Raw genomic sequence first — 56,669 nt, 5'->3', positions numbered from 1 at the left:
TGGCAAGGCTCTGGAGGTGAAGAGTCAAAGGATAGTGGGGAGCCTTACAGGGCCCTGGGAAGATTTGTCCATCTCGGTTTCCATAAACCTCTGCTCCTCCCAGGCCCTGGGGGTGCCAGGAGCTCTAGATGTGCCTGGGGTGAGGGACGGGTTGTGATGGTGGGGATGACCGGGATGGATGTAGGCACGAGGTGAATGCACAACACTTGGTTTTGGCTGGCCAGAGTCCAGGAGACTGACTGTTGCCCATGTTAACTGCCCTCAGCCTGTGCTGGCCACTGGCTGCTGGTGGGCACAGAAGGTGTAGGCCAGACCTAGGTAGGAGCCCACTGGGACTGTTCCTCCTTGGAAGAGAAAAAGTGGGAAGAGGAGCAGGGTAGAAATCATTGTGCAGTAAGGACAGGGCCAAAAGGCACCCATCATGGAAGGCAGAAGGAATCAATGGAGACCAACTGAGGGCATCCCAGGGAGAAGGTGGGGGGATGAGGATGTGGGAGAAGAGCGCAGGGCAGGGCAGGCTGAGGAGGCCCAGCAGAGGGGGCTGGGAGGCAGTACAGCCCAGGTGAGACAGGAGACAGGGAGGCTTGAGAAGAGAAAGCTTGAGGGCTGTGGGCATGCAGGCAGGGGTCAAAGAAGGGCAATGCTCTCTGGGAGCCCAGCAGGAGCCACTGGACACCAGCTAGAGACGGGGTGGGGAAACCAGTGTGAGCCTAATGTGGGTCCAGGTGACCACAGGGGAGGGAATAGGTGACGGCAGGTACAGATTTCCTGGAAGAGTAGGCTTTGCCAGGGCCAGGGAAGGAGGTGGGAAGCAGGAGATGGTCCCCAGCTGTGGCTCTAGAGAGGAAGATGTACTCAAGACAGCCAGGCTGCGCAGCCAGTGCCATCCAAGCCCCTGCAGTGCCGCCAGCCCTGTGGGCAGCAGCCCCACCATCACAGCAACAGGAAAGTAGAGGAAGGCACCCAGCAGGACCAGCAAGGGTGGGGACACCCACAGAACACACTGAAGCAACCTTGGCATGCCCACCTGTGTCAGTAACATTTATTCCTCGGGGTTACAGGCGGCGGTGGTGGAAGAGCACGTGGCGGCACACCGGGCAGGAATGCTGCACGTCCATCAGGCTCCTCACGCAGAAGGGCAGGAAGCAGCAGCCCAGGACGCACCTGCAGCCTCAAGAGTAGGGCTGTGAGAGCACCCTGGACACCCTACGCCCCACTGACCTACAGGCTGGCCCAGGCCTTGGGGCAAGTCCAGGACCTGGTTGAGAGCCATGCCAACCCTCTCTCAACTGATGGCGATGACACTGGGCACAAGTGCCTGCTTGGCAGGCACCCATCACATACGCAGCCATCTGTCCCGGGAGGACACCGGGTGCCAAGAGCCAAGTCAACACTGAGGCTTCCCATCCTCCATCCTGTCTGTCACACACAGGCACCCCGCCCACTCCCAGATGGAAGCCCAGGGCCAGGCCACTCACCCAAATATGAAGAGAGAGGAGCACAGCAGCCAGCTGAGCAGTCCTGGGACCGGGGTGGTAATCGTGATGATGTAGTTCCCGCAGTAGGGACACACGGTCTGGATCGGCATGGAGGTTGATGTCCTTGGCATGGTGGTGTGCATGTCTGGGAGGAGGCAGGTGCTCAGACCTCAGCCTGCCACACCCCACTGACTTCTCATCTTCTGCAGGGCCTTGGTGGTGAACCAGATGGGCCCTGCCACTCACCTCCCATCATCAGCCTCAGGCCTCCTGTGGTCAAGACCTCCAGCTATAGCAAGCACAGAAATTGAGGCCCAGAAATTGAGTCCCCTTTCCACTCAGTGAGTCCTTGCCAAGTGCTGCCCATCTGTCAGCCCCATTCTCTTGGGCTCCTTAAGTTACCAGAAGCGGTTTCCCTTCCTTGAGATGCTCTGCCGGGCACCCTGGCTACAGCCAGTGCAGGGAAGGCAAAAGCATGAACCTTCCCATTGACATTTCAGCTTATCTGTCATGCCACCCTCAGGCATAGGTGCAGCAGGGCCACCGAGCTGTGCTCAGTGACTAAAACAGGCCACCACTGCATACTTGGTGGTGCTGCATTTGTCATGATGTTGATGGAGGGGGGGTGGGCGTGGCTTGGTACAGTGGTGGTAGGAGGGTTGCTGAGCACATGTGAGGCCCTGGGCCACTCCCAGCACTGCTAACAGCCACACAAGACACCAACAGGAACAATTCCCAGTGTGCTTCCATGTTCTGAGCCAGAGCTGGCCACTGCACTGAGTGGGGGTGGCGAGCATTTGCTGCCCATTGAATTTGGCTCCCTCTGGGCATCAAGCAAGGGGCGCTGGTGTATAAAGAGCAGGGTCCCAAGGTGAGGGAGTGTGACGCGTACCCTGTGTGGCAGAAAACCAAGAAGCGTGCATGGCCAGGAGGGCTGCCCCGTGGGCCTAAGGAGCACTATCCACAGCGGGGTCTTCAGTGTGCCAGTCTGAGGCTGCCTACAGGCTGAGCTGCCTTATTTTCTCAGGCCGCTGTGGCATGGCCCAGAGTCCAGGCCTGTGTGGTAAAGGCTTGTCCTCCAAGTGGCGCTGCGGGGAGGCAGTGGGGCTTTGTGGGATGTTCTTAGGTTACTGGGGTGTGTCCTTTGAGGGGACCCTGGGAGCCCTGTTTACCTGGCTCAAGACAAAAGAGGTTCACTATGACACATACTCCTAGCTTGGCCACCCTCCCTAGAGGCTCAAAGCCATGGGGCCACCAGACCTGGCTCTGGACTCTCCAGGCCTGTGAGCTGCATAAACCTCTCCTCTGCTGCATGTACTGCCCCAAGTCCAGCGCTTCATGGCAGCAATGAGACGCTCACACACATCCTGCTCAGCAATTCTTTGAGTAAAGTGCTGAGAACTCCTTGGAGGTTTTTAGAATCCCTTTACTGCTCCTCTGAGGTGGTGGCAGTGGTGGTGGCGATGGTGGCAGGGTAGGGTGTGCTTAAAGGCATTATGGTGCTTAGAAACATTTCCTGAGCACCTACTGCATACCAGCCCCACCCACCCATGACCACACGTTGGAGGATGATGCTTCATCTGTCTTTGGTTAACAGAGCTGCCAACGTGAGCCATGGCATGGCCTGGAGCTGCCAGGGACTGCGGGGCTGTGGGGTTGGGCAGGCAGCTTTCCTGAGGTGGTGTTGTCTGTGCAGTCCTGGGTGTGGCTCAGAGGGAGCCTCCAGGCAGCTGTCTGCACTCAGCAGCAGAGAGAGGCTGTGGCTGAGAGAGTTCCACACTTACCTGTGGTGAAGGCCTGCGGGGGAGCAGGGTGCGCTGCAGGTGTGTACCCACCCCTCGGAGGAGGAGGCGGGTAGTAGGCAGGCGGTGGCTCTGAAGGATGACATGGCTCTGGAGAAGCGACCTTCATGCCTAGGGTACACGGGATACCATGACTGCTTTGTTTGTTTTTTATTTTGCAGTTCTGAGGGCTGAACCCAATGCCTTTTCACTGAGCTACACTCCCGTCCTTTTCTGAATTTTTAGCTTGTGACAGGGTCTTGCCAAGTCATTAAATTGCCCAACCGGGGTTTCAACGTGTGATCCTTCTGCCTCAGTCTCTTAGAGTGCTGGGATGACACATGTGTGTCACCACACTTGACTCCAGGGCTGATTCACAGATCAGAACGCCCAGGTCTGTAGGGAGGACTAAACAGACCACGGCTGTCAGTTACTAGGTGGAGGAGCCAGGGTTTGAACCAGCACATATCACTTTTTGGCATGCCCCGTGTCCCACAATGAGAGCTCTTCCCAGAGGAGGTGAAGGAGCCCGAGCACAGGGCCACACCCTGTGCTAATCACTCCACAGACTCCACCACAGTCACTTGTACAAAACACCAGGGATGTGGTTGGGTGGCGTTCCGTGAGTTTTGCAGGTGTGGGAACCAGGCTCAGAGAGGTTAAATACCTGAACTGTGCGTGCACAGGGAATAAGTACCAGCCAAGGTGAAATAGGCGTGCTTGACTCTGGCCCCTGCTGCTCACATGCCCTGGCCCCTGGTCGGGATGGCTGCTGAGGGGCTGCTCCCATCTCCCCCCAGAGGAGGGTGTTTGGGGTGCTGGTCCACCCTCCCAAGCTTGGCTCCACCTTACACCACACAGTGCGGGTGCCACCCCTATGTGCCTCACTTCCTGGTCACCAGAGGGCCCAGACACTGCTTAGGGCTGTTTGGAAGAGGAAGTCCAGGGCCCTGGACACCCTGTGTGTGTCCCAGAGGAGGAAGACAGTTTAATCAAGTCTGGGCAATGGCGATGCCCATGTTTCCAAGGAGGCCTTGTAGGCCTTGTCTCCACAACCAGCTCCTCCTGCCCTCCCGGGAAGAGGGCTGCTGCGCTCTCCCCACCCAGCATCTGTCTCCTCCCAGAATGAGAGTCCCAAAGAGCAGGATGCCGTCTCCTCTTTGGCCCAGTCCGGACTCTGTCAGATGGGAGGAAGTCAGCTATCCAGGGCCCAGCAGTCCGGCCCACCTTACAGGTGAGGAAAATGTGAGTCAGAGAAACACAGCAGCAATGCCCCACTCGCCCTGGTTTCCTGGGAACCCCCTCAAACTGCCTGTCCTCTCAGCCTGCCTTCAGCAAGACTCAGGCACGCTCTCTCCTGGGCCGCGTCAGCACAGCTGGCAGGGCTGCACCACCCAGCGCAGGTGGAGGCGGAGGTCGTACTGTACCTGATGTGGGGGGGCCATGAGTCTCTCTTGGCGGGCGCCTTTTGTCACTGGAAGAGAGAAGAGGTGATGGGGGAGGTGCCACCTGCTCTCTGTCCTACTGGGGCCCCAGGAAGGTGGGGGTAGGACTTGGGGGAAGGTGGTGAGCACCGGAATTAGCACCCACCCTGGCTCAGCAAGGTGGCCACAGCTCCTCCTGCCTCCCTGTGGGAAATGTCCCTAGCATCCATTTCTGCCTGGCCCCACCCAGCCCGGCTCTTGAGTGGAGGACCCTTACCCTGGGGGTGATCCCATTTTGGCACCATAGAAGTCCTGTGTCCTAGCAACGGTGTCTGGGCACTGCTGCATTCCGAGTTCTGAGTGGTAGCACTCATTCCAAGGTGTCCCCTTGTGTGTGTGTGTGCGTGTGTGTGTGTGTGTGTGTGTGTACCTGCTGTCAGGAAGTAGGTGGGGCCGAACGAGAGTCCTCAGCCATCTCGCAGTGGCTGACTAGGTGACCACTGTGGGCCTTGTCCCTCCTTACTGGAGGACACACAGGTTGCCTTGGGCTGAGCTGAAAGGACACTGCATCAGAGCTGAGCCATGTGAATCCTATTAGAGGTGACCAATGGGAACAAAGGGCCAGCTGTGAAGCTGTCCATGTCCTCTTATTCAGAAATGTGCACGAGCTGGGTGTGGTGCTGCACCCCTGTAAACCTGTCAGTCTGGGAGGCTGAGGCAAGAGGATTTCAAGTTCAAGGCCAGCCTGGGCAATTTAACTACGCAGTGAGACCATCTCAAAAAAAAAAAAAAAAAAGTAAATTAAACAAAGGCTGTAAATGTAGCTCAGTGTGAAGGCTCTGGGCTCAACTGCCAGTACCCCCAAAAACAAGGAGCAAGGGAAAGTGAGAGAAGTGGAGAAGTGTACATGGGTGTAAGCATATATATCACACATACATGCATGTTCAAGTGTGTGCGTGTGATCATGAGTCAGCCTGGCTCCCCGCTCCTGAACTCTGGGAACTGGGGCAAGACCCGAGCTCTCTTGTAGACCCCACTGCTGCCTCCTCATCTATAAAATGGGATAACAGCAACCAAGAGGGAAACTAAATGACACCGTCCAACTGTGGCCAGTGAACCTGGTCTAAGGTGAGAACAGCCAGAGTGGGGCCCTCCGATGCCACCCAGGTACCACGAGCTTCTTACTACCAGGAGGCCTGGGGTACCCGAGGGTGGCCCTGCTGTCAGGCAGGGAGAAAGGAGCCAAAGCCAGGCAGGTCCTGGGAAACAGCACTTTCCTGCCACTGACAGGGCAGATGCAGTGTTGTCTGGCAGTCACAGCGGTGGGGCCCACGACCCGGCAATGCCATGTCTAGAAAGACGAACGAGCTGAAACAGGAAGTGGTGTGGGCACGAAGCTACGTGGTACTGTGGGAAAGACGAGGAAGTCACAGTGCCTGTCATACAGCTCCTCAGGACCATAAAGTAAACAGAGGGCACAGGGCAGGACAGGAGGAAATTCCCCACGAATGACCATGGAGCGGTCTCTACTGGAGGTATTGTTAAAAAAAGAGGAAATACACACACACACACACACACACACACACACACGCACACGCACACGCACGCGCACATGTAAGTTATATGCGTGTGACCCTCTTCCCTTACCCTACTTTTTGTTTAAGGAAAGGGGTGAGATACATAATTTCTAAAAAGGAGTAAAGGCTAAATTAAAGTGGTTATGTTGTGGGGGATAAGTGTCAGAGAGCCGGAAGGGAAGCAAGGCCTCACTGTCCTTCACACCGGGCCCAGTGGTGGTCCACACCTGTAATCCTAGCACTCTGGGAGGTCAAAGCAGGAGGACGGCACGCTGCGATGCAGCCAGGACAATCAGTGACTAGCAAGATCCTGTCTCAAAATAACAAAAGGGCCATGGGTGTAGCTTAGTGTGAAGGCCTTGGGTTCAGACCCCAGTGCCACAGAAAAGTAAAAAACAAACCTTGGGTTTGTGTGTGTGTGTTTTGAGACAAGGTTTTGCTGTATAGTGCAAGTTGGCTGGTCCAATGCATTGGAGAACCAGAAGTTATTAACGTTAGTGTCCTGTAGACTGACCTTGAGCTCACTATGTAGCCCAGGCTACCCTTGAACGCACAGAGATCCTCCTGCATCAGCCTCCTGAGACCTCCCTTTTCTTTTTCACCTTTTAGCTTTGACTGGATGTCATATGTACTAATTAAAATTGAAATATGTTAAAGAAAAAAAGAGCAACAGTGAAAAACACAAAATTGAACACATATGACATTTATGACTGTCCAACAAGACTTCTTGCATAGAACCCACAGCAAAGATACGAAAGAAACACTTGCAAAGTGGACTTCCTCAAAACTGGAAGCAAATTTCAAAGATAGGATGGGCGGGATAACTGGGTAAGCCACCGGCTAGAGGAACACATAGCAGTAACCGATAAAGTGCAACTATCTAAAATATTAGAGAACCAGCTGACCTTGGTGGCACAGCAGGAGGCTGAGGCAGGAGGAGCACCAAAAGTTCAGTGCCAGCCTGGGTTACACAGGATGTTCAAGGTCAGCATGACTCTATAATGATATCATGTCTCAACCCTAACCCAAAATAGAAAACTCTTCAATTTAGTAGTTTAAAAAATTAAAAAATAGGGGCTGGGGATTTAGCTCAGTGGCATAAGCGCCTGCCCTGCAAGCAGCCAGTCGTGAGTTCGATCCCTGGTACCGATAAAAACGAAAAAGACCAAAAAAATTAAAAAATAGAAGCAAAAGCCCTGAACACTTTGGAAAAGATTAGAAATGGTTAATAGCATGTGAAGAGATGCTTCGTGTTCCCAGCTATGGAAGATAGCAAAAATACAGATACCAGCTGGGAATGGTGGCGCATGTTTGCAGTCCCCCAGCACCCGGGGGTCTGAGGCAGGGAGAACATGGGTTCAAGGCCAGCCTCTGCTACACAGCAAGTGGAAGGCTCACCTGGACCACATGATGTGATCCTGCCTCTAAATCAAAAGAGAATAGGAATTAAAATACAGCTCCCAGTGAATGGTTAAATTTAAAATGACAGCCAACCCCAAGTGTCAGCAGAAGTGTGGGCTAACTAGATAATCACACAGCCCTGGTGTAAGCAAAACTGGATCCCCAAAAAACCTTGAGCCTCACTCTGGAAAATGGGTCGTTTCTTTCAATGGGCCTGTCAGTCGGCCATTCCACGCTCACATTCTCACGCGGGAGAAACAAAACCCCGTGGGTCCACAAAAGGACCTGCTTCAGAAAATTGGCAGCAGCGAACTGGATGACCCGGGGAGCAGATGGGTGAGGCGCTGCAACCCTTCCAGTCATGGCCACCAGGGGGCAGCACCAGGCTGCCATGACCCGGCCTTGCTCCTTGCTCTGAGCAGCGCGGTCGCAGTGCAGCCAACCGCTCAGACCCGCCAGCAAACACCCCATCCCCGGCCCCACCCTGCGCCTGTAGGGCACCAAGGAGCCTGAAAACCTGCCTGGGTTACACTGTGCACTGTGACAGCCGACTTGGAACCCGAGACCCTGAAAAGGCCTGGAAACTCTGCTGTCTTTCTCCCTGCATCTCCTGCTGAGAACCAAGGGTTTCTGGAGTTCAGGGCTCCTAGAGGACTATCTTTTAAACCTTTGCATCTTTTAAACGTAAACTTCTTTAAAGCCTTCCCTGGTACAAGAAGGGGTTAAAGTATGACCTCTACCACTCCATGCTGTGCAACCCCAGGCAGGTGTCTTAACTGCTCTGGGCCTTGATTTGCACTTCTAAAAAGTGGATCCAGCAATACCTTCTGATAAGGGTGTCAGGAAAATTCGCCGAGAAGTCTCACAGGAAGGGTGGGGGGGATGAGCTTGGAGGTCTGATAGCTGGTTGCTCTCCTGCTTTCTCATCGTGTCCGGGTTGTGCTGTCTTGCGTGCAATGAGGAAGACTGTTGCTGGGCTATTTCATGGAAATGGGGTTGGGTCATTTTTCTTTTCCGCAAATCCATGATGCTAAGTAAGAAGGAACCTGAAGAATGAGTTGTAACTGTGACTGTTGTGCGCTGTGTGTGCGGGTGTGTTGCCTTACAGAGACTCTGGTCTGGGTGGGCTGGGCGCCCCTGAGTCTGCCTCCTCCTGCTCAACAGGGGCTGATGGGACAGACGGAACGCGGGGCACCACAGTCATACACAGCGGCAGAGTCCAGGTCCCCATGGCCTCAGCGCCCAGCGCAGCACGCCTGGTTGCCCGGTGCCCCACTCAGCAAGCACATCCCAGGCTGTAACACGACACCTCAAGAGGATCAAAGAACGAGAAGCTAACAGTGCTGCAGAGTCCTCTGCCCTTACCCACGGGGCGTGCGGCCCCAAGCCCAGACAAGAGGGTCAGGTCTGAGCCTGCGGCTCCCTCCCCACCCACCCACCTGACGCGGGGCGCTCTGGCTGCTTTCCGGGATCAGCCTGAGCTCTCTTCCCGTCTATCAGCCAGGGGATCTGCTGTCTCTCACAAACACCTGGCCACCCGCCCTGAGCAACCCTGCAATGGAACGTATAGACTACTGAACCTCAGAAACAGACATCTGAAAAAAATTCGATGAGCCAGACGTGGAGGCACAGGTCTCATCCCGTGTTATCTGAGAGCCTGAGGCAGGAGGATTCCAACTTCAAGCCCAACGCTGACAACCTGGCAACTTAGTGAGGCAGTCTCAAAATAAAAAATGAAACATGGGGCTGAAAAGGCCTTGGATTCTGGAGTTAATACCCAGTATCACTAGAGGGGAAAAAAATCAATGTAATGCTATAATTGTAACGTAAAGCAAAAAAAAAAAAAAAAAAAAAAGGAATTTATGGTGAAATCTAGCTGACATACAAATACCTACTTCCCAACCCTGTGTGCATTCCACTGCCCCTTGGTCCCTTGGTACTCACCAAAGAGGAATGAAAACACGTTACTCCTAACCCATGTTTATCCCAGACCTGGGCTCGGCATCCCTTCAGGCCCCTGTGTAATTCTGGGAAATATGTTTTCTTTTCTTGTTGACATCAGGGTCTCTCTCTGGGAAGGCGGGAGCCCATGGTTCTGCTGAGCTTTTAAAAAATGTTATCAGCCATCTATGACTCAAGGCAGCCGAGGTCTTCATGGGCTGGAAACATTTCCTTCATGTAAAACATCACCAGCCTCTCCTGCCTGAGTGTACCCAGCCCCTGGGTGGAGGGACAATCTTATTATATCCTGGAATCACACCCATGTCCCTCCTGGTCATGACTACACCCACTTCCAACCAAGGGACCCCATCTGTCTTTTATTTTGTTAGTTTTTTTTTTTTTTTTTTAAACAGGTCTCACTTGTAGTTCAGGCTGGCCTTTAATTCAAAGCAATTCTCTTTCTTTCTTTCTATTAATTTATTTATTTTGGCCTTTTTGAGATAAGGTCTCACTATACAGTTTAGTCTGGCCTCGAACTCACTATGTAGCCTAGGGTAGTCTCAAACTCAAAATGATCCTCCTGCCTCAGCCTCCCGAGTGACTCAAAGCAATTCTCCTCCTTAGCCTCACAAATGCCAAGAGTACAAGCACGCATCATCGTGCCAGGCTGGTCATGATTTTAGACCACTTGTTTTGCTTCAGAAAGAAGACCTGCTTGGGCTTTGTGGCACATTCCTACAGTGCCAGGATTCTGGGAGGCTGAGGCAGGAGGATCATAAATATGAGCCCAGCCTGGGCAATTTAGTGAGATACTGCCTCAAAAAATATAGCTGGGGATGTAGCTCAGTGTGAAGGCCCTGGGTAAAATCCCAGCATGGGGCTGGGTGGGAAGCCCTGTACCTTCAGTATCAGCCACTGCTTCCAAACCACCTCTTTCCATCTCCATGGATTTGTCTGTGTTGCGCGTTTCATACAGATGGACTCATATGAGCACCCTTTTAGCAGCTGCCTTCTTTCACACGGTGCATGCTCAAGGTTCGCCGAACTACAGCAACCTGAGGCACTTCCTTTCTTTTTATGGCAGGCTAATCATACAGATGCACAACAGTTTACACATCCTTCACCCAATGGACAGCTGGGCTGTCGCTCGATACCTTTCAGTGCTTGTGAATAGTGCCTCTGTGTGTAAGATGGGCATGGTGGCCCATATACATGCAGGCCCAGGGCGTGGGGAGGTTGTGACAGGAAGGTCACTTGAGCTCAGGAGTCTGAGATGAACTGGGGCAAAACAGCAAGACCTTCCTCAACGACAACAAAATCTGTCCAGATACGTTTTTAGGTGGACATATTGTTAGGAGGTAGTTGGATACTAGTAGGCCAGAAGGACAAAGCAGGAGTCCACAAAAACACATGTTCTGCCAGTTACAGTAAATAAAGACCCCAGTGTATAACGAATTTATCATCATTTATTAGGTCTCAGGTAGGAAGACACAGGGGCTTACCTCTAGAACAAGGGATGGTCTTCCTGGTTACTGTACCATACAGCCCAAAGGTGCCAAAAAAGGGGGAGCTCTTTGAGGACACTCCTGCCTTGGGCCGAGATCTGGTTTACACTAAGAATTTATCTTTCCTAAATTTACCACTTGACTAAGGGCGTAGCAGGTCACAACCCTGAAAAGGACAGCAGGCATTTGGCAGTTCCAAAGTCATTTCTAAGCAAAACACCAGCAGCATCATAATCCCTGTAGTTCCTGAATTCTAGGAGTATCTTTTTTCTGCTCAGTTTTTATTTTTATTTTGCATAATACTTACATTCATCATGGGGAGTTGGTATTTGTGTGGAACACATTTCAGTTCTTTTTTCATCATCTTCTCCTCCCTCTCACCTCCTTGGTCTCCTTCCTTTTTGTAAAGGATCTATCACTCCTGTCTGGGTGCATGTGGGTATGGGTATATGCCTGTAATCTCAGTTTTCAGCAGGCTGAGGCAGGAGGATCACCATGAGTTGGAGGCCAGCTTGAACTACACAGTAAAGACCCTCTCTTCAAAGCAGAGCAAAGCAGAGCAAAACACCCAAACAAAACAAAACAAAACATTTCCCTGTTTCCTATTACTTATCTTTTATTTTGCTCTTTATACACTGGGTTTCTCATATAAGAGAAAAATGTGGTATTTAAGCTTGTGTGTCTGGACACCGTATGATCTCAAGGCACATCCATTTCCCTACAAATGATTCAATTTTAGGCCCACCTACCTTCTCAGCTGAAGGTCTGGATCTCTCCAGCCCAATAGCTGCTTGCTTTGAAGCTGGGCTCTGAGCCTGCGGGATGGGGATGGGGTGGAAGGTTCTGGTGGGGACTGCAGGGCCACCCTAATGTCTGCCTGCGTGGTCCCAGTGCAGCTGCTGAGCACCAGTCCCCAACTCCACCTGGCAAATATTTTGACCCCGGGCTTTGGGGTACGGGATTCTGCTGGGGGCTGCTTCCAGCTGGTTGTGAGCATGTATGGGCCTCAGCTTCCTCTTCTGCAAACAGGAGCAACATTAATTACCTCGATAGACAGAGATAGCAGTCAAGGATACAATGGAAAAAAAAAAACAAAACAAAACCTCCCCTCTTTTTTGCTTTTGTTTTAGGTTTTTTGAGACAGAGGCTCCCTATGGAACCCAGGCTGGCCTCGAGCTCCCAGTGATCACATGCTTCAGCCTCGGGAGTGCCGGGATTCCAGGCGTGCCCCTCTATACCCTGCTCCCCCTTGTTTTTGTTGTTGTTTTTCATTTTTCTTTTTCTCCCCCCTGTTGTCTGCTTCTTTCCTTTTTGTGTTCATGCCTTTATCTCTTTCTACTCAAACAGGCGCCCCATTTATCCGCAGGTGGAGTGAAGCGTACAGCGCGCAGCAGCAGCCGACTCTGCCACTTTCCAGGGCACCTGCCCCGCGGCGGGCGCCCACCCAAAAGCCCCGGCTCCTCCCGACCGCCCCAGCCCCGCCCTGCCGGGCTTGCGATCTCATTGGTGGAAGCCACGGTGGGCGGGGCCTGGACACCCCGCCCCGCGGGCCTCGCCCCCTCCAGGGCTGGGTCCTAGCAGTCGGAACCCAGCGGCGCGCGGAGCGGGTTGGTTCCTCAGGTAGGCAGCTTACCGGGACGCCGGCGGGGCGCTGCTCCCCGAACTCCGGGAACCGCAGGTGGGGGCTCAGCCTCCTCCACGCTGTGTTTCCGCTAGGGCCCCTCATGGGGGTCGTGAGCTCCTGGCGCGGGCTCTGCGCAGGGCTGCCCGGCCCCCTGGGAAATGCCCTGGGCCTGTTAGCTGAGCGCGGGCTCCGCCGGGGAGGGGTGTGGCGTCCGCGGGCAGCGGGGAGCACTTCCCGCCCGGCCACCTGTTTGCCGCGCACCGAGCTGCGCCGCTCTGCCCGCCCTGCCCCTGCCGTCGCTGAGCGGCTGGATCGCGGATGGGGTGACTCGTGGCGCAGGGGGTGAACGCGGGGGGCGCCGCACGCGGGGGCGGAGCCAGCCTGGTCCGATCGCGCCAGCTGCGGCTCGGCGGGGGGCGCGGGCTGGACCTGGCGGGGCGGGGGGAGGGGCGCTCGGCGCCGGCTGTCTGCGTGGTGGGGGAGGAGGGGCGCCGGGTGCGCTCCCCGGGTGTTTGCGAGAGTCAAGAGCAAACTCACTGGCGGCCGCCCTGGCGGCCCAGGTCTGCAGGCCAGAAACGCAACATTCGTTTCCTTTTCTTGTTTTCAGGTGCTGGAGATTAAACCCGGGTCTTCTTACTGACCTACATCCCCAGTTCTTTTGTAAAATTAAAAAAGTTTTTATTTTTGAGATAGGAGTTCGCTAAATTCAAGTTGCTAGAACCTGCTGTCCTGCTTCAGCCTCCTAGAGTGTTTAGTTTACAGGCACATGTCGTCTCGTCCGACTCACTTTTGATTTTTAGAAAGGAATATTCTGGAGCCAGGCATGGTGCTGCGTCCCTGTAATTCCAGTACTCAGAAGGCTGAGGCCAGAGAATCAAGGAGAGGTCGAGGCCAGTCGACTACATAGTACCGACAGTGTCCCAAAAATTCAATCAATTAGACCAACAAGACGGGTGCATAGCTTTTCTGGGATTGCAGTGGGTGTGTGTGCTGGGAGGTAGCAGATCTGGCAGGGAGGGTCTCGGTTTTCGTGGTGTCTTGTTTCAATATAGGTCTCTTGCCAGGCCTGGTGGCACACACCTTGTAATCCAGCACACAGCAGGCTGAGACAGGAGGATTGCTATGAGTTTGAGCCTGGGCTACAAAGTGAATTCTAGGCCATCCTGAACTGCGCGGCCAGGCCCTGTCTCAACCAACCAGGCAAAATAGGGCTCAGGGCCACAGCTGCAGATGAGGCACCGATTTCCCTGGCAGAAGCAGATGTGTATAAATAGAAGAAGCTGGCTGCCCTGGTGCTGAAAGAGACGTTAATTTTTTTTGTTTAATTTTCCTGTTTGGATATTTAAGTCTGTGCCCCTTCTTGCTCTACTGATCTGATCTCCAAGGTTCAAACCAACACCTCATCCTTTCTTGGAGTTGCTGCTCCTGGCCCCATTCTGTGTAGGAGTTTCTGTCATCTCTCTCCACCGACCTTCCCCTGCGGGCTGTCCTGTCTCCCTTTGGGCCATTGCCCTTTGCCCCTGTGGGCCCCTCTGCCAAGACCCCCGAAAACCCCATTCTGCTGTTTCTTCTCAAGTCTCTGCTTTTCGAGCCTCCACCTCTCCTGCCCCGCTGAGCAACCTGCCTGGGTGCGGCGCCCTTCACACTGGCTTCTCCTTCCATACTGGCCTCCAGGGCAGGAGCATGGTCCTTGAGCCACTCTAGGTCCCTTTGGGGTCCTGGTTCCAGAGAGTGAGGCAGCCTTTCCTGCTGAGTGGCAGAATCAGGGTGTTTGGAGTTGGTTGTGTACCATCCATGAGGCAGAAAAGGGAGGGCGGTGTTATTTCCACGACTCATGTAAGTGGCACATCTATTGTCGACTGAACCCACCGCATGCTTTTACCAAAGCTGCATAGTGTAGGAGTCTGTAACTCTTCCCCGGGGAATGTACACCTTTACTGTCTGACTGAGGCAAGGAGCACTGAGGTCAGTTGCCAGAGATCCCCAAGGGAGTGGCTGGGGATAACTTGTGCCTGGCAAGCACAAGGTCCTGAGTTCAATGCCCAGCATCTGAGTGGAAAGAAAACCCACAGGGTTGAGAACAAGCTGGAGCAGGAAGGATTGGGTGGGATGCTGGGCAGGGGTCTCTTTAAGAACAAGTGTGTGTGGAGGGTGCCAGGCTGCAAGTGTGTCGGTCGAGTGGTGCCTGGAACGGGCTACACAAGGCCATGGGGAGGTGCTTCTGGGTTCCGTTGGCAGCAGTGTTGGGGAGGGAAGTCTCGGTTCTGGGCCCTTGGAGCGGAGAGCGGTGGTGGGAGGGGTTGGGTGGTTCTTTTTTTGTGTGGTGCTTCTTGCTGGCCAAGGGCTCCTCCCGCCCCGTTTCCTGGTCTCCCCCTTCATCGCCAGCCCCTCCCCTCCCTGCTCATCAAACCCTGCAGTCCCCAGAACAATGGAGTGGAGTGAAGCTCGGCCCGCCCTACGCTGTGTTAATCTCGGCTTCCGGGCCTCTTCCTTCCGGGGATCCATGGGCGGGGCTCAGTGGAACTGTCCCAACCCCTCGGCCAGCGGGCCCAGATCTGCTGGGCTGGGAATCTGGGTGAAGTGGGATAGGATCTCTTCGTTTACAGCCTAAGATCCTTGGGGACAGGAGGTGACCAACTCTGCACCTCTAGCATTCCCCTCACCCCAACCCTGTCGCTTCCATCTGATGTGTAGTCTGAGCCTCCTGCCCTGAGCGAGGCCAGTTGATGAACCCACACTGCACTGCTACTCTGAACCCCATGGGCCAGCAGCTGCCCTGCTTGAGTGCCTTAGAGATGAGACTCTGGGGGCTGGGGAGTGCTTAGCAGGCTCGTGGTCCTGGATTTCATCCTCACCACCAGAGGAAGAAAAAAAAAAAAAAAAAAAGAATCAAGAGTCCTCCCATCTGACCTTATAGAATCAGAATCCTCATTTGAACAGGATCCCCAGATGGAGCTAGTCACTAAAATGTAAGCCCTGCTTAAGACCTCTGAAATGAGAATGACAAAAGTGCCTCCACCTTTTGGGCTGATTGCGAAGATTGTTCTAGTTAATGCTCCCAGCAGCCCACACAGAGGTGGCAAGTACACATCATCCTTCCTGCTCTTCGTCCCACGGCTGCTGCTTTTGCAGCCCGCCATGCTGACTTACCTTAGGATGGCTTTGTGCCCACCTTACCTTTACCTCCTTTAGCAGTGGGCTGCCCTAGGCTGGGACTGTCCCAGAATAATGCCCAGTCTGGACTTCCCTGCTCTCAAAGCTCTCAGAAGGCCTGACACCCCTATTTTGCAGAGCAGGCTTGGAAAGATTCTGGCTTTGCCTAAGAATGAGGCATTGGACCTGGACTGAGGTTCTTGTCCCTTTTTTCTGCCTCCATTTTCCTGCCTTCAAGAAGGATCTGGAACAACCAGAAGGGAGTCTTGTGAAGCGAACTCCCTCTCACTCAAGTGTAAATGACAGTGCTGTTAGGCTCCTGCCCCACTTCCTGGACCAGGGACCTGGCTACTTGGCTCTGAGACCCCTCAACATGCCTGTGGTTGGTGGGTGTTCAGGCCAGGAGGGGCTACAAAGGCAGGTGGTGAATGGGGTGCTGTATCATGGGGTCCTCAATCCCCAGATGTGTTACAGGTGGGAGGTTTGGGAAGCCTAGGCTCCTGGGACTACGAGGAGTTACTGCAGGCCTGTGCAAAGTTCCCAGGCAATTTTAGGCTGAGGCCTCCTCCCAGGGCCCTCAGGATGAAGGACTGCCTAACACACCCCTCCCTGGGGACCTGCTGGCTAGGAGTGACTTCCCCCAGGCCTTTGACTGTGTCTCATGGTGGGTGCATGGCCCCTCCACATGGGCTTCTAGAGGGTAGATGTATACCTTAATGGCATAGGAGGCCAGGCATGGTTTCCCTGGCTGATAATCACAGACCTGTGTATGCAGTGCATGTGTGTGGATAGCAACGGGTAGAGACCCCAACATGTACATACCCATACCACATGTGCAGATAACTTAGGATCGTGTGCACAGAGCCCTCCCATGCACACATGTATGTACATATGGCCCAGCAGCTGTGGCTCCCATTGAATTAGGTCTGAGTTGTTGCAGGCAGAGCCTCACTCTGGGTCTGGCCTGGAGCCCCCTGTGAACCTGAGCTCCACATTCCCCTGCCCCTCACCCTGGGAGCTGAGGGATGTGAAGGCTGGGCTCAGAAGTGGACCCTGCCAACTCCAGGCCATTCTTCTGGCAGTGTAGTTGGCAGCAGAAGCCAGAGCCATGGGATGCTCCCATCCTTGTGATGTTAGGGCCTAGGGCCACCTCCTGTGTGGCAGCACTGCTGGACTCTGACCCTGTTACCCCACAGAGCAGTTCACACCTCTCCCTCCATGCTGACCTCCAGCAGGTGGGCTGGCCCCAGGCCAGACTTGCTCTGGCTGTCTCCACCCAGATGGCCTCCCAGAGCCATCTGGATGGTGGCAAGGGGGTGGCACTCTACCCCACCCTGAACACTGCACTCCCTTGCCTCAGTTTCTTTCACTGTCACGAGTGAGTCTTCATGGGTGTGAGGCTAACACTGGGCACATCCACGCACGCAGCATATGTGGCAGGGTTGGGGCATGTACTGGAGAGGGCACATTCTGAGTGGAGTAGAGCTCCGTCCTTCTGGTCCCACAGGCCACTCTCCACCAACGTCCATGGTGCCTTCCACTGTCACGCTGGGGGGTTGTGTATATTTGGGGAGTGAGTGGTATGGGCACAAAGAGAAGGGATTTCCACGGCAGGCCTGTTTCATTACCTGGGATGAAGTGGACACCACCAAGGGTGTGAAACAGGAGGACACTGGACATGTGGCATAATCTTGTAATTCCAGCCCTTGGGAGGCTGGGGCAGGAGGATCACCAGCTGGAGGCCAAACTGTGTTACACAGTAAGATTTTTTTCTCAGTACCCCCGCCCCTCAAAAAAGAGAAGACACAAAATGACAAGGATGATAATGAAGCTGTGATGCAGTGATCCACCTCATTTCCTGCCTCTCTCTGGTTCCTCCTTCCTGAGCTCAGGCCTTGCAGCCTCAGAGCCTCGATACAGGCTGTCTTTCATTCCAGAAGCTGCCTCCCTTCACTGCTGGGTCCTTTTCAACCTGATCTGGGGATTGATCCCAGGGCCTTGTGTGCAGTAGATAAGTGTTTTACTCCTGAGCTACACCCTAGCTCTTATTAAATTCTGAAAACCAAGTCTTGTTAATTTTGCCCAGACTGACCTCAGTTTTTAAGTCCCTTGCCACATCACCCTGCAGAGCTGAGATTGCAGGTGTGAGCTGCTGAGCCCAGGTTGACAAACGGGTAATTCTTCTTGTTCAGTCCCAGCTTGCACCCTCATGCCCATAGCACCCCAACCTCACTATATATATTTTTACTTTTATGAGTACACATTTGCCGTGCCTAATGTGCACAGTTGGTACATAAAACTTTTCTTTTTTTCCCTTCACTTTACTCCCTTTTTATGTTTTCCAGCATCAGATTCATTTATAAGACCTTATAAAGTTAATTATACATAGTTTTTTTTTTTTCAGGTTTAAATCATTTTATATGTAAGGACTGATTATACAGCATGTATGAAGGTGAACTAATTTACAGTGTAATTTGTTGATGTAAGTTGCCTTCAAAATACATTGTAGCTAAAATCTGGGCATGGTGGCTCATGCCTATAATCCCAGCACTCAGGAGGCTGAGGCAGGAGGATCGTTGTGAGTTTGAGACCAGCCTGGGCTATAAAGTGAGCTCAACTGCATAGGAAGACCTTGTCTCAAAAAGAAAGGAAAAAGAAAGAAACACAATATATTGTAGCTAAGATGTGTGTAAGCTTTACGTGCATTTTGGGAGAAATCACACAAAAATAGATGCTTTTTCAATAAACTTGGCCAGCTGCACATCTCTTTTGGTCAGTCCTCCACAGTCATGGGATGTGAGTGTTAGCTGGACCTTGTACACATTGAACCATTCGGGGTGATGATTTATCTTCTCTGCTTGCAAGGCAACTCGGGACATAAAGCCAAAGGCCTGATTAAAATTTTTGAAGGAAAATTCTTTGTAGATGGCATTTCTCTCACTTAATTCTGAGCATCCTACATTTTTAAGGTCAAGTAGAATCTGGTTCCTCTCCTCTGCAATCAACAGCTGTGAATCTGAAGGCTGGGTCGCCAGGCTCCGGCTCCCGCCCCGAAGTGCAGCCAGCGAGCGCACCCTCGTCCTGCGCGCCCCGAGGGCCGCTGCCATCTATACATACAGATTGAAGACCAGAGTAACAGGCTAAAGACAACACCAACCCTGTTGCTTTGTATCCCCTCCTCCCCGTGAGCAAGCCTTTTGGCACTTGGTGACACGTTGCTGATGCATTTGTTTACCCATTCTGTGCTTCCAGGCTCAGCCTTGCGTCTCCAGCACCATGAGCAGGGCCTGGTACTGGAACGTGTATGTGTTGGGTGATTATGATGACAGTTGCAACAGAGCTGACAAGTAATGCCAGTTTTGGACAGATCATGTGCCTAGTGGTTGGCATGTGTTATTTCCTTTCAACTTCATGACGGTGGTGTGATGTTGGGGGTTTTACAGTTCCTGTTTACCAGATGCAGCAACCAAGGTCCAGAAAGGTTAAGTAACTTGCTCAAGATTACATAGCTGGGGGGGGGGGTAGAATTTCAAGTCAGATGTGTGATTGCTCCAGGAGAAGGGAGGAGAGGAGATTGGTTAGAAAGGCCAAGGGCAGCCCTCTACTTCACTTTGCTGTTACTGGGTCATTGAGGTATACCACCTACTGTCCTGGGAGGCCACGGTGGGTTTCTGCCCCCCTCCTTTCTAGGTCAGACTCCTTCGCAGAACTTTGGGCATGAGAACATTCCAGGACTCTATGACCTGTACTTCTGGGTCGTGCTGTGCCCGGAGCATCAGCCCAGTGGCAGGGCCTTTTGGAGGCTCCCTGGACTTGGGGTCTTGCCTGGCTGCAACTGCAGCTGAGAGGAGGGTGAGGAAGTAGCTGTGTCACCTCCTCCAGAGGGAGTGGGCTGCCCTTTCCCCAGGGCTGGCAGACACAGTCTGGTTTGGGGGATTTGGGTGGCGTGCAGTGGGGGGTAGAGCAGGGGACACCAGTGGGTGGGATGGAGGCTTACTGCAAACGAAGGTGGACCGGGCTCCTGGTAGCTACAGAGACCCCTTTCTCTCAAAAATGTCTGGAAACGAAGTTTCAGGCGAGCACCAGGAGTGTTTAAAAGATCCTTTGTCTTCCCTTCTCCTCCTTCTCTTCCTTTTCCCTATCTGTGCCTTTCATACTGGGATTTGAACCCAGGACCTTCAGATTGAGCTACACTTACAGGCTTTTTAAATTTTTATTTTGAGACAGTCTTGCAAAGTAGCTGCATTGCTAGGGGCTGGGCTTGAACTTCTGATCTTCCTCAGTCCTGAGTGGATTACAGGAGTTCACCACCACACCCAGCCGAGTTCATATTTTCAATCTGAAAGCCTGGGGAGCCACATCCAGACTGTTCAGGGAGGCCTTGCACCCATCTGGCTGGTGAACTTGAGGGCGTCCAATCCCGTTCCCTGACCCAACCTGCAGTGAAGATTTCTGGTCCCGTGTCCTGGCAGGCTCTGCACGTTGCCCTTCTGGTGTCCCCTTCAGTGCAAAAGCACTCAGTCACCAACGGCTTCTGATACCTGGGCTGCTGCTCCATTCTCCTGACCCTAAGCCCAGGCAGCTGGCACTTTCTTGGGCACAGCTGTCAGGTCCTGCTCTGGATGACACGCTAACTTGGTTTTAGGCAGAGGCTGTGGCATCCTCCCCAATCTGGCCCCACACTGTGTTCGGAGGAACGTCCTGTTGGGTCTGGCCAGATTCTGATTGATGCTAGAGGTCAAGGCCTTAGGGGTTATGGAGAGAATTTAGTTTCACAGAAGAGCTGGGGTGACAGCTGGTGGAAAGGTTCTGTGAAAGAGCACCTGGCAGCCCACCAAGCGCCCCTTCCCCGTGGGTCTCCAGCTCACCACCAGGCCGCCTCTGCGTGGTTATGGGCTGTGACACCCCCTCGGCATCCACACTGGGTCCTAAAGTTTCCTGAAGTCATCCTGAGTTTGTCTATCTGTGCTGGGGACATGGAAGGACTAATGCCTACCTTGTTGTAGGGCTGACCTGGCATTTTTTTGCAGACCTGTTGAGCCTGAGTGGACATCTGATTCAGTGGCGTGTGGCTGTAGACCAGGTGACCTCATCCCTGCCAGCCTCTGTCTGGCTGAGGGAGAGACAGGAGTGTCAGATATGGGGAGGGGCCTTCTCCATCCCATGTGACCCCTGAAAGCCCCCTCTCTCTCTAGGTCAGCAATGTCATCTGAGCCTCCCCCACCAGCGCCTGCACAGCCCCCCACTCATCAGCCTTTGGGGGGGCTGCTGGAAACCCCTCGGGACAGAGAGCGTTCCCCATCCCCGCTGAGGGACAACGTGGTCCCAAGCCCCCTGCCCACTCGCCGGACAAGGACATTTTCCGCGTGAGTTGGTTGTCTGCGGGCACATCCTCAGATGGGCCTCCTGCCTCCAGCCAGATCTACCATACTAACCTCTGTATGCTCTGGGGAGTCAGGCAGCGGGCAATGCCTGGGCTGAATGTTGTGCTCCCTGGAGAGTGGGTGGCTATTGTGGAGTCCCCTCATACCTTGCTCTCTCTGTCAGGACGGTACGGGCTTCCCAGGGCCCTGTCTACAAAGGAGTCTGCAAGTGCTTCTGCCGGTCCAAAGGCCACGGCTTCATCACCCCAGCTGATGGTGGCCCTGATATCTTCCTGCACATCTCAGAGTGAGTCCCTCCTGGGCCAGGCAGGCACTGCCTCACTGCATGCATGTGGGGAGTGCTGTGTTGGGATACATGTGAGATTAGGGAGGACATTCGCCATGTGAATATGACTGTGTGTGTGTGGATAGTGGTGTCTGGAAGAGGCGGTGGTAGTGTGTGTGTGTGTGTGTGTGTGTGTGTGTGTGTGTGTGTGTGTAGGAGTGTATGCCATCCTGGGTGCCTGAGGTTCAAGCCAAGCCTGTGGACATGGAGTGGCAGAACTGTCCCCTTTGAACAAGGGGTTGTGTGTGTCTGCTGGATGGGAAGGAGGTATCTTTGAGTTGGGGGTGCACTTTGGCCTGGGAGCTAGTTTCCTGCCCTCATCCAGGGGAGGTGGCCTGTGGGGCTGTAGGCTGGCAGCCCCTTTGCTCCAGGAAGGAAGTTTGGGGTGGACACTTTCTCCAGCAGCTCATGCACTGACGTCTTTCCTTCCTGAGTGTCAGGAACCCTCCCCAACCAGGCCCAGGATGGGGTCCACAGATCCTGGGGGCTAGAAGGTGCCCAATGTCTTACCTTTGGTCTCCTGGGCAGCCATCTGATACATACTGACTGTTAATGGCACCCCACACCAGCACCCCTTTTGGTCTAAGCACCCTTCCTTTTTTTTTAAGTGATAGAGGTTGAGCCTAAGACCTTTGCACATGCTAGGCGAGCACTGTACCACCGAGCTTCACGCCCAGCCCTTATCCCCCACCTTTCATTTCAGGCAGTGACAGTCAGATTCTTACCCTGCACAGCAGACCTGGCAAACATGGAAGTCACATTGTAAAAACGTGAAGCCTGCTGGGCATGGTGGCAACGCCTGTAATCCTAGCTACTTGGGAGGCCATACTCGTCTGCTTAGTGAGACTATTTCAAAATAAAAAGGCTGGGGATGTAGCTCAGTGGTAGAGTGCTGCGCCATCCCTAAGATCCTGTTGCAGAGCCTCTGTGCCAAGCCCCTCCCCCACACTGTTGCACAGCTGTTGTTTGAAAGGCCCCTTATACAGTGCAGCCTTGAGAAAGACGCTCATGTCTTACACCTTCTGTATGTATGAACACATGCATAGATGTGTAAATGTATTTCCTTACTGCCTCCTCCAGAAAGACTGGTGTTGGTGGACAGACATAGGCAATGTGTTGTAAGGAAAAATGAGTTAGTAAGGAAAATGTAGTGAGTCAGTCTGGTTCACTGTGAGGACTAAGCAGCAAGTTTAATTCCTGAGCTTCCTGGTGGCCACACTGAAGAGGGAAACACTGATTAAGATGAACCAGTTCTGGGGAGCCAAGGGAATTATTTTTCCTTGGACTCTGACCAAGAGGCATCAAGGTACCAGTCTCCCTGAGATGGTGACTCCTATCACCTGGAAAGTAAGGAGTCTTCTTGGGGATGGTCACAGGGAGAGGACCCCTCTTACAACTAGCTTGAAGGATAACAGAGACTTTTCTTGAAAGCTGCAAAGAAGATCTGGGAATGTAAGATCAAAGGCTGTGCCCATTTCCTGGGACCAGGGCCCGTGTGGCAAGAGGCCTTGCTGGGTGGCTACTCTTGACACCAGTCCGGTGCTGCCCTCACCTTTCTGTGACCCAGATGGCCATCCCAGCCTCCATAGTTAGTGTTGCAGTGTCGGTGTCCACAGGTGCCTGCACTGTCTCAGCTCTAGCATCTGAGCCCCTGGGAAGAGGCCAAGGAGGTCAGGGCTGCATGGCCAGGACCCTGAGGCTGGAGCCAGTGGTGGTGCCTTCTGAAGGGAGGGCAGGAGTTCTTAGAGTGGGGTTCTGGGTGGTCAGTCAGATGGGCACCCACTGTGGCAGCCCTCTTCCCAGCAGGGTATTGGTGCTGGGGTCAGGCTTTTCTTGCTGTGAGCACTGACTCTTTCCTTCCTTTCTGCCTAGTGTGGAAGGGGAGTATGTCCCTGTGGAAGGCGACGAGGTCACCTATAAGATGTGCTCCATCCCACCCAAGAATGAGAAGCTGCAGGCTGTGGAAGTAGTCATAACCCACCTGGCACCAGGCACCAAACATGAGACCTGGTCCGGGCATGTCGTCAGCTCCTAGGAGGCCCGGGAGCACTTCTCCTCCTGGGCTTGTGGGAGACTTGGTGGGAGGAGGAGATGGGGCCACAATGAAGACGACGTTTTCCTGCACAAGATGGGGCTTCAAGGGTGGGACATGGGTCCCTTTCAAATATCCCCTGGAGGAAGGGGACCCAAGGGCCGGCATGGGGTGCTCTCGGCCACCAGCACAGCCTCCACCATCATCTCAACAAGCTCTTGCCATCTGAAAAGCATTAAACGCATTTGAAAAGGAGAGGCACTGCTAATGGCTGAGTGGAGAGGTTCAGCCCCAGCCCAGTGGGTGGGATGGAGGTGGTTTTTCCTCCACTGCCCAGAGCCCCTCATCTCCCTTACTTTGAGTTAAGAGTCAAAAATCCCCAGATCTGTGTGGTTCAGTGGGTGACTTCCCCCAAGGTGAATCCCTCCTAGTGCTCCCTGTCTTTGCTGGGGCCAAGGCAGAGCAGTTTGCTAGTTCTCTGTGTGGCTGGTTAAAGGGGATCTCGCTTCCGGGGATGGCAGACTTTTGGACTTTGCTTTTTGTCCCTTGCAGCAGGGCACCACCACCACCACCATCACCTGTCTGGGAGAGTTCCTCTAGGACAGTGACAGCGAATCTTAGAGCTTTTAGGGATACAAACAGCTTGCTGTGGCCCGTGTGCCATAGGTTCACCACCACTGCTGTAGGAGCTCCTGCCAGGGCCTGCAGTGCACTGGGCTGAACTTGGGCTTTTTCTCGTCTCCTAGTTGAGTGGTCTCAGCTCTGCAGCCACTGAAACTTTATCATTAATGTGGGGCTGGGTGAGAAGAGGCCGTGGAGAGTGGGGAGTTTTAGAGAAAAATTTGCTGATGTCATCCAGAAAAGAGTAAGTAGCTTCTTGATCCCCAGGTAAAGTTAAAAATTGGAGAAATACACTTGTGGTAGTGGTGGTTTTCAAAACCAGTGTTAAGAATTGCTTATGGATTTTTTGTTGTTTTTTAATAAAGCTTGTTCTCCCAGAGCTAGCTGATAGGCCATTAGGATTTCTTTTGTAGTGGTTTGGTTTGACTTGAGGTGTGACCTGAAATTAGAAGTAGCTGGGTGATATGTTTTGAAGTATGTGGCCTAAACCAGTTAAGGATCAACTTGTCAGTGCAGGGGTCGAGCAGTGAAGTGGCTCTTGGGCCATGAGGATGGGAGGGTCATTTTGATGCAGCAGCACAGACAGCCTTATCAAGTGTCTTAACTTTGGGTGTGTTTTGCCTGCCTGTTAAGGCTTTGAAAGGGGATGGAAGGCAAATGACTAGTGAAACTTTTAAAATAAGCGTGTTGGTTGGGCGTGTGCATAAATTGCTCGTGTTCTTTGTTGCCTTACAGTGCCCCTTGCAGGATACTTCCCTCCTGCTGTGCCCTCTGCAGGGTCTTTTTTTCTGCTGGGTCAAAGGTGGCCTCGGATGGCTCCCCAGTGGCATCTCTTCAGGGGCCTGTTGGGCAAAGACCACTTCTAAGCCACTTCTGCTAAGTGGACTGCAGGCTCACTGAGCCTGAGACTCTCCAGTTGTCTCTTCTCCCCAGGTGTCTATGGCTTTGTCCCTGCCTTGGCATCTGGTCACTGTGGTCTAGGGTGGCTCCTACACTAGTGCCCCAGCAGGCTGTGCCCCATGGCTTGAGAGTTGCATTCTGCTGTCAGTGACCTTTGGATTTTTTTCATTTGGCAGAGTCCTTTGTCAGCAGCTTTCTGGGTGACCACACTTTTTCAATCCATGAGCATTCTAGAACTGCAGGATGTGGGAGCTGAAAGAGACAGCCCACTGCTTTCACTGGGAGCCTCAATTTATGGATGGGAATGGGCACAGGATGCTGGGGGATGGATCTGGGAATAGAAAACAGGATTCCCACATTTAGATCTTGTTTCCCATCAGCCTTTTCAATAAAGTTTGTTTTGTGTAAGGTTTTGTGTGTGTTACCTTGGAGGCTGGCTTGCCAAGAGCTTTGTTTGTGGGCCAGCAGGTTAGGGGACCACACCCCGCCCCCAGTTGAGGTGACACCTGCTTTGCAGTTTTACGTTTGAAGAAAGTGAATCATCCCTGTTTCTCTAGCCATCATTCTTCAGTGTCGGAAGGCTGAGCGGTGAGATGCGGCTCTGGCCGTGGTGAATGGGATAAAGGCTCTGTGGTGGTCACGATGCATGAATGTGAGGGTCCTACCATCAGCCTGTGGTGAGAAGGGAAGGATCTTCAGGTGCACACGGTGCCCAGACCCTGGGTGTTCATGCCTCAGTTGTCTTAACAGGCTCGAGGATCTTCAAATGCGGAAGGGGGGCTGGGAATGGGAGCAAGCCTGTCTGTCCCCTCAAGCCCACCAGTTACGAGGGAAAGTTAGAATGGTGATTCTCAGAGGGTCACAGTAGGACTGTCCGTCCCATCATATGCTCTCAGGAAAGGAATATCGGTCTGCTAGCAGGGAGGGGATCAAAGGCAGCCAGAACCAGATGGAGCCATGTGACAGTGCAGTGCACAGGGCCCTGGAGTGGGGAGGGGTGACAGCACTCCCTGCTCTGGGAGGGACTTTGTGCCTGGCAGGAAGTTTTGCCCCAGCCAGTGTTTCCCAAGGGAAAGGGACAGAGATTTTTGGTAATGTGGGATATCTTCTGTGTTAGAAATTAAACCAGAACACCAAAGCTGTGTGGGGAGGGGCCAGCTCTTAATATATAGGAACTGATGTACCAAGTGAGTGTGACAGGGAGGGAGGGCTGCGGGAACTAGGGGTGCAGGCGGGCAGACAGGTAGCCAGCCTGGGGTGAAGGGTGTTCTAGAACTTACTCTGGAGTGCAGTGAGGTGGGTTGCCTTTCATTGCGTTAAGAAGCACCTAGCCTTGGTGGGGCCAAGATGGAGTTTGGGAGTGGGAGGAGGAGGAGGAAACAACCCTCAGGGAAGTGAGGAAGTGAGTCAGGGCTGTGTGTGCCCGACTGCACTGGATTTCACCACTGTCTGCCCAGCTTGGTTTCCGTCACTCCTGCCAGCAGCTGGAGACGTCACAGTAGCAGGTCAGTCCCTGGACATCAGCTGAGTAGGGTCTGTGCCTTCTCCCACCCTCCAGTGTTCAGCCCAGGCTTTTCTCTTGAGGCTGCTAAAGCCCTGGGTGACCCTGAGTCTAGGTCAGTTTCAGTGGTGCCAGCCAAGGGTGACTTTCTCTGAACAGGCTCAGGCTGGCCTGGGTACAACCTCTGTGGTTCCTCCCCTTGCTCAACATGTACTGTATTTAAATTTGTGATGTCTTTATCCTGCCGAAGGAATGACTGTACCACCACACAGGGCTCCTGGAGGCTCTGTGAGTTTCTAATCTCGAACACATGCTGATGGGAGTGCTTTAGTGAGATCATGCCCTTCAGAGAACTGTTGCACCTTAGTGAGCAAACAGGCTGAAGGAGTGGGCCTGCTGCCTCACAGCAGGTGGCCTTAGATCTGGGCAGCCATTCTCGGCTTCTGTACAGATGTGACCCTCAGCTCCACAGGTGCCAGCATGCATTGTGCTCACATGGCTTGGCCAGCACCAGGAGGCCTTGCAGGAAGCCCCTGGGAGCATGGGACTGGGACATGAAGACTAGAGGGTCAGGAAGTAGGGCAGAGCCCGAAGTCCAGCCCAAGTGAAAAGGTGGAGGCCAAGAAAATTGTGATGGGCTGCCCCCACGTACAAGGAACTAGGGGGCTGTGAACCTGATCTTGGGGTGGGGGGGTCCTCCGCTGCAAAGACACAGTGGAGGAGGGTGTATCTGGGACGTGGAAAGCCACATACAACACCCGTCAGAAACACCGGAGAGAGCAGCTCTCAGCATTGGGTGGTTTCCTTCCAGAGTGAGAAGATAGAACTGCTGCTACTTTCATCGCCCACTTGACAGAGGGAAAGTCATCAGAAGGAGCAATCAAAGTTGCTTTAATGTACCGGACTTCATCTGTTACAGTACCATTTGCAAAACTCAACCAGCATACGAGATAAAGGCCACAGAGTGGCCAGCTCTAGGAAATCCCAAGACCCACAAGAGGGTGAGGGGGCAGGTGTGGGTTACTTCAGGCTTATGCCTCATTGATGCTGAACTCCTCATTGAGGTTGAACAGCTGAGTGGCAGGGGCTGGCAAGCTCATCTGTGGGGAGTACCTGGTGGTCCCTAAGCCCCAGCACCAACCTGTTGGAGGGGTTGTGAGTGCCATTGTTTTTAGTTACTGCAGTGTCCCATGAACCGTTCTCAGGAATCTCCCAGCCAGGTCCCTGAAAAGGACAGGGGGGAGGTAGAGGGCAGTGGGAGCTCTCACTCCTGAAATCCAGGTCTGGACTAGCACCTGGACAGTGCGGACAGCCCAGTGTGCAGGTGCTGCTCTTAAACCATTGCCTCAGTGCTCCTGGTGACTCCTACCCTCCCATCCAGCTTCCGTGGGAAAGGGTGATGGGTCTTGTGTCCTCCAGGATTGGTGGCTGGCTATAGGAAAGAAACCAGGCTGTTCACTGTGGTGACTGTAGAGCTGCCCTGACTTCCAGGGCAGCCAAGGTGCAACTCCATAGGGTCAGTTGTCACTTGGTCAGCCACCTGTCAGGCAGGCCAACCTGAGGTCTATGGCTCACAAACAGGGAAACACTACCCAGTCATTTGGCCTAATACCACCCATGCTCATGATCCCAGCCTCCATTCAGACTTGGGCTGGGGGTGGAATAGCGTTTAATACCGGGAGCAAGTGACTGAGGATGGCGGCTCTTCTTTGTCATCAGATTCCCTTTTGGTGCTGACAACACAGAGAGCTGGACATTAACCACTGTTAAATTTTCACAAGACTCACAGAGAGGCCCAGGCACATCTGTTCTGTATTGTTCTGGAATGACTGGGCAGTTTCAAAAAAGTCACGTGTAATCCCAGTGCAGATATCAGGCAGAACTCAGACTGGGGGCTACAGGACAAAGTCTTCTTGCTACTCCTGAAACATTTGTTTTGCTTTTTTGAGGCAGGCTCTCACTACATAGTTCAGGGTGGCCTTGAGCTCACTTTGTAGCTGAGGCTCATCTCCAACTTACAGTTTCTGCCTCGGCCTCAAGTGTGCTGGGATCATACACGTGCACCACACCTGCACTGATTTGTCTTTTTTCTTTTGAACCTAGAGCCTCTTGCATCATAGATGGGTACTCCTCCAGCCCAGGCATTCTTGACAAGGCTTTTCTTCCTTCTGGATGCTTTGGCAATGGAGGTAGAAGGCCAGGCCGCTGGTGGTGGTGGTGGTGGGGTGATTCCCTGTCTGAGAGGCTGGCGTCCAGACTGTGCGTGACTGGACAGTGCAGAGTCAGCTTGGGGGTAGAGGTGCCTGTAGTGTGCATGTATGTCAGGGGCTCTGGCTCTGCCCCAGTGACCTTTCAGGCTTGCTGGCCAGGACCCTTCCTCTTCTGTATTAAGCGAAGAGCTCTTCACAAATCCTGCGTGTGTCCTCGGGTGCTGTCACGGTGTAGCCCACAGTTCGAGGATCTGTGAAGATCTCATAGTCATTGCCACCCTACAGAGACACAAAGCACAAATGTAGAAGCTCCACTCTGCTCTGGGCTAGGCCTGCTGAGGCCCAGGAACTTGAGGTCTTCCAGGGCAGGGAGAATTTCTTCAGGTGCCTGTTTCCAGGGCGGGGCGGAGGGGGGCACCAATGAGTGCAGCTATTCTTGGGAAAGCACTTTAACCTCCTCTTGAACTGCAGTTAAACTGGGAACATGTAATTATGCTAATGAAAGAAATCATGCTCTCATGAAGATGTCTAAGAATTATTTTTCTATAAAAAAACAAGCACAGGGAGTGACAGAACTTTCAAAGCCAGTAATTTTTTTTAGCCACACCCAAACCTCTCAAGTCATGAGGAGCACCGGTGGGCCGAGCACTGGGACAAGGCTGCAGCCACAGGCACTGAGACGTGCTAGTGTGACAGAGTTCAATTTACCTGGGTTTGATTAAGTTTAAAAATGGCCCCACCTGGCTAGTGTCTGGGCTGCTGGGTGAGTTGGAATGGGTGGGGTGGGCTGGGCTGCACCCTGGTCCAACAGTGACTAGGGGTGCAGCTGTGGGCAGTGCACACCTCTGGAGGGAGATGATGGTTCACCCTTACACTTTTGGCACTGTGTTGATGTCAGTAAGTGCACCAGGCAGGGCCCTGGAAGTGATCAGAGCACCTGCTCCACAGCTTTCTAAGCATTTGCAGCCACTGTGTCACCTTGAGTGTTTCTAGGGGCTCAGGAAGGGATGATTTATCTCCTGGGAAACATAAGACCCTGAAGCCTCTAAAAGGCTACTTTTGCTTCTTGAGACAGGGTTCTGCTCTGTAATTCAGGCTGGCCTTGAACTCACAGCCATCCTTCTGCTTCAGCCTCCCAAATGGCAATTACAGGCCTGCACCACTACACCCAGATAAAAAGGCTGTCTGCAAAGGCCATGCCTAGGTGTCTGGTTAGACCTGAGTATGCTGGGGTTGGTAGGTGTCCAGGAACTAAGCTGAGTGCCCCTGACCCAGCTGCACAGGCTACAGGGTCTCAGAGCAGGCTGTTGCTGCTCCAATCCCAAGCCATGCAAGAAAGCCTCTGCTTTTCTTGTCATGGCATTTCCCAAACTTTCCTCGTGAAACTGAATATGTAATTCAACTCTAAAGCTAGAAAAAACTATTAATTTATGATGCAATTAAAGAGCATAGGACAAGTGAACTTTTTTCATAAAGCTCAAAACATGAGGCCAAAAGGGAGAAAGCTATAATTATTTGGAGAACCTCACATCCGTTTAAAGGATGAACTGGCACTGAAAATTACCAGTCATCCTGTTTATAAGAACAAACCACCCCTCAAGAGCCTCCCCTTAAGACTTCAGAGGGGTGCATTCAGGGACCGGGAGCACTGGGTGGGGCCAGAAATGTGGGGTGAGCTTCTGTATAGTCAGGGGCTTTGGGTTGTTGATATGGTCCTGAGTTTTGTGGCATGTCTCCCATATATGTGAAACCAGGTCTATGGGAATAAAATCACATTTCTCTTAGGAACAGCATGATGAGTAAAAATCAGAGAGGCTAATAAAGGCAAGGCAAAATATGGATGCTTCAGCACCAAGCATCTGTCCAGGACACACTCCCTCCATGTCCCACCCTGACTTTGGAGGAAGGAGTACCCAGGAATTAACCAACCTTTGGGGAGCAGCACTACCCACTAGGTGTGGATTCAGAAGCTGGAGCCAGACTGGTGCACACAACAGGCATCAGGGCTGCCTGGGGACCAGGAAGACTGGCCACAAACTTAACAGAGGTTTAAAGCTTTGTGGTCAAGGGAGAGGATGGGAAGAGAGGGGGGTCAGGAGCCTATTGAGGGCTTCTGAGCAGACCTGAAAGAAGGAGAGGATGGCCCCCAACGGTCAGCCAAAGCCAAGAGTGAACCCCAGCAGACACTGAAGAGGGAGGAAGCAGGTGGGTTTCAGACGACCACAGAGACCTCAGTAAAGGACTCGGGATTTTACAGGAAGTGATGCAACAAAACTGGACTGCATGACACAGATCTCTCTGGAGAACTGAAGGAGCTGAGGCCCCAACGGTAGGATCTGAGAGAGTAGTCACAAAGCTCCTGCAGCGAGTCATGGGGAGAGGGAGAGAGCCATTACCTGGGAAGAGAAGGTTGTACACTGGCTATGACAGTTGCCATGAGAAAATGTCACTATAGTAGAAGACAACAGGGACACCTCTCCTTGAATGCAGAACTGCTTCAGCATCAGTTAAATGTGTCTTATTTCCACACACTGACAGGTACAGAGCGGGCTATGCTGTTTCCTTCTATCTTCAATAGGCTCTAAGCAATGCATAGGTTAGCTGAGGTACTGCTAAGTAACTCTTAAGACCAGCTGACAATTTCCTGTCTCCTCACATTGTATTCTCTGTAAAATGGTTAAACACAGTGGAATGGTGGAGCCAGATAGCTCCAGTAATGTCAACTGGGTATGAGCCTCAAAATAAGAGGTTATGACTTCTCAGGGTATGAAAGTTTACGGATCAGAAACTGAAGCAGCAGCCTCCTAAATTCATTCATATGCTATCCCCACTGAGTTATGCAGATGGTCCTCCTGTGTGTCTTTCTCCCTGCATATTGCAGAAGTGCTTGCTTTTCGCCCGGCTAGCTCAGCCCACCTTGCTGATGTAATTCCCGCCATCCTCACTGTCACTCATCCTTAAACCACTCCCTTCTTACAAGATAATAAAAATTCTGGGAAAGGCCTTGCATCAAGACCTTTATCTACATAGCCTCATGTGCACTGGGTTTAGGACCCCTTGGCTGTCCATAATGTTGACTTTGTCTGGGCATCTTTACTTTCACTGTGGGTTGCACTGGAAGTGGGAGATTGGAATTGACTCACTGACATTCCAATGTTTCTATGGGATTACAGATATAATTTTCTGGATTGTGAGGTGGACAGGAAAAGGGATTACAATATACAGTATTTGGATTACAATAGTCATGTGGGCACAGATGTTGCCCAACAGACGCCTACCTTAACACAAGTCTCCACAAGTGACAGGGCACAGGAGGCAACAATGGAACGTGAGGGTGGGCTTCTACACCCATGAGACTCGCAGTCAATTTAAAAAGCTGGCTGGCTTAGTCAAAAGGAAAACAAGAGCCCCCACCATGCTGGGTGGGTAACATGGGGTCCCTCCTCAGTTGTCCTTGCTATGTGAGGGCCACCTGCTTCCCAAACACCGACAAGCTCAGGCCTTCCTACCTCCCCAGCTGAGGGACAGCATGCAGAACTCCTTCCAGGGCTATTCGGAGCCTTACAAACTTGCATAGGTTTGTGGTCAGCAGAAGTAGGGCCAAGCCCTGAGCTGGTGACAGGACTGCCCTCTAGAGTAAGGTGTCAGGGAACTGGAAATTTCAAATGCTGGATTGGCATATGCACCCAAGGTTCCTGGATTCCAGCAGTGAAAGTGCACTCACCTGCCAGCTCTAAGAACAAAACCCTATTCCCAGAGAAGATCAAGAGGAGGGAAGAAGAGCAGGGTGAATGAACAGACATACTCCTGTGGCAGGTCCACAGCAGGGGCCTCTGCTCTGTGAACTCAGCCTTTTAATATTTAAATACCTAAAGGCCCAAGATCTGAGCAAACAGGAGGCAGTATTCACTGTTCAAACCTGTTCCCCACCCTGCCCTGCTCTGTAGGGGCTGTCACTGAACTAAACAGTGTAGTGGTGAACCTGGTCATCCTCTGGTGCAGGCCCAAGGAAGGAAGGGAGTATTGGGGCTACCCACAGCCTGTGCCCTGATCCCACTGAAAAGCCAGTGTGTACTTGCTATGCGAGCATCTACCTTCAGCATAAACAGATCCCTGTAGGTTATAGTCCAGACTCTTACTGTTCATGCAGTATTTTGGCTCTATGATAAATTTATCCAGATTCTAGGTATTATAGGTGCAGAGGCCAACAGACAAGGGCTAGTCCCAGAAGTGCCTAGAACAGCTGCTTTCCCTGGTTATAGAAAGTCACTAGGGCCTTTGTGGGAAGAACAGAGGTCCAGGGTCATATCTTGAGTGTGATTGGCAATTCCAAAGCACAACCAGCATGAGTCCCAGTGGCTTCAAAGCTGGAGGAAAGCAAGCATGGTGGTGATGGAACATGCCTGGCTATCAGGCTGGGGTCCTTGAGGGGAACCGTGGATCTGAGGACAGCTGGAAGCACAGCCTCTCATGCCATTTCATCTCATCTCTGCAGGCTGTGAGACCAAGCTGTGTGCCAGCTGTGGTATGGTACTATATCCAGGAGTTGCCAAGGAGAGCCACACTCCACAGACCCAGAGTCTGTGCCTCCCTGAATAGAAGAGCTGCAGTGCAGATGGAGGCAATCAACACTCACTCTTCAGAACTGTCCTCAGGAGCAACAGGCCACGGGCTGTGCTGCTCAGGAGGAAGGCAGGCTGGTGGGGACTCCAGAGAATGTCTGCAGAGTGTGGCACACACCCACACGGGAGCCAGGGAAACATCTCTGAGCTGATGTGAGACCCTCTAATCTGGTTCCACCTCCAGCCAGTTCAGGAAGCAGACAGGATCAGCCATTAGTCCAGGGGGCCCCTCTGGGAGTGACAGGCTTTCCAAAGCAAGCTGATCTACACCTGCCACCAGAATTCTGCCCCAGACACAAATGCTTGGCAGTAAAGAAAGATCTGTCCAGAGAACTTATTTCGTGCACTTCTTGGCTCTCCAAGGCTGGAAGAGCTGCAGATGGCAGGCACAGGGACTCAGTCCAGGATGGCAAAGACCAGCTCCATACAAAGGACAGCTAAGAACAGGACAGTGCTCACTAATTATTATCCTGTGTGTGTATGAAGATGCTCCCTAGTAATGGAGCCCATTTCCAGGAACACTTGGCAGGCCCCCAGCCTTTCAGACAATCTCAGCCATGGCGAGCCTTTTAGCAACCTTCCTACAATGTGAAGTGAAGCAGAGCTGGCTGTGAGTAGGTCCCCACTAAGAAAGATATGCCTGAACTAGCCTAGACTACCCCCTTCTTCTCCTAGGACCTTGCTCCATCCTCATACAGCTCCTTTAAAAGGAGAGCTGAGCACACCAAGGCTCTCAGTGAGACACTGGCTGGATGTGGTCACAGTGGTGGCAAATGCAGTCACATCTGGTGTTGGTGGTTTACAGCCCACTGGCCCTTGCCTTATACTGACAGATACCCTGGAACCCGTATTAAAGCAGACAGCTGTTTCCAGGAGAACGAGGGGAGAGTGAAATGCCATGCCATTTAATGGCAGTTAACACCTTGGTGTTGTCTCCCTTCTGCCCCTCTCTCTCATGTGGTACTTGCTGTAGAAGTTTTTTAAACTTTAAGACTCCCTTTATGACATATTGTTCTGCACTTTGCTTTGTTCACCTACAAAACCCCAGAGACGCATCCCCATCAGCTCTTCCCACCTCTCTGGCATCCCACCACAGACAGACCGCCCTGTCCATGGCCAGTCCTGTTCCAGCCCAAGGTCCTCTGCACGCTGTCCCACACACCTGAGGGTACTGAGCTGATCCCCCACCTGGCAGTACTGAAAGGCACACCAGCTGCTCACGTTTAAGAAACATCAGAATGCTTTCATGCTGTAACTGCCTTAAAGCCAGGCACTCTTTATATGCAGCACTGCACAAGCAGAGGCTCCCTGGCCTGAGAAGTCAGAGTGGCTGAGGGATGCAGATTTAGCTTGTGGCCCCAGAAAGCCATGCAGGGCAGGCAGGGTATCTCTCTGCTCTCACCATCCCTCACCCTGCTGGCCTGATCCAGGGCCCTTCTGCTGAATTTAGAGCCAAGTCTTAAGAACTACATGTACAGTCAGGTGTGGTGGCACGTGTCTGTAATCCCAGCACTTGGGAGGCTGAGGCAGGAGGACTGTTGCAAGTTCAAGACCAGCCTGGGCTACAAAGTGAGCTCAAGGCCAGCCTCAACTGCATAGTGAGACCCTGTCTCCAAAAGACAAAAAAATAAAAAATAAACAATCACAGGTGGTTGTGGCCATGCAGGGCCTCTGGGACTAACACATACTTGGAAAGGTGAGGGCCACAGCTTTGCTTCCTTACTCTGCTTTCTGGGCTGTGTGCCAGCTTCACAGACTTCAGTGCTTGGTAGGGAAACGGCTTTTTTTTTTTTTTTCCGTACTGGGGATCGAACTCATGACCTTGTACTTGCCAAGCAGGTGCTCGTACCAAGGAGCTGAATCTCCAGCCCAGGGAAATGGCTTTTTACAACACAAGCTCAGGTGCTGTGTTTCTGGAAGTTAGCAAAAAACCCATATATTTCAACATGAACCATAACAAGCTTTAGAAACATCAATCATCTACTATGAAAGACGAAAGTTAGCTGTTGGGACTGTTCTAAACCAAAACTTCCAAGAACCGTATGTGATTTCAAGGTGTAGATGGCAGAATTGCTCATCCCATTTCTAGGAAACCTGATGAAAGGCTGATGCAAGGGTGTATACTGATGAATTAGTTATAACAGTAAAAACCTCTTATTACCTCTTGTAAACAAGTTATGCTAAAATGAAAGAATTTCACACAATCATTAAAGATCTTGTTTTCGAGTCAGGTACAGCACATACCTGTGACCCAAAATACTTGGGGGCCCAACAGTAAGAGGGTAACAAGTTGAAATCTAGCCTGGGTGCCTTAACCACTTAATGATTTGTTACATACTGACTATCCTGAGCATCACCAGGGCAGTGTCATTTCAACCAGTCGATTCTTATATTAAATAAATTTGATAAAACTGTCGCTTTTGAATTTCCTGTTATATTGCCTTATAAAACTTAATGAAAAATATGCAATTTATTTATTTATTTATTTAGTACCGGGGCTTGAACTCATGGCCTGGCACTTGCCAGGCAGGCACTTGTGCTGCTGAGCTATATCCCTGGCCCCTTACTTTTGTCTTTGTGAGACAGCATCCCCATACTTCAGGCTCTGAGTGCTGGCGTTACAGGTAGGTGCCACCACACTGGCCTATTTTAAATTTCTTTAGGAACCTCCATCGTTTTCCATCTTGGCTGTGCCATTTAACATTCTTATGAGTAAAAGGGTGTGCCAGTTTCTCCTCTCTCTTGCCAACACTTATCTTTTGGGCTTCTTTCTTTGGTAGCCACCCTAGCAAATACAAGGTGGCATCTCATTGTGGGTTGGACTTTTATTTCCCTGATGATTAGGGCCATTGACCCCTTTTTTGATATACCTGTGGGCCATGTGTATGTCTTCTTTGGAGAAATGACCATGCGCATGCAAGGGAGGCGCTTATGCCGTTGAGCTAAATCCCCAGCCCAGGAGTTCTTACATGTTTTGGATACTGGCCTTTTAAGAGGCATGTGGCTTTCATCTATTTTCTCCATTGCATGGCTGCCGTTTCACTCAACTGCTTCTGCTGCCATGCAGCACGTGTTCAGCTCAATGTAATTCTACTTGCTTATTTTGGTTTTGTTGTACGTGCTCTTGGGGGCAGATCTAAGAAATCACTATGAAGACCAATGTCTTTCCCCTGTTTTCTTTCAGGTTTACAGGTCCTATTTTTCTTTTTCTTTTTTTTGCACCAGAAATTGAACTCATGACCTTGCACTTGCCAAGCAGATGCTGTGCTGCTGAGCTATTTTCCCGGCCCCTTACAGCTCCTAGTCCTATTGGTTACTAGGTATACAGCCAAAAGCATGAACTCAGGATGTTTTACAGATACACCTACACTTCCGTGTTTATGGTAGCATTATTCCTAATGGCCAAGACAAGGACCAAGGATAAATACAGAAACTGTACATTTATAAAATGGAGCTTTATGCAGCCACAGCCACAGGGAAATCCTGTCATTTACACAACACGGATTAACCCAAAGGACATTATACAAAGTGGTATCAACCAGTTACAGAAGGAAAAATACTGCATGATTCCAACTCATAGGAGAAGAGAACGGGGGATGCAGAGGAGGGGGGAAGAGCTGTCCAGTGTGTACAGTTTCATTTAGATCAGTTGAATCATGTTCCACTGAATCAAGTTTATGGTGACTATGGTTAATATTATAGTAGCCACTTAAAATCTTGTTGAGAGGCTTAATCTCATATTAAGTGTTCTAGAAACATCATTACTAGCCACCCCAAACCAAAAGGCATGAAGCTGTCCAAACTCATCAAAACTGCACTTATATGTACAGCTTTCATATATCAATTATACCTCAATAAAGCAATGTAAAGCAAAAAGCTGACAGGTTTGTATCATTCTGAAAGCAAGAAGTGCACTGACAGTCCCGAGTCCCCTTCACTCTGGGGGCCTTGCTGGAAGGCAGAATGTCACAGGGTGGGCCTCAGAAAAGGAGCAAGTTTCTGGCGTGGACCAGTGACCAGAGGGATGAAGGATTCTGTACCTGTGGCATTTACACTGCGCCTGCTGGCTGTGGGTTGTCCCCAGTCTGACCTGGAGCCCTTGATGGTAAGGGAGCAGGTACCCCAGGGGTCACGCACAAGGGAAGCAGAGCATTTGAAGGGATTCAGTTCACAGAGATGCCAAGCCCAAGAATGGGCAGCAAGGAGCTGGTGCTGAGGCTCACGTTTCGGGCAGCAGAATCTGCCTATCCAGGGACAGTCCCACTCTGCTGCCACTGTGGCTCTGGGGAATCTGCTTCCAGGCATCTGTTCTGCTGGCCCTGGGTATTCCCACGGGCTATGCTCAGTCCAACTTAGACTGCATGTTGGACTTGGGATTTTTGACATTCCTTCACCCCAACAGCTCCCAGACTCTCTGTGTCTGATCTTCAGGACTCACTCTATCTCTTAACTATCCCCAATGCCTTCTCTGGAGAGTCCTTATCATCCCATCCCCTAGGACTTCCAGTGCTCAACTTACAGTGAAAGCCTTGGGGTAGGGGTGGGGTGGAGTGGATATCTAAACAAGACAGAGGGCTTTGAAATGGAGAGCATCAGACACCACCACCAGAGGCCAGCGCTCTGGCAGGCACTGAAGTGGGCCATGTTTAATTCAAAAGCCGAACTCAAAAGGATCAATTAACACGCAGCCCGATCCTGGCCTCCACTGGGCACCAGGTGTCTGAGCTTAGAGGGAGGGACGATTTCTCACACCCTTTTCCAGGGCAGAAGCCATCCCCCAGCCTGAGTAGGGCTGGTGGGTGTGTGCAGGGAAAGCAGCTCAAATGCTGCTTTTACCCCTTTCAAGCCTGAATCGAATAATGAAGCTGCAAAAATATCGTCTTACTTACTGGCATAGTTTTGTCTCCAAAGAAGTAAATGGTCTTGTAACCGTCATTTTCCACATGTCGCAGGCAGTATCTCTTGTCCCATCCATCAGGAAAGACATCAAAGCTGATCTGGCCTCCTGCCAGGCAGGGAAGAATATACACAAAAGCTAAGGGTGACAAACAGGCTCATGAGGGATGGAAGTATACTCGCTGAGAAAGCTTGCCTGGCATGTGTGAGATGCTGGGTTCTAGCCAAGGAATTGCACACACATGCAAAGATGTATCACTGAAGAAAATTTAGTTTATTCTTTGCCAGTAACTACACTGTCCAGGGTTAGATTTTTATACCCTCGTTTGCTACTTATGCTACTTTAGGGGCAGGTTCTAGAATTTTTTTTTTTTTTAAAGACAGGGTCTTGCTATGCAGTTCAGGCTGACCTCGAATTCACTTTGTGATCCAGGCTGGCCCCAAACCTGAAGCAATCCTCCTGCCTCAGCCTTCTAATTTGCTGGGATTACAAATGTGCACCACTGTGGCTGGCCTTGGAAATTAATTCTACATTATGTTGTTTCCCCAACATTATTTCACCTGGGTCTAAAATTGAAGAGGATGCCAATTCATAGTAAGAAATGCAGTTACATATCAGAGATCTGTAAAGCAAATGGGTTTAAGTGAAGCAGGCTTATAAATAAACCTGGTACCCACTTCATTTGGTCAGCTGTACTTGTCTTGTGCTTCAACACATTCTGTATGAAGTGACTGCAAGCAGGCTGTGTCCAGCTCATCTTGCAGGAAATACAGCTTTCATGGGCAACAAAAATTCTTTCAAAGGTTTGCAAGAAAGATGTTCATGTCACAGTTCAACAACACATAAAACTATCCTGTTCTTATATTCATTACACATAATTCCTTTGTAAGTTCACCTCCTATAGCCCATGCATTTATTAAAGCTAGTTCAACAAGAAGGCTTTAAGTAAAGATTCGCTGCAACAGACAGAAGAAATGAGTTTGTCTAAAGCAACTGACAGGCATATTTTACCATACGCCAGAACTGGGACATCCACGTTGCTAGAAGAACTCTGCTAGACATGTTACACACTGGCCATGCCTTTGTGATGTGGACAAGTTTCTTCATCTTTTCTGGAGCTTGGTTTGTTTCTCCGTAAAAGCAACCCAACTGACTCCTATGGCTCCTTGCTGTGTCATTATTATTTCTGGGACTCACTGTGTCCTTGAACTTGTGGTGATATCCCTGCCTCAGTTTCCTGGGCGCTGGGATTTCAGATGTGCCCTATTATTCTAACTCATCCTCAAGGTCCACATTCTGATTCTTCTGGAATTTACTACAGTGCTTCTCTTTTGCCCCAAGGTTTAAGGATAAATTCTCACTCTTCAAGCATCAAGAAGCTCTTCTTTTAACCAAGAAGACAAATGGCAGGCAGCAAGAATTCTGCTGAATAAGGGTGCGGAAACAGAGACTGAGTAAGGTGCCAGCTACTCAGGAGCCAGAAGCAGAAGGAATGCAAGGTTGACCCTACTTTGGGCAACTGAGAAAGATCCTATCTTGAGATTAAAAAAGAAAAAATTAAAAAGGGAAGGGCAGTGTAGTTCAGTGGCAGAGAACTTGCCTAGCATGCCAGAGGCCCTACGTTCAGTCCCCAGTACTGGGGGAAAAAAAACAAAAACAAAAACGAAAAAACAGACACAACAGTTGGGAAGCCATTTCCTGGCTGGTAGGCAAATCCTGCACAGTGCTGATTATGCAGAAGAAAGTAACTAGCTCCCCATACAGACTGCATCACTCACATTCGCTGCCTGTTTACCGAACACTGAGCAGAGTCCAACCTCAGCAGCGTAGGGGCTCTCGACCAGCTGCTGGGAGACAAGCAGAAAGTCTGGAACACAGCTGGATATAGCATACCTATGGAAAATGTGAGGCCTTTCCCTGCAAATTCCTTCTGCAGATCTGCTACGAATTTTTGTCTTATGTTTTCTTTCTGAGAAAAACAAAAAGACAGCAGTTGCCATTGTATTACAGTATAGAAGGAACATGTGAAATTCTGCTTGCAAAGCTGCATGTTGCATATTATTTTCACAAACCCAGCCATTTCCCAAGGACAGTTGAGAAGGACTCACTTTATCAAGTTCGTAGAACTCAATGCGTTCCTCTTGGCTGCAGCTTCGTCCAACAGGGGACACATTCAGCATCCCATTTCGGAACTCAATGAAAGTGCCCCTGGGGAGAAAAAGGTGACAGAGGGCCCCTGAAACACCTCACATGTCTGGGCAACATTATGGGCAGGTAAACAGGCTAAAAGTGTGAATAATTCTCAACAGTGTGTGTGTAGGGGCATGATCTACGCTTCTTAGCTGTGCTGTAAAGTAACCCTGAACACAGGATCACACAGCCTTGAAATGTGGCTACGTCCAGAGATACGGAGACATGATCCGTGACATACTGAGACGTGTAATGAATGTAATTATTGTCAATACATTTCACACTATTTGGTAAAATTATATTTTGGATATACGAGATTAAAGATAAATTACTAAAAAATTAATTTCACCCATTCCTTTCTGTGGCTACAGGAAATTTAAAAACACATTTGTGGTTCACATTATGCTTACACTGGGCAGTGCTGCTGCTGGAAGATTTTATAGTTATAAAGAGTTATGAAAATGACCACCAGCATTACAGATGCAATCTCTTGTTCCTTTAGGAGTTTGAAAACAGATTTCTTATATACTTATTTTACTAGTGAGCTCCTTACACAGACCACCTTTATTAAGCAAAGCTACACTGAAAGGTTGTGAGAATCACCCAAGAACCCTCAAAGCTGAGGAGCTCGATTTACCCAGTGGCAGGTTGTTCCCAAAGGTCTGGATGATCACAGAAAAGGAGATCAGCCTGATACTACCTTAGTCACTTTGAATAAGGTGTCAAAAAACATTTTCCTACCATGTTTCCCGTTTCAGTCTCAGAAGTTTCTAAAACTGACAAAACCTGTAAGTTATACATTCATTTTTAAAAATGAAATTCCACCATTTTGTGACAAACTATGCACTTTACAAACTCTCCACAGTGGTGCCTACAAACTACTGGAGTAGTTTCTCTGATCTCTGCCCACTGTTTTAATTATGCAATCCTGAACTCCAGCTACCTGCCGATATAAGTCACTGGTGGCCACATGTCAGGTATCACGTCAAAGACAGCCTCTTAACAGGCTGTCTGCCTCTTGGGCACTCATGTTCAGGAAAAGACCAGTGGTACTGCCTGGCGACCTCTGAAAGGTTTGGTGAAGATCAAACGGTACCAGTTTATGTATAGTTACTTTGGAAATTGGGAAGCAACTGAATATTCTTCAAGTAAGGTTTAAGTGGAGAACTCTGGCAGCTGGATCCCACCCTGCTGTGCTCACCGAGTAAAGTAACAGATAACATACAAACACAAGGACCTAATAGAGTTTTCCAAAGACCCAATGTCCATTTAATTCTGTCCTTTACAACATCTGCATGCCCACTAAGGCACTATGGGGACTGCTGACCATTCCCAGGGGTGACTCTAGGCTCCCAGTCCTACACTATCAGAAACAGAGTCCAGTTATTTCCCCCAATCCAAGGGCATACTACGTACTCCAAAACCATGGATGTCTATCTTCTGAAAAACAGGGATTAGGGTCATTTTCAAGACTCCTATTTGAGATTTTAGAGCTTTTGCCTGACGTCGGGGAGAGCACATGGTTAATATCTGTGCAAAACATGGATAAATTTGAATCTCAGTTAGTTCATCAAGTTTTTCTATCTTTTTTTTTTTTTTGTCTTTTTGTCTTTTTGAGATAAGGGTCTCGCTTTGCAGTTCAGGCTGGCCTTGAGCTCACTTTGTAGCCCAGGCTGATTTCCAACTTACAATAATCCTCCTGCCTCAGTCTCCTGAGTGGCTGAGATTATAGGTATGTGCCACCACATTTGGCTTCCAAGTATCTTATACTATTCTATAATTGCATCGATACACATCTGTCTCTTTCACCAGACTAAAAGTCTTTGAAGGCAGCATTATAACCTTTTTTTTTTGTTCCAGAGATCAAACTTAGGACCTTGTACTTGCCAGGCAGGCACTAATGCTGCTGAGCTACATCCCCATCATTAGTCTTTTTAAAAACAGAAACAACAAAATCCTCCATTAATGCTTTGCCCAGAGTAATGCTGGAGTAGACTGGAATCCATGTGTAATTTAACTTTTCACTATGTGGAATTTCGACCATATATAAACAAACAGAATAGGATCAAGAACCTTCTCACACCCATCACACAACTGCAAATACTACCCACACCCACCCCAGCACAGGGAAGCTCTGCAGGCCCACTGGAGCAGCTCCCTGGAAGGCGGCAGCTAAGCACTCTCACAGCCTGGAGCAGCCTGAGTGAAGCATATCCTAAATCCAACTACCAAGATGTTTGTCTCCTAGTTGCCCAAAGGTGTCACCTAGTAACTACTGACAACCGGGAAGAAAATAAATGTCAAGAAACCTCAACCTCTCATCACCAAGTAACAGCTGTTAGCCTATGAGTCTGTTCCCTGCTAATCTTTCTAAACGTAGGCCTGACAAGGTACCTAAGTCTTAGAAGCCGACTGAGAAGGTAACAGTATCCAAAGCAGAGGCAGATGCCCTGCTCAAATGTCTGCAGGGGTCAGAAAGTACGGTGTGGGCTTCGAAAGGCTGGAGTAAGTGCTGAGAGTCGGTTAGGGGCAGGGTGGGGACAGGGGCTGCCATGTCATAGCAAGACCAGTTAGCCAGGTCCTCACAAGTGCCAACAGAAGCCACAAAGGCAGATGTTCTGAAAAGAGAAATCAGACTCCTTTTTATTTTCTGAGATAAGGTCTCACTATATACCCTGGGTTGGCCTCACACAGCAATCCTCAGCCTCCCAAGTGTTGGGGTGATAGGTATGTGCCACCAAGCCCATGCACTCATTTTTAAATGACAGCAATTAATTTGGATTTTATTTAAGATTTCACATTGTGCGGGATCTGGATTGGAGTCTTCAATTAAAAAATTTCAAATGTGGAGTTTCTGTTGCTCTTTTATGCTGTTTCCTGGGCATCATTTCTGCTCACTGACAGCCTCTGAAGGTGTATACTTTTCACCTCATGTGGCTATGCCGTCTCTCACGTATTATTCCTACACTGTTGGCTTTATAGATCATTTCCAGTTATGCCTCCTTAAGTGCTGGGCTTTGCACATCCATGAGTATTAACCCACCAAATGACATGACTTATATTTTACCAGAGATCCTGTGCTAAGAGCAAACCTACCTTTTCTTCGGGAGTTTAATTTTTGCAATGTAGCTTAGACAGTAGTTGATTAAATCTTGAATTAGGGCCTCACCCAGGTGACCTTGAATACTCTAGATTAAACAAACAAACAAACAAACTATAGTTACTTATTTACCAAGAGGTATCTTCAAAACAACTGCATAACAAACCCAATTCCTGAGCCACTATTGCTACAAAGTCCTAGGCTGGTGTCCCACTGCTGTTTTATGTCCTCCCCTTCTGCTCAGGCTGAAAGCACAAGGCACACCAGGAAGGCTTTAGTCAGAAGTCTTTTTTGCTTCATGACTCAAGTTTTGTATTCATTATCTTTCAAAAACTTCCTGGAAGGTCCATAGAAAACACCTTTGTTCTGCCTTCGCTTCCTCTTACATGTGAACAGGACGATCCTACACTACTAAAAGCTACACAGGACCACCTCAAGATGTGTACAGTGCAGCAGCCAGCCTCGCTGCCTGCTACTGCAACAGCAATGTTAGATTTAGGTATCCTTCTATATAAAGATTGAGTTACTAAACTGCAGTATCTAACAGTCACATGGCTCAAGACTCAAATCTTTGGTGTGAGAAACTGAAAGTGTAAATAAGGACCAAAATGTGTGACAGGTATGGTGAAATATGAAGAAAATGTTCAGATGGGGAGAGGAACAAGGAAAGGGGGAGAGGGGAAGGAAAGAAAGGAAAAGAAAAAAAAAGAGAGAAAAGAAGGGAAAAGATGGAAATAAAGCTTTTGTAAACGGGGAAAGGAGGAGGGGATGAAGGGAGGGTAAGGGAATGCAAAAAAAAAAAAAGAAACAAACTGAATCCTGTACAGGTACAAATCTTCTACAGTGAGTGTGGTCATTATGTCTACCTAAAATATACCAAGAAAATCTGATTGGGAGGAAAAAGCCTCAAGTCTTACTAAAGAATACAGAATAAAGATTTATTCTGACTTGTTTCTCAGCTTTGCAATGTGCCCACCCAGCAGTACTCAATGTCAAACACATTTTTAAATGTTCTACTTTATTTTATTTGGGTTTTTGACACAAGGTCTTGATATGTAGTTCAGGCTGGCCTTGAAGTAACTATGTAGCCCATGGTGGCCTCAAACTCACAGTGATCCTCCTGCCCCAGCCTCCTGTGTGCTGGGATTATGGGTATGAGCCACCATGCCCAGCTTTAAGTATTTTAATAGTAGTAAACAATAGTTCCCATACGTAACAACGTACCTGTTTACATAAGAGTTTCCCATCCTTAAATGCTACCAAGCCATTTTCTGGAAACACATAGTTATATTTCTGCACCACTAAAACCAAAACAAAAGAAAATTTAGAATGTAATAAATCAAAATATGCTTTTTTTTCTTGGTTAGCACTCACTTTCAAAAAAATTGCTAAACTTTTTAGTAAACAGCATGAAAGATAATCTCATCTTAACAGAGTGGAAGGAGGGGGTAAAATACCTTAGAAAAAATAGCTCTCTGGTTGTCAATTTAAAGGCTAACAAGCAGGCAAGAGACTGAAAACTTGGGGATGGGCCGCCCCGTGCCCCTGCCTTCAGCTGGTTAGCCTGAGGCTGCTGGAGGGAGATGCTGGCCCATTAGGGCTTCCAAACCTTGTCATGAGCAAGGAGCACCAGGGCGATGAGTGCAAGTTTGATTTTTTTTTCTATATTAGGAATCCAACTCAGGACTTTGCACTGGCTAAGCAGGCACTTGTACCACTGAGCTATATTCCTAGCCCTTGAAATGTTCATTTTCATGCTCTACTCCCAAGTTGTCTAAATTAGAATTGCCAGAGGAAATGCTAAGTATGTGTTTTTAAAAAGCTTTTTAGGTGATTCTTATAATCAGTCAGATTTGGAGGCCATCACATAAGCTTAATTCTCAAACTTTAGGCACTTGTCAAAATTCAGATTCCTGGGGCCAGTGCCCCTTGACCACTCCACCGTGTACTCGGTGGGGCCCTCAGACTCAACTCTCTCTAGCTCGTGAGCGGGAACACACACAGTCCTTCGCCAACATGACACCTCTCTGAGTGTGTATCAAATACACTACCCCAGAGGCAGGAAGGGCATCAAGATCAAGTGACATATTTCTGGCACTTAGTGTGTCCACTATGTCATTTATAACATTTCTGAACAGAGCACCTACAAGGAGAACTAAGTGTAAATGGAACAGAGTGTTCTAAAGGGATGGTATACATTGCTCTTGAGGTAATGATGACCCACTATAGAGCACTATAGAACTGCACTATGAGATATGCCATATATACAGAGTATGGCGGCACTCAGGAGGATGGGGCAGAGGGCTATTGTGACTTCCAGGCCTGTCTGGGCTACAAAGCAAGTACAAATCCAGCCTGCACGACATAGTGAAATTCTGTCCCCAAAAATAAAACAAACAAACAAGACACATAAGAGTTCCTGTCAGGTGTGGTGGTACTCACCTTATCTCAGCACTACAGGAGGTTGAGGCAGGAGGATCACAAGTTCAAGTCCCACTTAAACAACTTAATGACTTAGTGAGACGATCTTAAAATAAAAAGTGAGCTGAGGATGGAGCTCAATGTGAAGACCCTCGGTTCAATCCCTACTATATATGTAAGACAAGAAAAACCAGAGAATTCCTAACAGGGGATGTCGGACAAGAGCTGGAGACATTTTTAGTTACCAAAACTGTGTGCGTGTGTGTGTGTGTGTGTGTGTACACACTCTGTGGGAATCTAATGAGTAAAGGTCAGGGGTTTTGTTAAATATCCTACAATGCACAGGGCCCCTGTACCAGAACTATCTGGTCCCAAATATCAAGAATGACAAGGTTGAGAAACCTTGTTTTAGCAGAGTTGGTTTCAAGATGTGAGGACTCTGGGGTCAATGGGGGTAAAAAAAAGAATTCATTAATCCATTCCTCCACCATTTCTAACAGGTCCTGTACCACAAAGGCCCTGAGATCATAGAGATGAGAAACCACAGAGTCCTAGTCTTTAAGGCAAACATAGAACCAGTTCTGAAAAATTAGAGCATTACTTTAGGAGGGCTGTGCACCACAATCTTTTTGGAGTACTTGCTAAAATATAATTCCCAGGTCCTGTAGACTTACTGACCCATACTCTTCAGGAAAGAAGCCAGTAAGACTCCAGTTTCTCTGGTCCCCTGCTAGAGACTGTGGCTGGGGAGGGATGGAGCCTGGAGCCTGGTGGGGAACACCGGGTTAGGACAGCAGCAGTGGGCAGGCACTTAGATCTGGAGGGTAATCTGCACTGTGGTAAGGAGGAAGGTCAGGAGGTGGGAGCAGGAGAGTAGGATGAGCAGCTAATTGAGGCAAAAAATTCTGTGTACAAGGGCCGAGGATTTAGCTCAGTGGCATAAGCGCCTGCCTGGTGAGCATGAGGTTGTGAGTTCAATCCCTGGTACCAAAAAAACCCCCCCAAAACAACAACAGCCCAAAAAACAAAACAAAAATTCTATGTACAAAGAAGTAGACACTGTTATCTAGGTGAATTGATTCATGAATCAGTGTAAAGTGTTCCACCAACAATCTGAAAGCTTTATTTTCAGGAATAAATGCAAAGCAAATGTAGAGGCAGAGAAAATGTTACCACCAAGAGAAGAAGGTTTGGGATGCTGAGGACCCTCCGTTACAGGTCCCAGTACCCCCAGCAGAAGTTAATCTTTGACCAAAATGTAACTAGCAATGTAGAGTTACCATCATTTCCCAGTTGTTCCTGTACTTTCTCCAAGTCTGAGCCGCCTACCACTCCAATTTTGATCTTCTGCTTCAATTTTTGTAGAAAGTCATCCATTTCTTTGGTAATTTTCTACATTTCAAGGAAAACAGATGAGTCATGAATCACAAAATAATCACCACCTGAAACTGCAATATACAGCTCTTGTATTCATTTACTTGTACGTTTGCTGTAGTGTTTATTTTTATACATGTTAGTTCTGTTATCAGGTCTATAGATAATTTTTCAAGTATTTTAGTTGTAATTTTCTTTTTTTTTTTGTCTTTTTCATTTTTATCGGTACCAGGGATCGAACTCACGACCGCCTGCTTGCAAGGCAGGTGTTTATGCCACTGAGCTAAATCCCCAGCCCCCTGTAATTTTCAGTACTGAACTTTTTTACTAGAAGGAACTTATTGAATTTTACTTATTTTTGCCAAATTTATTTTTTTTAACTTTTTTTTTTTTTTCTTTTTGAGACAGGGTCTGGCTATGCAGTTCAGGCTGGCCTTGAGCTCCCTTTGTAGCCCAGGCTGGTCTCAAACTCCCAACGATCCTCTGCCTCAGCCTCCTGAGTGCTGGGATAACAGGCGTGAGCCACCACGTCCAGCCATTTTTGCCAAATTTAAACATATAAACAATTTAATAACAGTTACAGTGTACTGTTCTGCTATTCTCTCATAAATCTATACACACATCAATATGAACAGATACAATTAGGTACATGAACATCAATAAAATTATTCTATTTTATGCTCTATGTGGTGACTTGCTTTTTTTTTAAATTACCATATTGTAGTGATATTTCCATCCCACAGACAGATTCAGTTTATTCCTTTCAAATGTTACTTATTCCATTTATGGCTTTGTTTACTTAAAAACAAACAAACAAAAGAAATTAAAGAGTAAATTCAGAATTGATTTATTATAATCATATAAAACAAAGTATGGCTAGGAATGCAGCTCAGTGTACAGTGTGTGTTCTTTCTTTCTTTTTTTTTTTTTTTTGTCTTTTTGAAACAGGGTCTCTATGCAGTTCAGGCTGGCCTTGAGCTCACTTTGTAGTCAAGGCTGGTCTCGAACTCCCAACGATCCTCCTGCCTTAGCCTCCTGAGTGCTGGGATTATAGGCGTGAGCCACCACGTCCAGCTACAGTGTGTGTTCTTAACATGTGAGGCCTGAGGTTCTTCCACACTGCCACCCTGATCACCATATCAACAAGAACTCTAAACTTGAAAACCAAAGGAAGAGAATAACATCATTAGGTTTTTTTTTTTTTTAGTCTCTCCTAAAAGAAAAGTTCCTGTCTATAAACTGTGCCCCTGTGTATTAATTCGAAATGAATTATACACCAGGACAGAAAGATACCCATACAGTAAAACAAATCTCGATGAATTTTTAATAACTTATTATTCATAGTGTCTGTATGTGTGTGTGTGTATCAGGGACTGAACTCAGGGTTTTTTCCAGGATAAACAAGAGCTCTACCACTGAACTACAGCCCAACTCCCCCACCCTTTTGTTGTGATAGGGTCTTGCTATACAGTGCATGCTGGCCTTGAACTTGCTGATGTAGCCCAGGCTGATCTCAAACTTACAGTGACTCAGCTTCCTGAGTGCTGGGATTACAGGTGTGTACCATCATGCCTGGCATAGCCCAGCCCACTTTTAGCAACCTTAGTTGGATAGTTATCGTTTCAAAACCCACCAAAACCCATTGAACTTCACCTCAGTATACAAACAATTTTTTTAGAGTAATATGCGTATGATTAATACAAGTGTACAGAGGGACTTATAATAGATTTCAATCTTTTCCATCTCTTGAAGAATACTGACCTATTAGACAAAATGCAGAACTGCCCTAGTGCTTCTATGAGTCAGTGGGAACTGTGAAAACTTGTACTCAAGTCCCCACACTGTCTGCTCAGAATGGGAGGAATTATGGAAGAAATCTCCAAAATACTAACCATAAACAGCAGCAACACTTCCATCTTTGAACAGAAGCTCAAGGGTACAATTTATTTTATCTAATTTTTATCCACACTGATGAATTAATGATATTGTGGTCAGCCATCACGATGTTTTGCAATGAGAATGATTTGTTAAAAACCATTTGCTTCCAAGTAGCAGCAAATACTTCTTGAAGGAAACAGGACTCATATGTTGTAACCACAGCAAAGTATTTTTTTCTTCTTTTCTTTCTTGATTTTTTTGAGACAGGGTCTCACATCATAGTTCAGGTTGGCCTCAAAATCATGGCAATCCTCCTCCCTCAGCCTCTCAAGTGCTGAGATCACAGGCATGCATCTCATGTCTAGTTCCTCTGTACTGTTTTCAATGATTTGTGTTTGAAATTTTCATGATGCAAAACTAGAAAAGGATTCATGTAGGTTTATACCGCTTTCTATTTGGAAACTTGTTCTAAGTCTCAAGTGACTTTAGATGAAGTGGTATTTTTAGGAAAGCATGTAGCACAAGCTTCTACTGAAATGGTAAAATCTGCAAATCTCTAAAGTCTATGGTGATTAGATTTAACCTGCCTGGCTTATACCCTGTTTCAGCAACTGCCATAAAAGATGAATTAATTCTCTTTTAGATTGTACACATCAAAGAGGGAAAGATTATGATCAATAGATCTGCTGCTAAAATACTTTTACCTATTGTACCCGGCCTACATGAAAATTCCTTTTTATAATTTTCTTTACTTATTTTTTGAGACAGGGTCTTGCTATGTAGTTCAGGCTGCACTTGAACTCACTATGAAACCCATGTTGTCGTTGAACTCATGGTGACCCTCCTGCCTCAGCCTCCTGAGCGCTTGGATTACTTGTGTGTGTCACCACACTCAGCTAGATTTTATTTTTTTGAGTGTTAAAACTATAGCAAGGAATATCATGCTTCAGTAAATACATTCTAGTCATATGGCTTGTTATTTTGCATTTTATGAATGTACACTGGGATTCTTTCTGGGAAGACACACTCTTCTGAACAGTGTACCTCACACTCAGAACAGCTTCCGTCTCAGCGCGGTAAACTTGATAAATAACACTCTCTGAAACCCAGGGACTTGTATGAAACTGAGAAGGCAGAACTTCAGTGGGTCTCAGTTTCCATATGTTTAAAATGGTCAACTATCCTTCATGGGATGAAAGATGAAAGAAGACTGAAGTGCATCCAACATTGTGTAAAAGAGATTAGAAATGTAAACCTTAGACCATTACAACCTGGGGCCACAAATTGAGCAGCTGTTCGCTTGTAAATCAAGTTTTATTGGAACACAGTCACTGTGTTTACATATCATCTCTGCCTGTGTTTGCACTGAAGTTGGTGACTGCAGACCATATGGTTTGCAAAACATGAAACTATTTACTACGTGGCCCATTACAAAAGTAAAACTGTGGATCCCAGCCCTAGACCCCTATGAACTCTTAACAACCCAAATGTGTGTTGATCTGAGTCACGAACTTGCAGTTGAATGTGATCAAATCTGTGTCTCTGAAACGTAAAACCATACATCTAAGGTCACACACATTAGACATGGATTTTCAGAGCACACCTCATCAAACACTAAAGAGGATGGGGTAGAAGTGGAGGTCTGCAAGGCCATTTGGGACCAATCGCAGGTTTACATGGGATTTAGTGACCAGTTTGTGCAACAGGGCAGACAAAGCCTCAACCTAAGGCTGATCTTAATTTAAATTTAACAGTGATTCTAGCAGCAGAATCTGGGAATGGGAAGCAAGTTTCCCAGGGTCCAAGAATGCTCTCAGCAAGCAGTCTGTAATGATCTAGGCCTCCTGCCATAACTGCAATCCACCGCAGGGGCTGGTGGAGATGGCTAATGTCTGAGGTCTAATCCCTGTAAGACGCTTTCATGAACTCACATGATTTCATTATTTCTCAAAAACACCACATGGTGCTGGGTGTGGTTACCATGCCTGTAATCCCAGCACTTGGGAGGCTGAGGCAAGAGGATCGCCTTGAGTTTGAAGCCAGCCTGAGCTACACAGTGAATTTAAGGCCAGCCTAAACTGCATAGGGAAGCCCGGTCTGAAAACAACCAACCAACCAAAAACATCATATGGAATAGATAACGACCCCATTGCAAGCTATAGCTGAGGAGGCTCAGAGGTTAACTGACTTGCTCAAGGTCACAGCGCTGTCAAGAGGTGAAGGTCAGACACCTCCAGCTGGTCTGTTTCACCTACAAACCTATGTTTTTAACATCATGCTACGTGGCAGAGCTCACAGGACAGAACTAAAGAGGTCACGTAGCCGGTGAAAAGGCTTGAGGTGACGTTCTAATCCAGGTTCATCTGTCACCTGGGCTTGAGGTTAAGTCTAGACCTGCATTTTCCAAACCCCTGCATTTTAAGACTTTCTTCGTCGCAAATCTCTTTGGCTTTTGTATCTTTTGAGTATCCCGAGGTCACAAAGAGCTAGTTAGACCTTCCTTCTCAATCCCCTAAAATGAGGATTGAGCCCACGGCAGGGGGAGATAGATGGTCTTTAGTCGTCCCTTGGAGACAACTACGGATCGTCGGGAGCCCGTTACGCGAGGAGCAGGGTTCCGCACTAGCAGTCAGAGGTCTGATGAGCGCTGCTTACCTGCCGCGGGGCCGTCAGGGTCCCATCCACATCAAAGAGGCACAGCACTGGGCGGGTCGTAGCCATCTGTCCGGTTTCTGTGCAAGCTACTCGACTCAGTAGCAGCACAAACTCCGCCCGGAACTTCCGGGTCTGGCCGCCATGCCGCCGCGCATGTCGGGAAGCTGAGAAGCCCCGCCTCAGTCCCACAATGCTGAGGAAGAGCATCAGGCGCTGGACCACGACTCCCAAGATGCAATGTGCACTACGGGAACACGTCCTACATCCGATCATGCGCAATGAGGCGTTCCCGGGGTAGCGGGATTTACTTCCGGCAGCGGGTGTTGGATCATGGTAGGGACCCGGTTGGTGAATGGTGAGGGAGGTGGCGTGTTTTGGGGACCGTAAGTCCCAGCTTGGGCTGACATACAAGATTTTGGGTTTCTGACTCGGGAGGACGCGCGGCGTGGGCTACGTAGATTTGCTGTTCCCAACTTTCTCTGCTCCCCGTGGGTCACTTGGACCAACCACCGGGATAGCTACAGTTTGCAGAGGGCTTATCATGCAACAAGTACTAAATTGAGGGCTGTATAACCAACCGTCATCTCTTTTGGTGTTTTCTGAATCTCTTTTGAAAAGTAGAGAAGTAAGGCTCAGAGAAATGGAGTAACTTTTCCAAGGATCCACATCTAGTGATTGTTGAAGCCAGAATTGGAACCCCCATGTGGTCCATAGCCCAGAGCTTTTCCCACTGCTCTGTTCACTAATAAAATCCGTGTGCTATGTCTTGCGCCGTCCCTGCCACATTCCTCCTGTACTGTTTTCTCTCCCAAATTAGTCTAATAGAAAACACCAGTTTGCTCCAGCTTTGAGATAATCATAAACTGGGCAGAGAACTACAAAATTGCTGTGATAAATATCTCCTCTATTTGTTGCTTGAATTTCTCAATAGGACGCCGATTAATTTTTTTTTTTTTTTTGGTCTTTTTGAGACAGGGTCTTTATGCAGTTCAGGCAGGCCTTGAGCTCACTTTGTAGCCCAGGCTGGTCTGGAACTCCCAACGATCTTCCTGCCTCAGCCTCCCAAGTGCTGGGATTACAGGTGTGAGCCACTATGCCCAGCTAGGATGCCCGATTAATTAGTTTGATACTTGGAAAAATGTTCCCACAGCGCTGTGTATCTAGTGTCTAGCTCAGTGTTGGCTCTCACTAGGTATTCATTGAATGAATGAAGCCACGCCTTCTTTTCTGTGGTTGTTTGGAACTGCTTTGGGGAAAGAGGATCAGTTTGAGAGTCAGACTCTCTTCCATTTATTCCACTCTGTGTCCTTGGACAAGTTTCTTTCCCTGTGGGCTTATTTTCTTTAGTGATAAAATGGAAGTAGTGGTATCTCTTCATGGTACCATTTGTGAAGCATGCATGAAGTAAAGCATCTAACTTTAACCCCTCCCCCGCCTTCTGCCTGTAATAGTGAATTCACAGGATTGTCAGGAGTTTCCCTGTGGGATGCTTTGCAGATGTTCATTGTGTGATCACCATAGTTGAGTTTCATAAAATACGTCTCTTCTTTCCCTTCCAGGCTGCCCTCCTCCGAGCCGTGCTAAGGATGCGGGAGCCAGCTGCACAGGGAAAGTGTCTCCAAAGACTGTGGTACTGTGGTGGGCAGGAGAATCCCAAAAGGTGGGTGGGGAATAGGTTACCTACCTCAGAAGAGAAACCACCAGGCACAGAGACAGAGAAATTCGTGATGGTCTACCGTTTTAATGCAATCAGAGTCTTTGGGTTCTTATCTCGGCTGAAGGTAGCACAGACAGCCATGACAGTGGTGGCCCTGCCACCAGGCCTTTACTGGTATTCCCAGGGTCTTATGACTGTTGATTCACTGTGCCTAGTGAGTGGGATTGCTGGCTTTGCCCTGGCCATGCTGTGCTGGATGAGCTACTTCTTCCGGAGGCTGGTGGGCATCCTGTACGTGAACGAGTCCGGCACCATGCTGCGGGTAGCTCACCTGACCTTCTGGGGCTGGCGGCAGGACTCATATTGTCCTGTGGCGGATGTGGTGCCCCTGACAGAAACACAGGAGAAGCCCCAGGATGTGCTGACGTGCATCCAGCAGTACAGTGGGAAGCAGACTTTCTACCTCAGTCTGCGCTATGGGCGCATTGTGGACAGAGAGCGGTTCACTCAGGTGTTTGGGACCATGCACACACGTCAGTGAACCCAGCTTGGAGCCGGGCGACCTGGATCTCTGGTAGGAACACCACGGCTGTGGGCAAAGGTGAAGCAGGGAATCTCAGGTGCCCTGGAAATTCATCTGTTGGGAAATTCATAAGACAGAAGGTGATAACCAATTTTAGGAAAAAGATGCCTGATATTCAGGCAGAAGTTTCTCAAGAGGCAATTCTTGGATGAAGCTGAGACTACTACGAAATTGGAAGGCAGTGGCTGTGGCAGGGAAGCAGAGGAACTGGAGTCAGCCCCTCGGCTGGGGCAGAGTGTGTTGTCTGAACCTTGGTTTCCACATCTGTAAAATGCATAGTCCTGCATGACTTGGGGTATAAGTGTGAAAATAAACAGTGCACAGCAGGCTGCCATGTGGCTCAGAGGTTGAACATTTGTCCTGCTTGTGAAAGACCTGGGTTCCATCCCTACCCTGCAGAACAGTGACTGCCAAGGGCTTTGTCCAGTCAGCAGCTGGAAAGTGATCATTGTTCACAGCATGGTGGGAGGCTTCTAGGCAGTGAGTGGAGATTTCCAGAGCTGTGCTGTACCTTGTTATATCCACAGCAGCACGGGACTGGGACGAGCTGACTCTTGACATTGCGTTAGGGTAGTAACTGCCTGCTGACTGGGGCAGTTCACAGGAGCACAAAACGCCAGCGGAGAACCAGGCAGTGTCACATTTGAAGGCTTTGCGGCATAATCCAGGCAGAACTGATTCAATGTCATGCATCACCAAGTTAAAGGTGACTGTGTATGTTGCTTCTCACAGTTAATATTTATTATATACATCTAGAAAAAAGTTATGATCTTTATAGTTTTTGCCACTTAGCACAATTTTTGTTTGTTTATTTAAGACAGGATTTCGTTATATAGTGCAGACTGGCCTCAAATTCGTGGTGATCCTCCTGCCTCAATTTCCTGAGTGCTGGAATTACAGGCATGCACCACTATGGCCAGCATTTTTTGCCACTCAGAAGTCAGTAAGTGTTATATAACTTTCTAGGCATGTATTGTTGGATTTTTTTATTCTTTGTTTTTTAAAATTTTTCATCAGTCATTTATTGTAATAAAATTTGTATAACAAAAATATTCTTTTAACCATTAAAAATGTACAGTTCAAGCACGTCAAGTACATTTATAATGTACAACTGTTACCACTATTCATTTCTGAAACCCAAACCGATGCCTATCTCCTGCCTATCTCAAAACAAAAAGGGCTGGGCTATAGATCAATATTAGAGCACTCTTGGGTTTATTCCTCAGTACCAGAACAAATAAATAAAACCAATAAACACATAAAACCCCTGACTTTATTTTGGCTTATAGTTCAGAAGATTCAGTCCATGAACACTTGGCTCTGTTGCTTTGGACCTGTGATGAGACATGGTGGGAACGTGAGGAAGGAGGCAGGTTCGCCTCATGGTATCCAGCGAGCAAAGATAAAGGCAGGAAGGATGAGACTTCCCGTATCCCCATGAATGGTCACTCATGCTCCCAGTGACCCAAATTCCTTCCACTAGCCTGCATGTTGGTACTAGGGATTGAATTCAGGGCCTTAGCACTGAGCTACATGCCTATCCCTTTATCTGTTTGTTTACTTTGAGGCAAGATCTTGCTAAGTCACTGTGTTGCCCATGCTAGGCAAGAACTTTCGGTCTTAATCAGCCTCCTAGAGTGTATGGGTTACAAACATGTCACCTCATTTGGCTAGGCCCACTTAAGTGTTCCACTACCACCCACTAGGAGCACAGCCTGGTGACCAGGCATTTAACACATGGACCTTTTGCAGACACTTTTTTTTTTTTTTGCAGACACTTCTAAATCATAGCACGTGGTAATTCTTTGTTGAACTTTTCCATAGTGGCTGCTTTATTTTATGTTCTGACTGCAGTGTACAGGGAGTCAGGTTCTCAACACTGGTTATTTGCCATGTTTTGATACCAGCCATCCCAAGGGGTGCAAAGTGGTATCTCACTGTGTATCAGGCTTTTTTGGAGTATAGGTTTCACCATGCCTGAGGTTGCTTGCTTGCTTGCTTCTTTCTTTCTTTTTTTTTCTTTCTGTTTCTCTCTTTCTCTCTTCATGTTATAACAAGACTACCTTCACTAAAAATATTCAGAAACTAAAATACTCCATTGAGTGTACATAGCTAGTCCTTTTGATTTTCACTGTTTCCATTTTTTCATTTTTATGAAGAATATGATATCCTTCCTTTGTAGGTTGAAAATAACATTTTGAAAAAAGTGATTTTAAAATAACCAACATAACATGGGACAAGTTAGGTTTCCTTAGTTAACTGATTCCATTTCGCAGAAGCAAGTATAATCCAAGACAGTTTCTGTCTCGGGTTTCCCATTAGTTATTCATTCTGCCTGGTGAGTATTTGCTTTGTGTCAGATAGTGTAGGTAATAGATTTTTGCCCCCGTGGAACTTGGAGTCAAACATCTTTGATGCATGCATGCATGTGTATG

General features: G+C 49.2%; 5 protein-coding genes across 13 annotated transcripts; 2 read left to right on the top strand and 3 right to left on the bottom strand.

The window, feature by feature from the left end:
• Nucleotides 1–1,014: 1,014 nt before the first annotated feature.
• Litafd (LITAF domain containing) lies at nt 1,015–12,880 on the bottom strand. Of its 7 annotated transcripts, XM_063226496.1 has the most exons (7): nt 12,741–12,877; nt 11,857–11,922; nt 4,687–4,733; nt 3,263–3,391; nt 1,725–1,748; nt 1,479–1,623; nt 1,015–1,164 (listed from the first exon to the last, which is right to left on the bottom strand). In XM_063226496.1, the coding sequence occupies exons 4-7, from the start codon at nt 3,387–3,389 to the stop codon at nt 1,056–1,058; spliced, it is 405 nt and encodes a 134-aa protein (XP_063082566.1). In that variant the 5' UTR covers nt 3,390–3,391; nt 4,687–4,733; nt 11,857–11,922; nt 12,741–12,877; the 3' UTR covers nt 1,015–1,055. The 7 variants fall into 7 exon arrangements, with proteins under 7 accessions (XP_063082566.1, XP_063082569.1, XP_063082565.1 ...); XM_063226499.1 differs by lacking the exon at nt 11,857–11,922 and having other exon boundaries at nt 1,725–1,767; nt 12,741–12,880; XM_063226495.1 differs by lacking the exon at nt 11,857–11,922 and having other exon boundaries at nt 12,741–12,880.
• Nucleotides 12,635–25,554, top strand: Carhsp1 (calcium regulated heat stable protein 1). 2 transcript variants are annotated; one of them, XM_063226500.1, is made up of 4 exons: nt 12,635–12,727; nt 21,080–21,250; nt 21,432–21,554; nt 23,466–25,554. In XM_063226500.1, exons 2-4 carry the CDS (start codon nt 21,087–21,089, stop codon nt 23,626–23,628), a joined length of 450 nt encoding a protein of 149 aa, XP_063082570.1. In that variant the 5' UTR covers nt 12,635–12,727; nt 21,080–21,086; the 3' UTR covers nt 23,629–25,554. The 2 variants fall into 2 exon arrangements, with proteins under 2 accessions (XP_063082570.1, XP_003477793.1); XM_003477745.5 differs by lacking the exon at nt 12,635–12,727 and adding an exon at nt 20,930–20,967.
• On the bottom strand, nt 18,298–21,080 carry LOC100724143 (pterin-4-alpha-carbinolamine dehydratase 2). The gene has a single exon (XM_013142004.2). The coding sequence runs from the start codon at nt 18,989–18,991 to the stop codon at nt 18,602–18,604; it is 390 nt and encodes a 129-aa protein (XP_012997458.1). The 5' UTR covers nt 18,992–21,080; the 3' UTR covers nt 18,298–18,601.
• A 1,963-nt stretch (nt 25,555–27,517) lies between the features above and the next one.
• Nucleotides 27,518–52,169, bottom strand: Pmm2 (phosphomannomutase 2). The gene is made up of 8 exons (XM_003477744.5): nt 51,995–52,169; nt 47,368–47,479; nt 44,891–44,967; nt 43,663–43,754; nt 40,485–40,584; nt 40,270–40,345; nt 38,369–38,484; nt 27,518–29,136 (listed from the first exon to the last, which is right to left on the bottom strand). Exons 1-8 carry the CDS (start codon nt 52,058–52,060, stop codon nt 29,035–29,037), a joined length of 741 nt encoding a protein of 246 aa, XP_003477792.1. The 5' UTR covers nt 52,061–52,169; the 3' UTR covers nt 27,518–29,034.
• A 25-nt stretch (nt 52,170–52,194) lies between these two features.
• Nucleotides 52,195–55,498, top strand: Tmem186 (transmembrane protein 186). 2 transcript variants are annotated; one of them, XM_003478155.5, is made up of 2 exons: nt 52,195–52,327; nt 53,554–55,498. In XM_003478155.5, exons 1-2 carry the CDS (start codon nt 52,325–52,327, stop codon nt 54,190–54,192), a joined length of 642 nt encoding a protein of 213 aa, XP_003478203.3. In that variant the 5' UTR covers nt 52,195–52,324; the 3' UTR covers nt 54,193–55,498. The 2 variants fall into 2 exon arrangements, with proteins under 2 accessions (XP_003478203.3, XP_012997320.1); XM_013141866.3 differs by lacking the exon at nt 52,195–52,327 and adding an exon at nt 52,328–52,349.
• The last annotated feature ends 1,171 nt before the right edge of the window (nt 55,499–56,669 follow it).

The sequence above is a fragment of the Cavia porcellus genome, unplaced genomic scaffold (assembly GCF_034190915.1).
Source record: "Cavia porcellus strain 051 isolate PalLab524CR breed Dunkin Hartley unplaced genomic scaffold, mCavPor4.1 scaffold_16, whole genome shotgun sequence".
Taxonomy (NCBI): Eukaryota; Metazoa; Chordata; class Mammalia; order Rodentia; family Caviidae; genus Cavia; species Cavia porcellus.
This window is presented reverse-complemented; position numbering and strand designations above follow the sequence as displayed.

Excerpts from the sequence above, each read along its gene's own strand:
- Litafd (XM_063226493.1), bottom strand. The coding sequence starts at position 5,031 with ATGCAGCAGTGCCCAGACACCGTTGCTAGGACACAGGACTTCTATGGT. Across the intron at positions 3,392-4,686 it reads TCATGGCCCCCCCACATCAG|GCATGAAGGTCGCTTCTCCA; the intron begins GTACAGTACGAC and ends CGTGTACCCTAG. Across the intron at positions 1,624-1,724 it reads CCTGAGGCTGATGATGGGAG|ACATGCACACCACCATGCCA; the intron begins GTGAGTGGCAGG and ends GCCTCCTCCCAG.
- LOC100724143 (XM_013142004.2), bottom strand. The coding sequence starts at position 18,991 with ATGGCAGCGGCCCTCGGGGCGCGCAGGACGAGGGTGCGCTCGCTGGCT.
- Carhsp1 (XM_063226500.1), top strand. The coding sequence starts at position 21,087 with ATGTCATCTGAGCCTCCCCCACCAGCGCCTGCACAGCCCCCCACTCAT. Across the intron at positions 21,251-21,431 it reads CGGACAAGGACATTTTCCGC|GACGGTACGGGCTTCCCAGG; the intron begins GTGAGTTGGTTG and ends TCTCTCTGTCAG. Across the intron at positions 21,555-23,465 it reads ATCTTCCTGCACATCTCAGA|TGTGGAAGGGGAGTATGTCC; the intron begins GTGAGTCCCTCC and ends CTTTCTGCCTAG.
- Pmm2 (XM_003477744.5), bottom strand. The coding sequence starts at position 52,060 with ATGGCTACGACCCGCCCAGTGCTGTGCCTCTTTGATGTGGATGGGACC. Across the intron at positions 47,480-51,994 it reads CCCTGACGGCCCCGCGGCAG|AAAATTACCAAAGAAATGGA; the intron begins GTAAGCAGCGCT and ends CTTGAAATGTAG. Across the intron at positions 40,346-40,484 it reads AGTTCTACGAACTTGATAAA|AAAGAAAACATAAGACAAAA; the intron begins GTGAGTCCTTCT and ends TGTTTTTCTCAG.